This window comes from Ahaetulla prasina, chromosome 2 (assembly GCF_028640845.1).
Source record: "Ahaetulla prasina isolate Xishuangbanna chromosome 2, ASM2864084v1, whole genome shotgun sequence".
NCBI lineage: Eukaryota > Metazoa > Chordata > Lepidosauria > Squamata > Colubridae > Ahaetulla > Ahaetulla prasina.
In genome coordinates, this window is record NC_080540.1 from 223,328,259 (window position 1) to 223,400,347 (window position 72,089).

Genomic DNA, 72,089 nt, shown 5'->3' on the forward strand with positions numbered 1-72,089 from the left:
TACCTTGGGCCCTCGGCTGGTGGAATGCCTGGAAACCCGGAGGGCACAGTTCAACCAGGGGTACACCCCCTTCTGTGCCCAACCAGGTCTCTGTAATGCCCATAAAGTCCACGGACTCCCTCTGAATAAGATCACAAATCAGGGGAGCTTTATTGACCACGGACCGGGCATTGCAAAGCATCAGCCGAAGACCCAAACTCTGAGGGTCTTGACCATCCGGGGAACGAGTAAGGACTTGGGGGCCGGAGCACGTGATCACTTTTAAACATCGACCACGTGCTCCCAACGCACGATACGGCCCCCTACCTCTGCCATATCTGCCTCTCCCACTTACCGTACAGATGGAAAAACATTCTCTGCTCTGCACAATCCCCTCCCCCCTGTCTTCAGACCAACTAAAATACTGTCGTGAGCGCGCGCTGGGACTGGACATACCCTCCCCGATGGGTTTCCCCCAACACCCGCCCTTACCCTCCCCCCCTTTAAAAATTCCCTATTTAAAAATCCCCAAAGGCTCTTCTTTGATGCATGCCACCTCTGTGGGTCCCAAGACCCATCATTGAGGCCGGCCCTTGGTAACGAAGCGGGCCATTCCTGCGAGGCGGGGGCACCTCGCAGGCGCAAGAGTTCACAAGACGAATAGCGCATAACGAGTGAAGATAAACAGATAAAAGATAAAAATCGGCGATAAAAAGGCTCCATCTCCGAATGGCAGAAATGTTAAAATATGATGGTAATCCAAAATGAGGACGGGCATCAGATGGAAAACAAAAAGGACAGTCTAGATGGTAATCTATCCAAGCCTCGTCCAAACATCATGGAACAGGGGGTGGGGGTGCTTCGGTCGTGACATATGTCCTCCTCTGTCCCCAAACAAGTCTCCTACCACTCCCAAATAGTCCAAACAGGACTAATAACAGCCATCCTCAGAGAGCCGCTCGATCGCCGAAGGTAAATCTTCAGCGCAGCGCCATCTTGCGCATGCGCAGAGCCATGTTATAACAGAATGTTATATGTTATAACAGAAAGCCTACCATGATACGTAGCTTGCAATGTCCTCTCTGTCCTCATAATGAAATAAAGCAGGAGAATGGAGGGAACTATTCTTCCTTTAGAAAGCAGGTGAAAGAGACAGGTTAAAAAGTTTTTGTAAGACTACCATACCTGATAGTGAAAAAAAATTCACATGATCACTAGATGCCAGCAAATAGATCTTCAAAAGCCCAAGTCTGACAATACTGAGTTTACAGGGCAAATATGGTAGCTCAGGGGTCGGCAACCTTAAATACTCAAAGACCCTAACCGGAAGCCCCCAGTTCAATTCTGCAGCCAACAGGAAGTCCGGTTCCCCCACCGTAGAGTTTTTCCTAGCTCAGCATCCTTTTCCCTTTACCTTTCCTAACCAAAAGCCCTATCAGTTGTGGAGTTGACTTGTGACAGGGAGCTGCAGCAGAGGGATGAAAGAGCCACATGCGGCTCTAGAGCCGCAGATTGCCAACCCCTGTGGTAGATCAAGTCTTTCAATCAGCACAATGGAAAGAGAGACTAAGATGTCTGTTCTCTGCTATTGATGTCCCAAGTGATCAAAGGATAAAATATGAGAAAAGTAGATGTTCTGGAGAGCTATAGCTCCAATGGACACTAGTCTGGATTTAAAGGCAGGTTAGTCCTTTATTATCATGCTGCTTTATTTCCCATTAAGAGCTGTTCTCTTAATACTATGACCTTCCTAAAGGGGCATTTCAAAAACAACATTGGGATAAGCTACACACTCCTTCCCAAAGTGCTAAGACATGGTATTCTCCAGAATGCTTTATGTGGCTATTTTTTTTTATTAAACTTTATTAAACTTTTTTACATTAAAAGCATTAAAAAAAGGAAAAAAAAGGCTTATATCATTTAACAGCTTATTTGTGGTGTTTTTCATCTAATAATAATCCATGCAATAATGACAAACATTAAATTATACATATTTGTGTTCTTATTTTATCTATTGATTATGTTTAGTAACTAAATATTCCTATCTCCTTTCCATCCATCCATACCACCGTTCCCATATACCATAAAATACTGATGTCTCCTTATCCTTCAGACTCAAAGTTAGTTTGTCCATTTCTGCGCAATTCATAATCTTTTGTACAATAAGTCTCTCTGTGGGCACACATGGCTGTTTCCAACATTGAGCGAAGGCCATCCTAGCAGCAGTTAATATATGTAGTATTAAATATTTTATACTCTTCACGTATTTTTTTTTAAAGATCCCCAATAAAAAAAGTTCGGGTTCTAGATCCAATTGTTCATTCGTGATTTCTTGTAGCCTATGTGGCTATTTTTAAAGACTTTCCTTCATTGTTTAAAGGTGAGCATGCATACACAGCTGCTCAACTTGTTGGAGGAAGGCTGCATTTCATTCATGGCAATATATTTTGTAAAAACCCCTTTTCAAACATTGTGCGGAACATTTATTGTTCAATCATTTTGTCACTTCCAATTCTTCGCAATCATTTTTCCTAGGAATGTCTGTCAGTTAGTTCTTGTAAGTTTTTGGAAGATCATATTTGTGTCCTCAATAATGACCTTATTTTCAGTCAACCTTATTTTTTTCAATAGCCTTCAATTTTTCTGAGCATCATGGCCTTCTCCAATGATTCTTGCCATAGTATTATTTATTATTTATTCAATTTTTATACCGCCCTTCTCCCGAAGGACTCAGGGCGGTGTACAGCCAAGATAAAACAAAACAATACAAAAATATGCAATTTAAAATACAAATTAAAAAACTTATTATAAAGGTGGCCTAAAAACTTTAAAAATATATAAAACTAAAACCCCATTTAAAATTAGTTATAAATTTAAAACCAATAAAATTTAGGCCAGCCCCGCGCGAATGAATAGATGTGTTTTCAATTCGCGGCGGAAGGTCCGAAGGTCAGGTATTTGGCGTAAACCCGGGGGAAGTTCATTCCAGAGGGTGGGAGCCCCCACAGAGAAAGATCTTCCCCTGGGGGCCGCCAGCCGACATTGCTTGGCGGACGGCACCCTGAGAAGACCCCCTCTGTGAGAGCGCACGGGTCAGTGGGAGGCATGAGGTAACAGCAAGCGGTCCCGTAAGTACCCAGGCCCTAAGCCAGGTTAAGAAATTTAGGCATGAGCTTCATTATTCATCAGCAATGCACCATAGATATAGAATAGAATTTTATTTATTGGCCAAGTGTGATTGGACACACAAGGAATTTGTCTTGGTGCATATACTCTCAGTGTACATAAAAGAAAAGATACGTTCATCAAGATACAACATTTACAACACAATTGATGATCAATATATCAATATAAATTATAAGGATTGCCAGCAACAAGTTATAGTCATACAGTCATAAGTGGAAAGAGATTGGTGATGGGAGCTATGAAACGATTAATAGTAGTGCAGATTCAGTAAATAGTCTGACAGTGTTGAGGGAATTATTTGTTTAGCAGAGTGATGGCCTTCGGGAAAAAACTGTTCTTGTGTCTAGTTGTTCTGGTGTGCAGTGCTCTATAGCGTCGTTTTGAGGGTAGGAGTTGAAACAGTTTATGTCCAGGATGCGAGGGATCTGCAAATATTTTCACGGCCCTCTTCTTGATTCGTGCAGTATACAGGTCCTCAATGGAAGGCAAGTTGGTAGCAATTATTTTTTCTGCAGTTCTAATTATCCTCTGAAGTCTGTGTTTTTCTTGTTGGGTTGCAGAACCGAACCAGACTGTTATAGAGGTGCAAATGACAGACTCAATAATTCCTCTGTAGAATTGGATCAGCAGCTCCTTGGGCAGTCTGAGCTTACTGAGTTGGCGCAGAAAGAACATTCTTTGTTGTCCTTTTTAATGATGTTTTGATGTTAGCTGTCCATTTGAGATCTTGCGATATGATAGAACCCAGAAATTTGAAGGTTTCTACTGTTGATACTGTGTTGTCAAGTATTGTGAGAGGTGGAAGTATGGAAGGGTTTTCCTAAAGTCTACCACCATTTCTACGGTTTTGAGTGTGTTCAGTTCCAGATTGTTTTGGTTGCACCACAAGGCTAGTCGTTCGACCTCTCGCCTATATGCGGATTCGTCATTGTCTCGAATGAGACCAATCACTGTTGTGTCATCTGCGAACTTCAGTAGCTTAACAAATGGATCATTGGAGATGCAGTCATTGGTATACAGAGAGAAGAGAAGTGCCGAGAGCACACAGCCTTGCCCGGCCCCTGTGCTAATTGTACAGGTATTTGATGTGATCTTGCTTAGCTTCACCTGCTGCTTCCTGTTTGTTAGGAAGCTTGTGATCCACTTACAAGTCTGTTCCGGTACCTGTAGCTGGTTTAGCTTAGTTAGAAGAATGTCTGGAATGATGGTATTGAATGCTGAACTAAAGTCTACAAAAGGACCCTTGCATAGGTCTTTGGAGACTCAAGATGTTGTAGGATGTAGTGCAGAGCCATATTAACAGCATCATCTGTTGATCTATTTGCTCGGTATGCAAATTGCAAGGGGTCTAAAAGCGGATTCGTGATGGTTTTCAGGTAGGAAAGCACTAGCCTTTCAAAGGTTTTCATGACTACAGATGTTAGAGCAACTGGTCTGTAGTCATTCAGTTCCTTGATGGTGGGCTTCTTGGCACTGGGATGATGGTAGAGCTTTGAAGCAAGAAGGAACATAGCACATCTCTAGTGATTTATTGAAAATATGGGTGAAGATGGGGGCCAATTGGTCAGCACAGACTTTTAAGCAAGAAGGAGTTATCTTGTCTGGGCCTGGAGCTTTTCCTGGCTTTTGTCTGTGAAATAGGTCCTGCACTTCCTTTTCTGTGATCACTAGGGGTTGTGAACCCAATGAAATGGGGTCAGTTGTAGGAGGCTTGGCTGTTGTTGGTGTGTCTGAGATGGGGGTTGTGGAGATAGGTGGCTGTAGTTTCCTTTCAAACCTGCAGTAAAACTCATTCAGGTCATCTGCCAGTTGTTGATTACCTTCAGCCTGGGAAGGAGGTTTGCCATAGCCGGTGATATTTTTAAGAGTTTTCCACATGTTTGCTGGTTCATTTGCTGAAAATTGATTCTTTAGCTTTTCAGAGTAGCTTCTTTTTGCTGCTCTTATCTCCCTTGTTAGTGCATTTCTGGCCTGATTGTACAGCATTTTATCACCTTTTCTGTAGGCTTCCTCTTTGGAATGTCGTAGCTGCTTAAGTTTAGGTGTAAACCAAGGTTTGTTATTACTGTGTATTCGCAAGTTCCTTGTAGGTACACATAGGTCTTCACAGAAGCTGACATATGATGTTACAGTATCTGTGAGTTCATCCAGGTCTGCAGAGGTATCTTTAAAATATTCCAATCAGTGCAGTCAAAACATGCCTGTAGCTTTAATTCTGATTCCTCCGTCCAGGTTTTCACTGATTTAATTATTGGTTTTATGGCTTTAAGTCTTTGCCTGTAAGCAGGTACAAGGTGAATCATGCAATGATCAGAGTGTCCTACAGCTGCACGTGGTAAAGACCGATAGGCATCTTTTAGTGTTGTGTAGCAGTGGTCTAGAGTATTCTTGCCTCTGGTGGGACAATTGACATGCTGAAAGTATTTTGGTAGTTCTTTCCTTAAGTTTGCCTTGTTTAGATCTCCCAAAACAATGGCCAGTGAATCAGGGTGTTTGGCTTCAGCCTCCATGATTTGGTCAGCTAGGGTTCGTAATAAATAGTACCATAATTCAAAAGCATCATTTCCCCCCCTTTATTCAGCCTTTCTGGTGGTGCAGTTTGTTGTCTGATACAACTGGGAAAACCATGATCATGACCATACCTTTATTATCTCATGAGTAATATGATTTCTCCCGAGTAGCAGATATTTCTTTTATGGCTACATTCACCATCTGTAAGTATTTTTAAATTTAGGAAGAGAGTCTCTTACTACCACCACTTTGTCTATGGCAGTGGTGTCAAACTCAATTTCATTGAGGGCGGCATCAGAGTTATGTTTGACCTTGGAGGGGGGTGTTGTGTTTGCGGAGCTGCCGAAGGAGTGTAGAGCGTGCTGCCGCGACGCAATCTGATTGGGTTATTTCCCCGCATCCCTTCAGGCGGGAAAATTAAGGCTTTGCTATTGGTTGTTGTTTTGACAGCTCGGTATATAAGAGATGTCAACTCTTTCTAATGTTGATTCTGTTCAGGAGTTGCCTTTGTTGTCAATAAACAGATCGAGTTACAAGCCATCTCCTCATTCATGCCGACCCTCGCAGAGTTTATAATAGGGGGCATGTGGGCATGGCCAGGATGGGCATGGCCAGCTCAGTGTCACTCTTATTGGGAGCTCCATTTTCACTGGCAGAGGGCTTCAGGAGGCCGGCATAGCATGACTCCCCCTGAGCTCCATTTTCACTTGCAGAGGCACCGCAGGCTGATCTTTGCTATTTCCAGGGCGATCTTCCCGTGGGTCAGATCTAAGCACCAGTGGGCCAGATGTGGCCCACGGGCCTTGAGTTTGACATTCTGGGTCTATGGCTATTTCCATTGGATGGTGTTGCTTGATGACATTCTCTTACTTATGTTAAGCAGCAGATTTGCACTCTCATCTTCATAAGAGATTCTTTAATTCTTTCTTGCTTTCAGCTATCAGAACAACATCTTCTCCATTTAGGGGGCTGTTGTTGATGTTTCTCCCAGGACTTTTAATTCCATCAGTGTTTAACAACATTATCCTTGGTGCGTCTAACTCTGCTGGATTCAACTTATACACCTGGAAATTCTCTATAGACTGTTGAAATCTGTATTACAAAATCTTAAGCACTATCTTTCTAGCATGTGAGATAATTGTAATTGTTTGGTAATTTGAATATTTAATGCCATGGTTTAAAAATCAAAATATACTGATCTTTCTTTTAGTCCCTCGGCTACTACATCTACTTACAAACCACACGTAAGACTTTAACTGTATCAGATTATAATGGTTTTGGTGGCATTTCATTAACTCCTGCAGAGCTCTGATAATACCAATATTATCTAGGACATAATTAATTTCACTTTTCAGAAGCATGTCTTTAATTCAACAATCAAATCTTTCAATATATCATTGATTTGGCTTTTTAAAATGTTTTTCATATTCACACCGTCTCTTCTTTATATTTTCTTTCTCTAATAGATCTTTGTCTTCTTCGTTGTTTATTATTTCCATCTTTTCATACGTTTCCTTGATTTCTTTAATTTTCTTAAACAATGTCTTCATTGTCCTCAATTTATTTGCACACTTATTTAGATTTAGGCCCTCGTCTCCTTTTCCCTACTTTTTTTGTGTAGATGATCAAGTGCTCCTGTAAAGTAAGATGACCATTGAATCCATGTCAATTACCTTAATTCACAGAATGGAAGTGTGCACTCTTAATAAATCTACACCAACAACTTGAATTGAGTCCTGGTTCAAGGTTCTGGAATTCCCATCATCTACATATCTTTGCATTGTCAAAATTTCCTTTTGTGTCTATTCACACAAAGATGAAGGTCCTTTCAGCTACATCATATGCATCATTATCTGTGGTGGGTTCTAACTGATGTTACCACCGGTTTGCTTCATGCATGCGCTTTGTGCGCGATTGGTGCGGTCGCTTCGCACGCACGTACGCCACACTTATGCTTTGTGCAAATGCAATGACTGTCTTAACAGCTGAGGCATTGCAATCTGCTCTGCCGCGCCTTTCAGCTGGGCTAAAAACAGAGGAATAAAGGTAGGTATAGTGCAGTGGTAGGTGGGAGGGCCCAGATGACGGTAGGAGCAAACTGGTTCACTGTCACTTCAACATCTCCACTATCGGCTCTCCTGAACTGGTGAGAATGAGTAGTAGCAACTCACCACTGATCATTACTACTTGTTCTTGTCCTCTATTCCTCTGCAGTAACTCATTATATTACCTTTTGATCAGGGTAGGCTTGTTGTGTTATCTACTAACATATTTATCTTGCCTTGATCCGGCAAAATATTGACTGGGTTGCCAGTTAAATTTCCAGTTCATTGTATTTAATCTGACTTCTTGTGTTTCTGAAAGTGTGTATACTGATAGTACAGCTCATAGATGTAAGGGATATGCAAGTCCATTTTACCAATAGAAAGCAACAATTGCTGAGAGTCCTAGTTGCTATTAAATATTATATATTTAAACTAAAGTGAAGGTGATCATTGCATATTTTTCCTGATGTAGAGTCTAATTTTGTTTCATTCTCGCATGCTGTTATTATTCTCCAGAAATCAGTTCTTCAATATTTTAAAGACCAGTTTATGGCCCCAATTACTTAGTGGATTGAAGATCTGACATCATTTGTGATTCATGAATGAGTTGTCTAATAGTCTCAGATTATGTATGGTTGATTACAATCAATTATAAAAGTATTTTATTAAAAGTGCTATCTAAAAATTTATATTATAGCTCTGTATGCGTTTGAAAAGCCTATATAAACATACCTACATATACATGCAGATTCTTTTTTCTTTTAATTTCTATTCTCTTTTATTTAATAAAGAAAGATGAACAAATAAATTGTTTTGGATGCAAATTGGCAACTAAAGCAATGCTAAAGGAGAATTACTTATGTTACTATACCGCCCATTCATTAACAATGTTTTGACAACACATGGAGCTTTATAATACTTTGGCTCCTAAGATTAGCTAATTTAAGGAGATTCAGGAAGGGAAAATGTTCTGCTCTCCATCTTTGCCATTACTACTTGCAGCTATCAACAACCCTCAGACTTAGCCGAAGAGTAATATTTAGAACAAGACAAAATAGGAAAATATCCAGACGGTTCCATAATAAATCAAAAGCATGTTATTGACAAGGATCATCTTTGACAGCTGAGTGGGAAAGGGAATGAAATGAATTGGCTGAAAAGAAGGAATCAATATGGCAGGCTTCCCTTCTCATGTTTTCTCAGTATTTTGATCATCCCCAACATAACTAATGGGGATTCTAATGAATATATCAATGCTGGGCTACACTAGCTTTGCCTTTGATAATTTTTGCCTACCAAAATGGGAAGTCAAAATATTGCTTTGTCCAATTATTATTTATTCAGAAAATTGACCTATATGTGTAATACACAATAGAACACCCCAGGTTTTAGAAGAATATTATTAGTATTCTCACAAATTGCAAAATTATCTTTGTTTTGGGAACAGGTCAAATCTTGAAATGACTGCTCAGTAAATTCAGTTTTCTTCATTATCTATGCAAGTCAAGGTTATTGTTAATTTCTGCTTTTCGAATGGAAACCTATAGTACCACTTCTGCTTACCTGGCATTGACAGATAAATGTTTTTAGGTGATAAACCTCTCTTCTGTAGCGTCTCCAAAGCTTCTGTCCAAACATTAGGGCAAATATTAGGGGAAATGGCTCCTTCATTTACTCATGTGAAAGGAATTGGAATATTGGGATACAGCGATAATTGCTTCAGTATGACATTATTCGTATACTGTCACACAGAGTTGTAAATATTTATTGCACATCAACTGAGATATTTGGCATATGGCTTTGAAGCATTAAGCGCTAAAAAACAAGCAATAAGTGTGATTACCATATTTTTTGGACTGTAAGACGCTCCAAAGTATAAGACACACCTAGCTTGTGGGAAAGTAAACAAAGGAAAAAAATCTGCCTCTGCCTCTGCCTTCCAGCAATTTACCTCCTTGTAGCAAACACCCTGGTCAGCTTCAGCACAGCCTGATTTAGCACAAGCAGCTGATTGGCAGTTGGATCAGCCTCCCAGAATATCAACGAGCAGCTATTCCAGGCTGCAGTGATCGCCGCCGCCCATTGCCACTGTCGCCGCACATCGCTGCTGCTGCCTATCACCGCCTCTGCGCGTCCCGATTTCAGCCTCCGCGCATCCCATTTTTGGCCCATTCCAGCCGGCAGGGATTGATGTCACCACCGCCTAGCTCCACTGCCTGGAATGGACCAAAATTGGGATGCATGTATACTCGGAACTTATTTTGGGTCTCTTTAAGTTGAGAAACATTGTGATTCTCTCTTTTTTTTTTTTTTATTCAAAAAGTTTTACAAAATTTTTCCCCCCTTTCCCCCCCTCCTCTCCCCTCCCTTCACAACCCCCCTCCCCCCCCCGACTTCCCGGAACGGGCACAAGGTATAGTTAAAAATAAAACAAACATATGCTAAAAATTTTCATCCCAACTTAATTATACCCTACAATCATCAATTCCTAACTTCCCCAAAACAATCAAAATAATACATCATAATCATTCAAAACAGTCTGATAACTCTTAGTCTGATATCTACGTTGAATATAGTCAATCCATTTTTTCCATTCCTTTAAGTATCTTTCTTGCGTATTGTCTTTCAAAAAGGCTGATATCTTCGCCATCTCAGCCAAATTGGCAACCTTCAATATCCATTCTTCTATTGTAGGTACTTCTTTTTTCTTCCAGTATTGTCCTATTAGTAGTCTTGCTGCTGTTATTAGGTTTAAAATCAATTTAGTCTCAATTACTGTACAATCCGTAATAATTCCCAACAAGAAAAATTGCGGCAGGAACTTTATCTTCTTTTTCAAAACATTTTGTAAAATCCACCAAATTTTTATCCAAAAGGCCTTTATGTCCTTACAAGTCCACCAAATGTGAAAATATGTAGCGTCATCAAGAAAAACATTGTGATTCTCATTTCCATCTTTTCCATCATCTTCATCTCCACATCTCCACCATCTCCATCGCTCATTTCCTTTCCCCATCTCTCTCTCTCTCTCACTCTCACTCTCACTCTCTCTCTCACACACACACACAAACACACACACACACACACATTTTAAGAGAAAATGTATCATAGAACATTAAATAAGTAACCCTTTCCCCCCACCCCTAAAATATAGTCTTTTTTTTCCTGCCCCTCAATACCACATACCCAGGGAATGGAGGAAAGGGAAGAGGCTATGTTTCTCTATGTTTTATTTTTCTGACAAGGTTGGAGCATTCTTTGAAAACAAGGTCTTAAAAATGTGACTCAAATAGGTGTTTTGACACAGTAAATTGTGGCCAACAGGTTCTGGGTTTCAGAGGCAATGAAGTGAAAGCACAAGTGATTCACTGAAGAAACCCAGGGAAATAATAGAAACATTTAAGGAAAATGATAAAGAGCAAAAGATGAAATCTTACTTTACTGTGATTCAAAACCTATTCACGATGAAATCATAGGAAGAACTATGGGGAAAAATCAATAAAATGCACTCCAAGCTGTAATACAAGTGGAAAGCAGTGTAAAATGTTATATAGATGGAGTATATCCCTATACATGAACATCAAAATGAGAAGTCAGATTATTATTATGCTTAGAAACTGCTACAACAAAGAAGGAATATTTTACTATGTATAGTGATGTCATGGCATGTAGGTTTGCCCTTGAAAGACAGGAGGAAGAGCCGTAGCCTAGACAAGACAATGGGGCATTGGAAGATCTGCAAGAAGTACCACGTGCCTGCAAATGATTATTGGTGAGACTGCAAAATGGACAAAGTGGTAGAAAATGAAGACGCTAAAGTGCTCTGGGGTTTTAGAATTCAAACAGACAAGCACCCACCACCTAACACCCCGGATTTAACAATTCTGAATAAGAAAGCCCTCCCCCCCAAAAAAAAAGTCTTGATAGTGGACATTGTAATACCTGAAGAGAGCAGAAGAGAAGAGAAAGAACTGGAGAGAAATACAAAGACCAGCAAATAGAAGTAGAACGACTATGACAAAAGAAAGCAAAGCTAGTACCAATAATAATAGGTGTCTTGAGTGCAATTGCAAAACATCTGGAGCATTACTTGAACACCATCATCACTGACTAAATCACCGCCAGTCAATTGCAAAAGGCAACTTCACTTTACAGCTTACATCCTACATAATAATGCCACCTATGCCAGTTCCTAATTCAGTTCTTACCTTTAACACCATCCAATAAGATCCTCTGCTTGTGGGGTTCTAGTGAAGGACTCGATAGGTGGATAAAAATGGTAAATCCAGTCCAAACCTCTGACTGGCCTTCCAACCATCCATAATAATGTGAACTATGTAAAGTAGACTAATCAGGTTTACACCTGCTACAGTTTTTCAATAAACGCTCATATGACCTATTTTTTTCCCTGCCTCTTCATTCATAGATAATATGTTAAAATACACATGGGGCAAGAAACGTTAGGCAAGGCATTAGCAAAAAATCCCCATTAGCTGTCTGCACTGAAGTACAAGACACTGATTGTGTTTTGTGTTGAATACAGTATGATGGAGTTGATGAAATAAATAGGCTATATAACATGATGTCTCTTTATCTATAAAAGTATCAGCTCTGAGGGTATGCTTCATTAGCCTCAAATGCAGCATGCATAATAAAGAAGGAAGGCCTTCACTCCTTTGAATCATTTCCCAAAGCTTACCATTCTGTCTTTCAGGAACTCTTTATTTAAAAAAGACAAATAATATGCTGGTAAGGACTGAAGTAAGAACTGGCATGGGTGGAAGTAGAGGAATCATCTAAGTGTGTGATGGCGAACCTATGTCATGCATGCCACAGGTAGCACACAGAACCATCTCTGCGGGCACGTGAGCCGTTGACCTAAGTCACTTCCACTGTACATGCGCGCATGCTGGCCAGATGATTTTTGGCTGGCCCTGCCCACACTGCCCCTCCCCTCCCAGGAATCTCCATGTGGCCCGTTTTGGATGCCAGGTAAGGGCTCGCGCAGAGCCTCTGGAAAGGCAAAAAATGAGCTTCCTGGAAGTCCAAAAATGGGCCATTTTTTGCCTCTGGAGGGCCTCCAGAAGGCCAGGGGAGGCCGTTTTTGCCCTCTCAAGCTCCAGGAAAGCCTCCAGAGCATGGGGAGGGGAAAAATGGGCCTACCAGGCCTACTGAAAGTCCAGAAGCAGGCCATTTCTGGCCTCGAGAGGAGACCATTTTTGCCTTCCCAGGCTCCAGGAAAGCCTCCCGAGCCTGGGGACTGCAAAAAACAGGCCTACCTGAAGTCCAGAAATGGGCCATTTCCAGCCTCCGGAGGCTTCAGGGAGGCTTGGAAGGTCCAAAACCGGGTGCAGTGGAGGCATGCACGCATACGCAGGGTGGCAGGTGCATGCACCAGGGGCAGGAGAGGTGGGGGGCATTGCATTATGGGTGTGGGCATGCACACACACAACCCCTCCGTACTTCTCCCGCTTTTGGCACGCAACAGCAAAACCGTTTGCCATCACTGATCTGAGCTGTCCCATATTGAAAAAAACAATGGGAGAAATAGTTGGGTGGAACACCAGAGAACCAGCTCAGCTCACATTTGAATGTCCTAATGGAGTGAGTCAGCTAGCGTAAATACAGAAATAATTTAACATAATTATTTTATTATTTATTATATAAAACAAATTTCTATGGCTGTCCAACTCATACATAGGTGACTCCAACTGGTTTACAAAATTAAAAATCCATAATATAGAAAAAAAATTCCCACATTCTTATGGCACCACAACACAAATCAGACCAACCTCTTGGTCGGCTCTATTTCCAGGCTCATTGACAAAATCATGTCTTTTGAACCTTTTGAAAAAGCAACAAGATGGGGGACCAATCATATCTCCAGGAGAATAAGGTTCCATAACAAAGGGGCCATCACTGAGAAGCACATCCTTAACTAGTAGGACCCACAACGTGCCCTGCCTTCTTATCTGGAGGCAGGGTAGCTGGGCCCACCTCAAAATATCTATGGGCTGTAGGACCAGCCAGTGCAATGGACCAATTATGGATTCTAAAAACTCAATGGAATTGTTTCCAGACAAGCAAAAATGTGATACTTGATCCAAGTGTTTGTGTCTTGGTGGTCATCCCTAAGAGAATAACTCAGGGGTGGGTTTCCCTTACCTTTGCTACTGGTTCACTTGCGTGTGCTTATTTCGCTTGCATACGCGCCACTTCTGCGCATGCGCAGAGCATATTTGATGATGATCCTTCCTGTTGAAGACTACTTCCGTTTCAATCGCAACTGTTCTGGGTCACAACAGAAACAATACATGAGCACACAATAGTTTTAAACTTAATATGAACCGCTCCAATTTTGATTGTAGAAAATATGACTTCAGTAACAGAATTGTTAATGCCTGGAATGCACTACCAGACTCTGTGGTCTCTTCCCAAAATCCCCAAAGCTTTAACCAAAGACTATCTATTATTGACCTCACCCCATTCCTAAGAGGTCTGTAAGGGGCGTGCATAAGAGCACCAGCGTGCCTACCGTTCCTGTCCTAATGTTCCCTTTGATTGTATCCAATTCGTATTGTTATTTCATGCTTATACTTATATATACTGTTGTGTTTGACAAATAAATAAATAAATAAATAAATAAATAAATAAATAAATAAATAAATAAATAAATAAAATGTCTGGGCGGGGGACCAGGGCAAACTGGTAGCAACCCACCACTGGAATGAATCAATGTTACAGTGAAAAACAGCAACAACTCATGAGATTAAAAACAGATTTCTTAAAGAAAAATGTAATCTGATCTGTGAAATAAACCTAAATTGTCTATTTAGATCACAGGCAGAGACAATCAGAGCCTGGAAACTGTGGATGAAGTTAAAAGAGGGATCAGCCTAGGATCTCTATATAGCCACAAGCAAACTAAGTCCAACCCCCTTCGAATTGCATTGACCGGTATCTAATTCCAAGCAAGTGCTAATTGTTAATTGAGACGATTCCTGTGCATAAGCTTTGTAGCAATAAATCAGTTTAACTGAATCTTTACATGTGGACCTGATCTTTCATGCTTTACATTTGAACAACCAGTAGGAAGCAGGTAAATTCACCTCTTAAACAAACCTTGCCAAAGTATATTAATTATTGTACCTTTATTGTACTTTCTCTCATACTAAAGAAATAGGGCAGATCCAATTGATTTTAAACCAGATAACCAAAGCCCCCCTTATTTAGAAATAGGACAAAGCAAAAAAAATATAGGAACAATGAAGGAAGATGCAGATTAAGATTTTGGATTTATTTTCTGGAATGAGCTGAGCTCTTGAGAATGTCTTTGTTTACCTTTGTTTTATTTTCTTATCCTTTGTCTTATGCCCTTTTGCCCTTGTTCTGTTTGTTTATCGTGACCAGGGTAGGATAGAGGAGCTAATCAATTCAGAGAATCTGCTTTGTATTACTAATTCCAATTCTTTTTTTCCCCCTGTGTTCTCTCCTCTTTGCCTATCCTGTCTGTTAATTCCATAATCTTGATAGGCACAATAAAAAGTTTGCATTTTGTTATTAAATTACCCCACTCATTCTAAAAGGACTTCAACATATTCTTCATTTGATTAAGCTCCTGAGAAAAATCAGAAAGGTATCACTCTACTCCTGGTGAATTAAACTGGCGCAGTCAGGATTTTCTTTGTGATGAAATAAATGCTGGCAGCATTCTGAACAGGCTCACCTCTTCCCAAGAATATGGAGGGGCTGCAGATGGTGGAACTAGAGACACCCTCCCCCTTGTCAAGGTGAGGAGATGAGTTCATCCTATTCATCTACTGCAGTCTTTGTCACTCCTGGCAATGTTAAGATGTGTGGACTTTAGTTCCCAGAATTTCTCAGCCAGAATTGCAAATCCACATTTAATAGGCTTGAGAAGAAGTAGCATACTGTCTACATTTAATATGAAGTGGGCAAAACTGTGTCGCTTGCCATTTTGGTGTTCCTTTAGATTAGACTGGACTGGACTGGACTGGACTGGACTGGACTGGACTGGACTGGACTGGACTGGACTGGACTGGAACGGAACGGAACGGAACAGAACAGAACAGAACAGAATAAAATGCTTTATTGGCCAAGTATGATTGGACACACAAGGAATTTGTGTTTGGTGTATGTGCTCTCAGTGTACATAAGGAGAATAAAATACATTCATCAAGAATAAAAAGATGCAACACTTAGTGATAGTCAGGGTTACTACAATAAGCTATCAAATCATACTAGGAAACAAGTAAAACAATATAAATTGAAAGAGACAAGCACATGGTTCTAGTAATCAGTGGGGAGAGATAGCTACTAGAAAGGAAGAGAAGAAGAATAGCAATGCAGTCTTAGTAAATTATTTGACATTGTTGTGGGAATTAGCTGTTAAGCAGAGTGATGGCGTTCGGATAAAAACTGTCCTTCTGTCTAGTTGTTCTGGTATGCAGTGCCCTATAGCATCTTTTTGAGGGTAGAAGTTGAAACAATTTTTGTCCAGGATGTGAGGGGTCTGTAGATATTTTCACAGCCCTCTTTTTGACTCGTGCAGTATACAGATTTATTATTTCTCGAAGGCAGTGAGGTCACAATGGAGGCTTACCAACTGCCTGATAAATTTAGTCTCAAGAAGATGGGGGTTACAGACAACCCAATACAGCATCAGCAGAGACAAACCCTCCTTCTGCCAGATACCGAATCACTAGCAACTCTGCCAGGATATACAGGCCTGACTTATTGCAAGCTTAACCTTGGAATGGCCAAGGTAGGACTTAATGCTGGTCTAAGGATGAAGCATGGCGACAGACCTGAAAAAAATGGAGCCAAGAACTGAGAAACAGTGTGCTATGTATAACTCAGAAAGCTGTTCACTAGATCTTTATTGCGGCCTGTTGGCACTATGATTAATCCCAGGGTTTTCTGCAGAGGGATGTAAAATCAAGACTAGGGCTACTACAATACTTTGCTTGGGATCTGTAGTCACATTTTATATTGATTTGATCTACAGGTCAGGGTTACCAGTCTGGAACCCATACCACATCTCTGACATTAATACTATCGAACGTGTTATGTATCTTTAAATATTTAGGCGGGAAACAAGCACGTTGCTGATTGGTTGAAGCCGCCGGTTAAACAGTATATAAAGGGTTGATTTTCCCCAGCCAGGTCGCTGGGTTCACCATATATTAAAGAGCTGTTGTCACTACCCTGGTCTCCAGCCTCGTTACTTCCCGAACTTAACACTGGCGATGAGGATGGGATCTCGAGGCTAAGGAGCACCAGAACCGAGCTGAGGCACGGAAGAACCGAACCCAGCAAACACAGGGCAGAGAAAACGGAGATGGCCAGTTACACTCCGCCCGCACCGTTTGACCCGGCTAAAGAGAAATGGGGAACGTATATGACCCGTTTCGAAAGCTTTCTAGAAGCCAACGAACTGCAAGGAGTTCCAGACAACCGCAAAAGGGCATACTTTGAGCCACTGCGGTCCCGAGGTCATCGATATCGCGGAAGCCCTGGCAGAGCCAACGCATACAATCGGTATCGTGGCAAACTCTGCAAACCCTACTTAAAAACCATTTCGCCAACGCGTCCAAATCGTGGCGGTTTGAATTTGGAGAGCGGGCAGATGGAGGGCGAATCCATCGGTGACTACATGGCCGCCCAAGGAAAGCCTCCAAAGACTGTGGGTACCGAGACCTGACGAGGTGCTGCTGAGCAACTCATCAGGGGTCCGAGACATGCGTTGCGGGCGACTGCTAGCAAAAGCAATCTGACGCTGGCAAACGCCTGGACGAAGCCCGAGCGCATGAAATGTCCACCCAAGCAGCGGAGACACTGCAAAAGCCTCTCACACCAAAGGCGAGCACAAAGTCAACCCTGGTGCATCAAGAAGAGATCCAGACCGAATCCGACGGTGAGGATGAGGAAGGGGTCTGCCGGACCGGGGAACGCGCAAAGAGGACCGGGACGACGCGGAAGTTGCGGAGGTCAACACCAGCGCCAACGCTGCAAGTTCAAGGACGCAACATGTCGGTGCGAGAAGAAGGGGCACCTAGCTCAAGTCTGTCGAGCTCCCCAACCTTCCCGCCGAAAATTCAAATCGGCCAATCAGAGCGCGGGATCGGCAAGGCGACCCGCGATTGGCTCAAACAAAAAAGGCGCGGATTCAAACCAAACGACGGTGGTCATAGGCCGCGCCTCAACCCGGGTGGAGAAGAAGATCTTCACCAAACCCAAAATAGAAGGAGTACGGTGCCGACTCGAAGTAGACACCGGGTCAGCGATCACCATCATGTCCTGGGACACTTTGGCGAAGTCACTGCCATCAGTCAGCGCCACCTGCAAACACACGGCCATGAGTCCACGACTACCAAGGGAATCGCATCCCTGTTCGAGGGACCAACCTCCGTCCGAGTCGAGTACGGACCACACAAGAAGACCCTGCCCATCACGATCGTCGAAGGGACCCTGCCTAGTTTGTTGGGACTAGACTGGTTTTGGGCACTGGGCATGGGAGTGACTGGCATCTACAAAAGTGACTGTAACCTGAAAGACATACTCATGCACGAGTTCGAAGATGTCTTCAAGGACTGCCTGGGCAAGTACAAGGGGACCCCTATTTCCTTCAACTTAGACCCCAGGTAGCTCCCATTAGGTTAAAGGCAAGGAGAGTCCTTTGCCCTAAACCAAAAATTGACAAGGAGCTAGATAAGCTCATAAATCAGGGATTTTGGTGCCAGTCGATCACGCAGTGGGAGACGCCAATCATCACCCCAGTAAAACCAGATGGGTCAATTAGAATCTGCGCTGACTACAAGGCGACGTTAAACAAAGCCTTACAGAAAAGCGCTTACCCGGTTCCCGTGGTGCAACACTTGCTGCACTCTTTGGGGCAAGGGCAAGTCTTTGCAAAGTTAGACTTGGCTCAAGCCTACCAACAACTGCCCGTAGACGCCAACACAGCTGAAGCCCAAACGATTGTAACACATAGGGGGGCCTTCAAGTGTACCCGATTACAATTTGGGGTGAGTGTGGCACCAGGGCTGTTCCAAAATTTGATGGAACGACTTCTGCAAGGGCTCCCAGGGTAGTTCCTACTGATGATGTATTGATATCAGGGAAAACGTAGAGGAATTGGGGAGCGTTGAGAAAGGTTCTGGGCATTTTCCGGTCAGCCGGATTAAAGGTTAAAGTGAACAAATGCCAGATAGGGGTAGAATCCGTCGAATTCTTGGGCTACCGAATAGACAAGAAAGGAATTCACCCCACTGAGAGCAAGGTCAAGGCAATCAGAAAGGCTCCAGCGCCCAAAAACAAAACAGAGCTACAGGCATTCCTGGGCTAGTGAATTTTTACGCGGTTTTTTTAAAAAACAAAGCGACTGTTGCTGAACCGCTGCATAAGCTTCTAGGGAAAAATACTGCTTGGTCTTGGGGAAAGTCGGAAAGTAGGGCTTTCGAAGCAGTAAAAAACCTGCTCTCGGCGATAGCCTGCTCATCCAGTACCATAGCTCATTGCCTAGTGCTGGTTTGCGATGCCTCCCTTACGGGTGGGGGCTGTACTCAGCCACAGACTTCCAAACGGCACAGAAGCCCCTATAGCCTTCTACTCCAGAACGATGTCCTCCCAGAGAGGAACTATAGCCAGTTAGATAAGAAGCGCTAGCAATTGTGTCAGGGTAAAAAATTTCACGAATATGTTTTTGGGCGAGACTTTGAAATTGTGACTGACCACAGACCGCTGTTAGGAATACTGGCTGGCGATCGCCAACGCCTGTGGCACTTTCGCCACGATTGACTCGATGGACTATTTTCTTAGCCGCTTATTCTACAAGCTGCAGCATCGACCAGGAAAAGAAGTGGGGCATGCGGACGCGCTACAGATGCCCACTACCAGGGCGATCAAGACCCCACCCGGGACGCCCATCCTGCTGATTGACTCTTTGGACTCTGGCCCAGTCACATCTAAGGAAGTGGCTCGGCATCATACCGACATTGTGTTAAGGACTGTACTCGGTTGGGTACAAGAGGTGGCCGCGCCGGGCGAACGTTTCAGGACTTGTGCACTGATGTCTCATATAATCCCAGAATGCATTTTAATCCCTAGATTTGGTTAAAGCAGTTTTTTTGTTTGACAGGAGCAATGGTTTTCAGAGTTGCTGAATTATCCCTGTTCCTTATACTAATAAGGATGTTCATAAGATTACTTTCTTCTTTGTTAAAGACAAATATCAGAGAAAATTAATTGAGTTGAATGTGTGACTTGAATTGAGTACTTCTAATCTGATTTTACACAATAAGAAATTCAGCAAATATGTATTGAGCCACTATATGTTTAGTTTGCTACAATTTTATCCTGCCTTTCCCTCTCTGCTAGGAGGTTAAGATGAGAGAGCGTGATTTTCCCCAAGGGTACCCAATGGATATGTTGGCTGAGCAAGAATTTACACCTGAATTTTCCAATTCTTAGGCCACGGACTAACCACAAATCACACTGGGTCTCTTATTAGCTCATAGATAAAAGAATTGCTATTTCTGTTAGTAACGAAGTCTTATGGAACAAATGATTCAGTTTCTTGTGAGCTCAATTTCTGAAATGTAGGTTTAATTAAGCGTTCGTATGTTTGCTTCCCAGTACATGAGTATTTCTGGAAGGTTAATGCCCTTAACACATTCACACTCCCAATAACACAATACAACTGACAATTTTGCAACTATCTTAACAATGGCTTTGGGAATATCAAATATGAACATGGAAAGGATCGTGGGTAATATATTCAGATTACTTATTTAGTGCTATTTATATCCAGCAGATAACACTGAACGGTACTGGGTCTGGCACAATTTATATTTGAAGAAGTGTCAAGATTTTAATGTGTATGTCCATTCATTTCAGCCACACTCTCATTGGTTTGAACCTAAAGCCATAAAGCCGTGATCTGAATGTCTCAACAAGGAATCCTATCTAGAACTGTTCTCGTACAATTATCACAGCAGACTTCTAACACATATTGGGATTGGTCTGACAGATTCGGTGAGATTGTTCAAAGCCTTTTTTCCCACCTAATTTGGGCCATCAGAATGAAGACGATTATGCAGCTGAAAGTTCACAATTTACCTTGAGTTCCACTTCTTGAATATTGGGACAAAAGATTCATCTTAATAAAGCTTTTCTGTTGTTAGCCCACCCCATTTGAGAAGAACGTTGCGGTAGATGATATTAAAATAATTTATTTTAAACAAGAGCATGTTTTGAGGGTATACATGTATGCATCTTTTCTGAATCAGATTTATATGTGGTATATTATGAAAGGCTTTCTCCATCATCTAATCTATCTATCTGTCTGTCTGTCTGTCTGTCTGTCTGTCTGTCTGTCTGTCTGTCTGTCTGTCTATCTATCTATCTATCTATCTATCTATCTATCTATCTATCTATCTATCTATCTATCTATCTCTATCCTCTCTCTTTCTCACCCACACATCTATATATTTTTTATCTTTATTACTTTATAAAGGTATAGCTACCTTTTCTCCTTAACCAGGGGTCTCCAAACTTGGCAACTTTAAGAATTGTGAACTTCAACTCCCAAAATTCCCCAGCTCACAAATCTTAAAGTTGCTAAGTTTGGAGAGCCTTATTTTTAACCTTATTGTCATAGTTAGGAATCTCCTCTCCCTTCAGGAAGATTACCAACATCTCTTGAAACCTGGGCAGAGGGATAATGCAGGTGAAAGAAAGTGGTTTCATTCCCTCATCTCCCATTTTTGGAAAGTTACAATGCCCTAGCTCAGGGATCTCCAACGTTGGTCCCTTTAAGACTTGTGGACTTCAACTCCCAGAGTCCCTCAGCCAGCAAAGCTGGAAGTTGAAATCCACAAGTCTTAAAGTTGCCAAGTTTGAAATCCACAAGTCTTAAAGTTGCCAAGTTTGGACGCCCCTGCTTTAGCAACATGGGATGACTGAGCTGGTCAATGCTTGTTATGCGCAGTCCACCTAGATCTCCAAATTTTCCCAACTGATGCCAAAGTGTGAAAGTAGTGAAAAAGTGAGGAAATCTCTTGTAGAGGTGTCTGCAGTGTCTGCAGTGATGATGGTGGGGAAGTGAAAAACGAATCAAGATTGTGGATGTGATTTTGCAATTGAAGCCATGAGCCTTTCTTAACACAGGTTACATGTGCAATGTAAAAAAAGAGGGCAGGGCTTTGATTGCTTGGTCAGGCTCATTGATGGCTTCTTTTTTTAAATCATGCTCAAGATTGACTCACATTCAGGAGAGACACAAAAGTACCTTGGACCCTGAACCAGGTGGCTTATTTATATCTCTCTTGCAGCTCATGTGAGTGCTTCCATTATTTCCATCTTCTTCCATACTCTGTTTCCATTACTATTGTTACTTTGCTCTTAATAGGACAAATATTATTTCTTCCATATCATATTCAACTACTACAGCACTAAATGCTATTATATAAGAATGTTTCCTTGTTACAGAGACCCTTCTATCTTGTCTCCTCCCTCGGGGATTTCTCCCTCTTTTTTTTTTTCTGTTAATGACCAGGAGATAGAGCAATTGCATTTTCAAAAGTTGTGATTTCTGTAGTTGGTTCTCCCTCCTCCTCCTCCTCCCCACAGATGGTCTGTGAGGAAAAAGAGGTTTTTCCTTTTGGCTGCCACACTTCCCTCTTGCTAGTAGCTGCAGAGCTCCCCAAATAGGCCCTGCCCTTTCTCCCTTCCTAGTTGCTCCTACCCATCTTAAAATGGCAGCTCTATTGGCAGTTCTACCCTGGTGATGCTGGAGGAAAGGCTCAAAGGGAGGGAAGGAAGGCCAGCCATTTGTCCAAGTAGCCTGTTCTTGCACCTCCACCATCTTGATATTGTTTGCTTCCCCTCCATGATGTTCTTCATGTTGTGTCCAACAAACAAAAGGGAAAGAGAGAAGAAACAAAGGGAGAATAGAAGAGGGTTTTAACACCAATGCTTACAAAATCACCTTCCTGAATTTGAATCCATAATCTGAAGATTTTTTTATTTTTATTTTATTTATTTATAATTACATTTCTATACCGCACCATCTCCCGGAGGACTCCGGGCCGTTTACAGCCAATTATTAAAATACCCACACCAATACAATATAAATATAATAAATAACAATATTTTAAAAAACAATTAAGAACAAATATTTACTGGCCGAATCACTAAAACGGTCAAAGACCGATTAAAACCCCTTAAAAATTTCGCTAAAATATGTCTTAGACTCAGTGAAATAGTAAAGTCTTCAGTTCATGTTTGAAGGCCCGGAGGACGGGGAGTTGGCGTAATCCCGGAGGTAGCTCGTTCCATAGGGCTGGTGCCACCACAGAGAAGGCCCTCCCCCTGGGGGCTGCCAACCTACATTGTTTGGTCGACGGCACCCTGAGGAGGCCCGCTCTGTGGGAGCGCACAGGTCGTTGGGAGGCAATCGGTGGCAGAAGGCGGTCTCGCAAATAAACAAAATTTATTGTAGTAGCATTTCGGAATGGAATGCAGTGGGCTCCTTCAAGAGAGGAGGAGGAAAAAAAGGAAGAGGAAGAGGAAGAGATAGAGGAAGAAGAATGAGGAGGAGGAGGAGGAGAAGGAGGAGGAGAAGGAGAAGGAGAAGAGACAAAAATTGTTCTAAAAGTATATTTATGTCATTTTGCAGGTCAGAGTAAATAAGGGGACAACTCAGCCTTTTTTTTTCAATCTGTATTGTCTTTTTCAGACATACAGTCTCACACACCTACAAACACACCTACATACACAACCTTACAGTATGTACACTGACTAAAAGCACCCATTTTTGCATTACATATAAAATTCTTCAAATGAAGGAATTCAGTGGTGCCACAATTTTTTATTTTTTTTGGTAAAAGAAAACTATATATCTAAATGATCTGGTTCCCCTTCCCTCCACACCCAATAAATATTTTTCACACATAATTTATTTATATTTATTTATTGGGCAACTTTCTATATTTAGTATCCAAGATCTGCCTTCACACGTAGGAAACTTCATCACCACAGGCTGAATCTGTTACCCATGCAAGGAATGAAACTGATGAGGTGGAGGCTGGCAATTTCTGGGCTGAAAAACACACTGTTAGGGAAAGAAGAATGAGATTCATTTCAAGGTTGCTCAAAGAAGAACAAAGTATCTGTTGATCCAGAAAAGCAGGAGGAATGAGCTTTGAATTTCAACTGAGCAGCAAATAAGATCTTTACTTGTGCTATGTTATTGTCACAGGGCCAAACGTTCTCATTTTTATCTGAAATAAGAAAGATCATCTTGAGCCTTCTGTCATGTAAATGTAATCTTATTGTTAAAAGGGTGTAGGAAGTAAGCACCCACCCCTCTCCTAGAAGAATGAGATATTTTGGGAAATATTAAAAAGGCAGAATATATTTCTTTGGATGAGAAATGGAAAAACATGTTTTAAAGACAAAGCAGCTCCCACCTTCCTGCCTTCCCCCCCCACCTTTGTCAATGGGCCAGAGGCAGAAACTCAATCCCCCCCCCACCTTTGCCAATGGACCATCATCTACAACACAATAGGACTCATCTAGCAACAGAAACTCACCACATGGCACCTGGGAAGATTACATCAGCCAGCAAGACTAGCTAAGACCCCCACCCCCTGGGAGTCTGACAATCAATCAGGGCACTCTTCCTGTTCACCAGGAAGTTCAAAGCTCAGAGAGGGCTTAAAACCAAGGCATGCTCAGCATCTCGGCCCCTTTTCTGTTCAGGAATTCAAGCCATGTGATCCTGTCTGCCATTAAACCATCTTTCCAAACAGTCTCCATGTTTTCAGTGTCTTTTTCCCCACTTGGAACGGAACCCAGATGGACATTTCTTTCAACAAGGGAAAGGAGAAGCTGAGATTTACAGACATGCTCGACACTGCCACATTAGTCAGAGGCATCTCTAATCCATCATATGCAGAGAAATCTTGTACATTTTAGGCCACTTTGATATTTTAGAAATGGGTGGGCTACATCTCTAAACTATTGGATATCTCCTACAATTACAACATTAAATAGAGTAGTAGTTTTGCTCTGCAACAACATTTGGCAGTATGTTAAAAAAAAACAACTTAAGGTCACCAATTGGCAGTGAGTGACTAAGAAACAGGACAATGTATTGTTTGCTGTTACTACATTGTAATAAACAGCAAGTAATACTAAAGAAATATCAACAACCTCAGATATGCAGATGATACCACTCTAAGGGCAGAAAGCGAAGAGGAACTAAAGAGTCTCTTGATGCGGGTGAAGGAGGAGAGTGCAAAAGTTGGCTTGAAGCTCAACATTAAGAAAACTAAAATCATGGCATCCTTCCCTTTCAATTCCTGGCAGATAGATGGTGAAGAAATGGAGGTAGTGACAGATTTTATTTTCCTGGGCTCCAAGATCACCGCAGATGGGGACTGCAGCCAAGAAATTAAAATACGCTTGCTCCTGGGGAGGAAAGCTATGGCAAATCTAGACAGCATATTAAAAAGCAGAGACATCACCCTGCCAACAAAAGTGCATATAGTCAAAGCTATGGTTTTCCCAGTTGCAATGTATGGCTGTGAAGGTTGGACCATAAGAAAGGCTGAGCGCCAAATAATTGAGGCCTTTGAACTCTGGTGCTGAAGAAGACTCCTGCGAGTCCCTTGGACTGCAAGGCGAACAAACAAGTCAGTTCTAGAGGAGATCAACCCTGACTGCTCTTTAGAAGGCCAGTTTCTGAAGATGAAACTGAAATACTTTGGCCACTTAATGAGAAAGAAGGACTCACTGGAGAAGAGCCTAATGCTGGGAAAGATTGAGGGCAAAAGAAGAATGGGACGACAGAGAATGAGGTGGCTGGATGGAGTCACTGAAGCAGTAGGCATGAGTTTAAATGGACTCCAGAGGATGGTAGAGGACAGGAAGGCCTGGAGGAAAGTTGTCCATGAGGTCGCGATGGGTCGGACATGACTTCGCAACTAACAACAACAATACTAAAGATGAACAGGGAATGTTCTAAATGGATTCTTTCTAATTCTTTTAAGCAGATCATATATTTTGCTGTCCATTTGTTGGAAGAAATTTCCCTGGTTCGTTTCCAGCTGGGACACGCCACCGATGCTGAGAAGAAATGGATGCAGAAGCCAGCTGCCAGAAAGTGGAATTCTTTTAATGTAGGAAGGCAAGAAGCGAAAAATGACACAGTTGGAGCATTCCTGGTTTGAAAGCAGCTCGGGTGTGTGTGTGTGTGTGTGTGTGTGAATCTGAGTCTTTTATGCTTAATTCCTCTTTGAAGCTCCTGCTGCTTGATGGGTTTTAATGCGTTTCTGATTGCCCTGGGTTTTGTTTTTAAACCAGGGAAATTTGTTTTTACTGGGTTACTCTTGGTCCTAGTTTTTTTGTCCCCCCCCCCCCGCCCTTGGGGTTTAATCCTGTCAGGGGCAGGAAAAAGGGAAATTCGGTTTACCTTGGAGAGTTTATTTTTAGCCTGATTCCCTTTATCTTAATGGCTCTACTTAAGTATTTCTGTGGTCAGCTTTTGTTACTTTTGTAATAGCTGTTAGCAGGCTGCTCCAAGTTTTCCTTTCAGCTGGTGCTTCTTAGTTTTCTTAAAGGGGGAAGGACTGGCTCAAGTCTCTTGGCACTGTTTTCTGAGTTTTCTGGTACGGTGAGGTTTCTGGAACTGTCCTTTTGGGTTGTATTTCCGCACAGGCTCTGATCATATGGTAAGGCTTAGGACAAGAAATCTCCTACATTAGTTAGTTAACTTAATAACCAGCCACTACAATCTCTGCTTCAGTCTTCTCCATTTTGGAATTCATTGTATAGTTTCCTTAATTTCAGGTTATATTTCCTCTTCTAAATGACAGGCTTTTAAAAAAGGCCCTAAAATTAGATCCCAGTCCTTTCAACATAAAACTTGGAGAAAGAAAGAGGCTAAGTGCCTTTTTTGGTTATTGTTGCTGCTATTGATATTATTATTGATAGGAACTAGATGGTAGAGAGTATAGAGAGTAATCACAATTAATGTTCTTGAAATAAACGGCATTGAAATGTCTGTACACAGATACAGTACACAAACACACATTTGTCTGCTAACAGATCTAATTGCAAATCAAAGACCATTTTTTTGTGATCATTCGTGTATGATTGTTCAACTTTTGAGTAGCCACCACAAAGGAGTAAGTGCAGATAAATAATCTTTCTGAAATGTGCATTTTCTAAATAGCAAGAATTTATTTGAGTTCCTTTGTAGCACATAATAACTTTAATTAAGCCTGGTTACTATGCAGCTGAATTTCAAACAGGAATAATGTTCATACCTACTTCAGATTCCCCCCCCCCAAAAAAAAAATCAGTCAAGAAAAATTAATTCAGTTTAGCTGACAGCCTGGTTGAGTCACAACTGAGATGTAATAGATTAAAAGTGAGGGTAAATATCTAAATGGTGATATTAAATAGGCTTATAAAAAGATGTCAATTAAACAGAAAGATTTTTTTTAAATGGCTCCTTCTGTCTCCCCCGTTTTTATGTCTTTCATCTTTAGCATTGTCAACATGTATTGAAAAGAACTCATTAACTGCAGCCAAGAAATTAAAATACGCTTGCTCCTGGGGAGGAAAGCTATGGCAAATCTAGACAGCATATTAAAAAGCAGAGACATCACCCTGCCAACAAAAGTGCATATAGTCAAAGCTATGGTTTTCCCAGTTGCAATGTATGGCTGTGAAGGTTGGACCATAAGAAAGGCTGAGCACCGAAGAATTGAGGCCTTTGAACTCTGGTGCTGGAAAAGACTCCTACGAGTCCCTTGGACTGCAAGGCGAACAAACAAGTCAGTTCTAGAGGAGATCAACCCTGACTGCTCTTTAGAAGGCCAGATCCTGAAGATGAAACTGAAATACTTTGGCCACCTAATGAGAAAGAAGGACTCACTGGAGAAGAGCCTAATGCTGGGAAAGATTGAGGGCAAAAGAAGAATGGGACGACAGAGAATGAGGTGGCTGGATGGAGTCACTGAAGCAGTAGGCATGAGTTTAAATGGACTCCAGAGGATGGTAGAGGACAGGAAGGCCTGGAGGAATGTTGTCCATGAGGTCGCGATGGGTCGGACATGACTTCGCAACTAACAACAACAATACTAAAGATGAACAGGGAATGTTCTAAATGGATTCTTTCTAATTCTTTTAAGCAGATCATATATTTTGCTGTCCATTTGTTGGAAGAAATTTCCCTGGTTCGTTTCCAGCTGGGACACGCCACCGATGCTGAGAAGAAATGGATGCAGAAGCCAGCTGCCAGAAAGTGGAATTCTTTTAATGTCGGAAGGCAAGAAGCGAAAAATGACATAGTTGGAGCATTCCTGGTTTGAAAGCAGCTCGGGGTGTGTGTGTGTGTGTGAATCTGAGTCTTTTATGCTTAATTCCTCTTTGAAGCTCCTGCTGCTTGATGGGTTTTAATGCGTTTCTGATTGCCCTGGGTTTTGTTTTTAACCCAGGGAAATTTGTTTTTACTGGGTTACTCTTGGTCCTAGTTTTTTTGTCTCCCCCCCCCCCGCCTTGGGGTTTAATCCTGTCAGGGGCAGGAAAAAGGGAAATTCGGTTTACCTTGGAGAATTTATTTTTAGCCTGATTCCCTTTATCTTAATGGCTCTACTTAAGTATTTCTGTGGTCAGCTTTTGTTACTTTTGTAATAACTGTTAGCAGGCTGCTCCAAGTTTTCCTTTCAGCTGGTGCTTCTTAGTTTTCTTAAAGGGGGAAGGACTGGCTCAAGTCTCTTGGCACTGTTTTCTGAGTTTTCTGGTACAGTGAGGTTTCTGGAACTGTCCTTTTGGGTTGTATTTCCGCACAGGCTCTGATCATATGGTAAGGCTTAGGACAAGAAATCTCCTACATTAGTTAGTTAACTTAATAACCAGCCACTACAATCTCTGCTTCAGTCTTCTCCATTTTGGAATTCATTGTATAGTTTCCTTAATTTCAGGTTATATTTCCTCTTCTAAATGACAGGCTTTTAAAAAAGGCCCTAAAATTAGATCCCAGTCCTTTCAACATAAAACTTGGAGAAAGAAAGAGGCTAAGTGCCTTTTTTGGTTATTGTTGCTGCTATTGATATTATTATTGATAGGAACTAGATGGTAGAGAGTATAGAGAGTAATCACAATTAATGTTCTTGAAATAAACGGCATTGAAATGTCTGTACACAGATACAGTACACAAACACACATTTGTCTGCTAACAGATGTAATTGCAAATCAAAGACCATTTTTTTGTGATCATTCGTGTATGATTGTTCAACTTTTGAGTAGCCACCACAAAGGAGTAAGTGCAGATAAATAGTCTTTCTGAAATGTGCATTTTCTAAATAGCAAGAATTTATTTGGGTTCCTTTGTAGCACATAATAACTTTAATTAAGCCTGGTTACTATGCAGCTGAATTTCAAACAGGAATAATGTTCATACCTACTTCAGATTCCCCCCCCCCCAAAAAAAAATCAGTCAAGAAAAAGTAATTCAGTTTAGCTGACAGCCTGGTTGAGTCACAACTGAGATGTAATAGATTAAAAGTGAGGGTAAATATCTAAATGGTGATATTAAATAGGCTTATAAAAAGATGTCAATTAAACAGAAAGATTTTTTTTAAATGGCTCCTTCTGTCTCCCCCGTTTTTATGTCTTTCATCTTTAGCATTGTCAACATGTATTGAAAAGAACTCATTAACTGCAGAAGAAATTAAAAATTCTTATTGGCTTCTGAATGCATATTTAGTGGCTTGGCTCTTCTTTACATGCTACAGGAACTAAAATGTTAGGGGAAGTAGATGGAGCATAATAACTGAAATACGTTCCCAAAGAAAAATGAATATGCATACAATAAATGGAAGAAATAAGGAAGACAATTTGGGAACTGCAAGTAGAGATAAGATTAACTGCTGTGCAGCAAGTCACATTTGAACTTGTAATCCAACAGGTTGGTGAAGGGATGGCTGACATGACATGGAATGTTACTAGCAAAGGACAAAAAACAGTGGAGAAAAGTCTGATCAGAAGAACCACTATTCTTGCTCTTATAGACTCCCCCCCCTCTCCTCTCCCCCCCTCCACTCCCCTTCCTTTCCTGGATCATTGTGCATCACCTCACAAGTATTTCAGCAGTGGGTTTCAATTTCAGCCACTACCGGTTCGCTCGTGGGCGTATGCATGATGCTTCTGTGCATGCACAGATGTCTGGGCAGGTGGATGGATTCTCCCGCCGGTGCCACTACCTGCTTGCCCGATACGGGGTGAACCGGTAGAAATCCACCACTGAAGTATTTGTGTGGGTGCATTTGCACAATGCTTAAGACATTACAATTTATAATAATGTGGATTAAAAGAGACTGTGTGTGTGCTGCTTTTACTTTAAGCACTTGATTACTGCATCAGATCCCAAAATTCAAATTGGCAATACTGTCAGGAGATAATAAATAATAGCTAATTAAACCAAAGAAGATAAAAGCTGAATGCATGTATGTTGCTATGGTTGGAGATTTATTATACAGTTATATACTGTTTTGGTTTGGGGCCAAACTGTTTGCTTTCCTACCCATTCTTATTTTAAATTTATTAATAGATTTATATTCTGATCATCTCTAAGAAAGTATGCGAGATCCTGGAACAACAGGTTGATTTAAGCTTCAGTAAATTGACTTCTCTAGCAATAGTCCTATTTCTATATCTTAAGTTCATACAAAGCTGACAGAAATAACATATCCCTACTTGGAGTTGCCAATTATATACAGAAGAACTGTACTTATTACACAGACTTTGGGGACAATGGAAGCCAAAGTCTCCCTTGAGTCCTAACATGGCAGAATGACTTTGGAAACCCTTGTTCAAATTATATCACAAATATCAATTCACAGGGGTCTGCAAACTTGGCTCTTTTAAGACTTGTGGACTTCAACTCCCAGAGTTCCTCAGCCAGCAAAGCCAGCAAAGTTGAAGTCCACAAGTCTTAAAAGAGCCAAGTTTGCAGACCCCTACACTATGCAATCTCAGCACAACAGCACTGGGCCTTAGGCTTTCTATATGTATGATGTGGTTAATTAACCTGATATATGTTATAAGCATGAATGTGATATATGAAATGCTTTGCACACATAAAAAATAAATAAAAATAAACTATTACCAAAGTGCCAAATGGGAATAGCATAAATCACAGGAGCCCTGTCATAAGGCAAAGGGTTGAGATAGATTTTGGTCTCATTCTACCTCTGACCTTTAATTTATTTTGAGGCATTCGTGGAAATCTTTTCTTTTTATGGGAAAAATAAATGTATGCAAACATTGTCAAAATGGGAATTACATCTTTTTCATGTCTCTGGTGATCCTCACTGTTACCCAGACATCAAACCGCAAGAAAGCAACATATTACAATGCCTTATTTTTGGTGCTGTTTGCTATTCGGCCCAGCATAAGACTGAACCTTCAAGAAGTGTGAAGTGATTTTAATTTATGGAGGAAATAGTTAAATCTTTATATGCCACACAAAGAGAAGTATTGGTCACTGTTGCACATATGATAAAGGTACACAAATTGATTGATCGATTGTGTGGCATCAAGCAATCAGTGATCCTTAATGACTACATAGATTCCCCCCCCACCAATGCTGATCTATAGGTATTTCAGATCTTCCTAGGGTGCATCGTTACCACTCTGCTCATCAATCTCACTGCTGGTTACCCTCTTTTTGGCTTTCCTTCTATTTTCGTCAGCAATACAGCCTTCTCCAGAGATGTAGGCCTTTGTATAATGTGTGCAAAATAGAACAATTTGAGCCTGGTCATCTGTGCCTCAAGTGAGACCTCTGAATTGATGTTCCATTGGTTTGTTTTCTTGACGGTCCATGATATTTTCAGGACTCTTGTCCAACACCAAAATTTAAAAGCATCAATGGTCTTTCTATCCTGCTTTTTCGAAGTCTGAAATTTCACTTCCATAGAGAATACCATGGCTTGCCCAATTCTGATCTTTGTAGGTATAAACACATTTCGGCATTTAAATTGAATTGAGTTTAATAATATAATAGCAGGTAGAACAGTACATATTACATATTTCTTGTGAGTTGCAAATGGAACTTTTCAGGTTTATAATCAGGGATGGGTTTCACTTACCTTTACCATCGGTTCGCCGTGCACATGCATGCTTGCTTCACACATGCGTTGTCCGTTCATGTGCCCAGCCTTCCTCACATGTGTTTTGTTCACTCATGCACCTTCCACACATACACCCGGCCTCGAAAATGTGCCTAAATAGCATGACTCGGAGCTGAGGCAGGTGGGCAGGGTGGGTCCACCCGTGATCGCTGCTACCAGTTCACCCGAACTGATGCAAACCAGCTGAATACCACCTCTGTTTATAATCCTTTCTTTCTTTCTCAAAGTCCTTTACATTTGTTTACATTGTTGTGCAACTTCTTTCCCATGTCCAGCAGAAGCTAGGAGCACACTTACATAGAAATGTTTGGTTCTTGTCCCCCGCCCAATTCCCTTTTAAACTCTAATTTTGTGTCATATACAATTGTTTTCTTTAAGCCATTGTGCTCAAAGCATGAATTTCTTACAATAACCAATCTTTTTACAGTTTTTCCACCTGCCTTCAAGAAAATTGAACCATCTATTTTCATCCTTTTTAGTCCAGGGTGCTGAATAGTCTTTTATTTACTTCCTTTCTACAATGTGCAAAAAACTTGAAGACCATCAAACTCTGTAAAAGGTTTTCTTCTCCAGTTGTTTACTATAGTGCATTAAAAAGAATATTAAAGTCAATCTATATTACTGGTTCCTGACTGTGCTCCTCTTTCACTAAAAAAAAAAATAAACTCCTTCACACAGCATTCAAACTATAATAATAACTATCAAATCTCTTCCATAGTGTGACAACAAGGTAGTTACTATAACTCCTTTGATATCCCTGGAAATGCTGTTTATGAAGCAATTCTTTCTTATAGAAACTTACCTTCTGAACGTCTATATAATAGTTGCAGTAGTTGGTTGCTATGGTAAATATGGATGTGTTTTTTAGAAGTCATAAATGTACTTCACCAAAATATTTTTAAACTAAGTTTGTTCGCATGCACTGCTGCATTCATATTCTTTAACTCTCACTTAATAACTTGGCCTAGATATACCATTGCCTGATATTCTGAATCAAGTACGGTACCTATTTATGACTCTGTAGGCCCAGTTCCTCCCAGTTTAACAACCGGTTTGATGATGGCGTGATTTGCTGTGTGCGACTGCATGCGTGTGCATAGTTTCAAGAATCTTCACTTCCTGGTTTCTTCGGAAGAGTAACACAGCTGATTCGCGTGGCAATCTGCTCTACCGCGTGAATCGGCTGAGGAGATAAAGGTCGGAAAATAGCACAGGCCGGTGGGTGGGTCCATCTGAACATTGGGATGAACTGGTTTGCTCCTAGCTGATTGTCGGAGATACTGGTTCGCCTGAACCAGTCTGAACCTGTAGAATCCCACCCAGTGGTAGGATTCAAATAATTTAACAACCGGTTCTCTGCCCTAATGATTTCTTCCCACAACCAGTTCACCAAACTGTTCAGAAAGTTAACAACCGGTTCTCCCGAAGTGGTGCGAACTGACTGAATCCCACCACTGATCCCACCCCTGCGTAGGCCCCAAAACAGTGTGCAGGCCATACAACACCCCCAAGCTTGTGTTCTGTAATCTTATGCCCATTTTCATTATAAAACCTCAGTGATGAGAATAGCAGGACATGAAGTAATCAAACCAATGTAGAGGTTTTCAATTAAGGTATTGCAGCTATCTATTTTTAAAGGTGCAAGAACTATTAATTTGATCACATTTTTATTGTACTTACTTAAATTAAAAAAAATCAGTGCTGATATTAAGCTGAACAATAAAAATGTATTTCAACTGTTATTTCCAGACCAAATATCTAACCATTAAGCATACTGATTATTTGCTGCCCAGAGTTGCTTGTTGGAGATAGAAATTGAATGAATAAACGCAATAAAATTCTGGTCCTAAATATTTGTTACAAACATATATTAGCTATTAACTTGCTTTAAGTCAAATGGTTTACCAATTTTGGCCTACATTTTCAAATAATAAAGCAGATTCAGAAAACAGCTACCATAAGACACATCCGCAAACCAAGTTAGTATTTACTTTTAGCACCACCTTGTTCTTAACTCTATTTCTGTGAAATAGAGAATTGTTCAGTCACAGCAATTCAGCTTCATCATCTTCCCCTGCCCAAATCCTGATTTCCATACGTCTGTTTTAATTATGCCTAGTCTTTCAAAACTTTGTCAACTTAAGTGTGTTCACAGCTGTTCTGTCACTTCCTTTAGACTTGAGATCACGATCACATTGATTCCATCCATGAGATATGTGTGAAGAAGTTCTCTTAGCTCTGAAGGTGATGAAAATAAGTACCTCACTATAATTTTAGCTACTCCTGCAGACTAAAAAGAAAAAAAAAGTTTTGTATTAAAGTTTGTACCACCACTGGATGGAAATATTGGTTAAGACTGACCCTCTGTAGTTTTTCTGCCATGAATAAACAGAGAAGTGGTGGGTTTTAAAAATTTTTACTACCGGTTCTGTGCAGAGGTGGGTTTTAGCAGATTCTGACCAGTTCTGGAGAATCAGTAGAATCGGAAATTTTGAGTAGTTCGGAGAACTGGTAGTAAAAATTCTGACTGCCCCCCCCTTCTATTCTCTGTCTCCTGAGTCCCGGGAGGAAATGGGGATTTTGCAATATCCTTCCCCTGGATTGGGGAGGGAATGGAGATTTTACAGTATCCTTCCCCTGCCACGCCCATCAAGCCACACCCACCAAGCCATGCCACACGCACCAAGCCACACCCACAGAACCAGTAGTAAAAATTTTTGAAACCCACCACTAGTTCTGTGGGTGTGGCTTGGTGGGCGTGGCATGACTTGGTGGGCATGGTTTGGCTTGGTGGACATGGCAGGGGAAGGCTACTGTAAAATCTCCATTCCCTCCCCACTCCAGAGGAAGTTTACTGCAAAATCCCCATTTTCTCCTGATCAGGTGGGCCTCGGGACACAGAGAATAGATGGGGGCAGGAGCAGTCAGCGGTGAAATTTACTGGTTCTCCAAACTACTCAAAGTTTCCACTACCGGTTCTCCGAACTACTCAAAATTTCTGCTACCGGTTCTCCAGAACTGTCAGAACTTGCTGAAACCCACCTCTGAAACAGAGCCAAGAATGCAATAGAAGAACTTTCGCATAGATTTAGTAACTAATAATTTATGATTGCATATCATTGTTTTGTTAACTGTTTCGGCTTTTGCCCTGTGATCCTTCTGGTTGCTGCCTGTTATTCCTGGAAGATTTGTCCAGAATAACAGAGTGGAAGGAACCTTGTAGGTCATCTAGTCCAACCGCTGCCAGGCAGGAGACCCTACACCATTTCTGACATATGGCAATCTAGTGTTTTCTTGAAAACTTCCAGTGATGAAGCTCTGGCAACTTCTGAAGGTTTGTTTGAGTGATCCTAGCCAATGACACATTGCCAGTCTGATTTTTACTATGTGATGGTGTCAGTGGAGATAAGCAAAGACATTGAAAATGCTTTCTAAATTGGCTACATACAGTTTCAGATATTGCCCTGAAACTGAAAACATCATAGGCAATCTTCTTCAGAAGTAGGCTACATCATTATGAAAGTCTGCTCAGAATATACTGTCAACTCTCCCCTCCCAAATCTGTAGGATAGTAAGCATTTTGTCTCTTGAATACTGCCTCCATCTTCTTCTAAGAGATCTTGATAGCAAAATAATTCTATGTGTATTTGATTTTTAAATTTCATTTTTCATCTTATGTTCAATTAACCTGTCATCTACAGTTACAGCGTTTGCATATTTTAATTTAAAATGACTGTCTACTTTTCAGTGGAACAGCCAACAATTAGCGGAATCTGCCATACAAAGATATCCAAATGTTATCCAGACTTGGCTATAACAAGAAAAGTAAGTGGGCTTTATTACTATATAAGAGAACACAGTATTTTGACATTAGAAATGAAGACTAAATGATGGAGGTTGAAGAGTCAGAGAAACTGGTTCTCACCTCAGGAAAATTGCTTATTCTACAAAAGAAAAGGCACTCTGAAAGTTTATGAAGGGTGATGGAAATTGAACTTCTCCTCACTCTTCCCCCAAATTTTGGAAAAAGAAGCATCAAAGAAACATCTTCTTCATTGTGGGTCAGAAATGATAATGTTTAAGTTGTGGTAAAGCAGGCTTGGTCCTGTGATTGGCATGTTACCAGGGGCGAAATGTAAAATTTGTTACTACCGGTTCTGTGGGCGTGGCTTGTTGGGGGTAATGTGACTGGGTGGGTGTGGCTTGGTGGGGGGTAATGTGACTAGGTGGGCATGGCCAACCTTTTTTTTTTAACTTTTAAAAGCATTTTTTCTACAACCTCTTTGGCTGAAGAGGTTGTAAAAAATGCCTTTAAAAGCCTCTGATGATCAGGCAACTCAGCTGGGATAAAAGCTTTTAAAGGGTTCTGATGATCCCAGCTGAGTTGCCTAAGCGCCAGAACCTTTTAAAAGCATTGTTTACAACCTCTTCAGCTGAAGAGGTTGTAGAAAAAATGCTTTTAAAAGGTTCTGACGATCCCACCTGAGCCGTGTGATCATCAGAGGCTTTTTTTTAACTTTTAAAAACATTTTTTTGGCTGAAGAAATAATGCTTTTAAAAGTAAAAAAACCCAAAAACCTCTGGTGATCGCACGGCTCAGCTAGGGGAGGGGAGGGATTTTTGCTACCGGTTCTCTGAACCACTTGCCGCTATTGCTACCGGATTGGGCAATCTGGTCCGAACCGGGAGCATTTCACCCCTGCATAATACTATTTCCAACCCAATCTTTTGGGGCAACAAATTCCAGCACTCTGAACTAGCATGCCAAAAGCCTTGAAGTCTAGCTGTTGCATATTTGGAAGGATCTATTTAGAAGGATTTCTTGCTTTAATGCATACAGCTCCATTTATGTGAGTGGTGAGCGAAGGTCTCCACCACTCACATAAATGGAACTTTGTGCACAAGCGCACACTCCCACTGCTTGTGTGGCATGGTTCTGGATGGGCTGCAGCCCGGGGGTTGGGGACCACCGTTCGAAGGTATAAGATATTTAAGGATGGTTCTGCAGTTCTTGAAAGCAAACAGTGGCAGTGTATACAATTTATTCAACTGAAATCTTTTAGGGATAAAACAATAATCCAGGTCCTATTAGCCCACATGCAATTCAACAACCATTTTACCTAACCAATCATTTGATTCAATCTCCTGTCTGCCAAACTCCTGTCTACTATCAGAATCAAGGACCCACCTAATTAGTTAATTAATTAAGTAATTAATTAATGGGTGGCACATTTGATATATGATTCTATGAGATAATAATCAATTACAAATAAGAATAAATATGCACAATTTAAAAAAAACACAAAACAACTTAGGAGAGACTCAAAAACATTCAACACAACATTAAGATAGATTCATCCAACACTTCTGGCCAATATCTTGGGGAAGAACCTTGATCCAAAAAATTAAGAAGGGCCTGTTGAGCATGTCTTATTTTTTTTTTACGTGGTTCCTTTCAAAACATTTATATTGAACATGCTGGTGTTTTTTTTTAACTGTTTTTTCTCTTTTAAGCAGGAGGCATAAGGAGCATTATGAATTGCTCAGTTACTTCTCTAAATGAAATAACAATAAAAAGAAATGTGAAGTTGAACAACATATAAAGATTTTTCTAAAAAACTAGTTTCTTAATTTTTCTGCATAAGAATACTTTCTTGAAATCCATTAAACTAGTTTCCTTTTTTATTAGCACAGAATGAAGAAATTGTAGGCTGCTGGTAAATTAGTTACAGAATTGACTATTTAGCTATCTTATAAACTTCATTTCACAGAAATTTATTTGTTTTAAAATCTTATATTTTATTTTTCTTGAAGTCAAAAGAAATGGAAGAACAGGTGAAATCCTGACATGGGGACACCTATCTCATTCATGACTGGCCAGATCCCACCCCATTCCTTTACCTTGATAATATGTTATTTCAATATATTTCTGTACCTCCATGCCTGCTTTTGTGATGATATTGTGAGGTATTTACACTTTGAGGAGGTTCATAGTCTGTTGCATTAAAGGGGTCATTCATAGGGGAGGAGGAGGTTTTAAAAAATCAAGATGGAGACCATACATGAGTGATCAAAACCTACATTCATTTTTCAACTGTCACACATAGAAAAAGAGCAGGTCTTTGATCATGCAGTTGAGGCCACCATCTTGTCTTTTAACCCTCTCAAGACCCAAACCGGGTGTGCAAACATGCCTGCCTTCCGCACATGCACCCGGCCTTCTATGCATGCTCTTTGCTCATGCGCATGCCTTTCCACACATGGAAAATGTGCCTCAAAAATGTGCCTAAAAAGGACGGTATAGAGCTGGAGCTGGTGGACAGACCCACCTGCGATTTCCACTACCGGTTCAGGTGAACTGGTCCGAACCGGCTGAATACCACTTCTGATGTATAGACACATACACTTACACAAGCTTTGTATGGGGATTGTACTGTATGAAGTCTTCTGATGTCATTAGAAAAGAAGTGGGTTTTGCATTATGATGTCGTAATGCTGCTGACAACTTCAGTTCGCACCCCACCCTGCCTCCTCTGCAGACAACACTGAAGGTCTCACAAAAATGTCCCCATTTCATCATGATTAATCAGGTCATCCACTACAAGACTAATCAGGTCATCCATTACACTGCATCTCAGATACAAATGTATATGAGATGCAGTGGAAGTGACCCTCCCTCACCGTCAGTCCAGCTCTACTAACCTACGTTGGCCAGGATCATATAGTGATGCCAATGGCATCTGATTGATCTGGAGTAAGAAATGACAAGATTCAGAACATCTATTTTAGCAATCATCTCTGTGAGTGCTTGAAAGTGCAAGGCTACCTCTGTGTTAAGGAAATTTTTCACGTTGTCATCATCACTAAATGTTCTGCCAACAAGATGCAGGTGTAAAATGCCTAAGCAAAAAAGAAAAAGTGAGATTGTGAAGGATGTTCAAAAAGTTCTATCTATAGAACTGATTCTTCTCTGGAATTTCTTTGTATAACTTTCTGAAAGTTTTCTTTAATACTATTTTTAATGGTTGGAGTTTAACTTAAAGATGGAATAAAAGAGTATTCCATCACTGAAATGCTAGAAAAGAAGAGAAACAGTTTTGTAAGATGAGAACTGAATAATCACTGGTTTATTTATTTTTAGTGTCACTCTTAGATAGGAAAGAACTAGGAATTGTGGCAAAATTGAAAGCAGATGATTTTTTTTCTCCGTAATAAAAAATAAACAATAGCTTGACATTGTGTTAGAAATATTGATTTAAAAAAGCCACATCCAGAAAGGGAGCATGAAGGACATTTTACATATAATATGCACTTATCCCATTCATTTTTATTTTAATATCTGTATGTTTATTAATGCAGTATTATTATGAGAATATGAATAGGATTTAAAGATGTCAAGGAGATGATGCACTGAGTACTGAAATTTTGTAAATTGTCCATATGTGAAGGATATTGGATTTATCAAGCAAGGTTGTAACAAAAACATATGTTTTCTTAGGATAGAAAGTAATGCAGCTTTAGTCCTATAATGTTTGATTAATTTATACACACACACACACACACACACACACACACTCTGCTTACTATACAGAAAAGTTTGAGCAACATTGCTTGGTGTGTGTGTGTATGTGAAAGCTTAAAATTTTTATTACAAGTGAGCAGTTTCCTGCACATCTGATACTATATTTTTCTCTTTTTCCTTTTCTTTCTTTATTTTTGCTTTTCTGATATGTATTTTTGCTCTCCCTCCCAACCTCTCTCTAATATTTAAAGTATAAAAATGAAAAATGAAGCATGAAGAACAGCATTAGACTTTTTTCAAGGTTCTAGATACAAAACCAGGGATTACTGTTCTACTTAAAACAGTTTTTTCTCCTCAGTTTTCACTTACCTTTGCAGCTATCAGGTCTAAATTTGGAGGGAATTATTAGATATCAGTGAATATTGTTGGGTTCTGAGGAGAGAGGTAAAGCTCCAGATATAGGTCTGGGCCAAAACTTTGCTCTTCTGAGCTCAAATCTATTCCCAACAACTAGCAAACAACATTTCCTATTTGGTAGATTCTATAATTGGTGGTGGCGGCAAGTGTAAATTTACCCTTTTTAAAAAAAGACAACTGTTATAATAAGGTTTACTTCTTTTAATTAATTAAAAGTACTGTGATGTCAGGACATTTAATTCCATCATAGCAAAGTAAGGCATTTTAATATGTTCACATGCTGGATGGCAAAAGAATTATATATTTTTTTAAAAAAAATCAATTTTATTGAAAGTTAAAATAGAAAACTGGTTTCAGTGATAATCGTATTGTGAATAATTGACTGTTTGTGGAGAGGTCTTCATAATCTTTGGATTCCATCCAGCCATATTGTTTGAATAAGTAGTTTCCATTTATGAAATATGTTACAAAGGCACAATGTACCAATACAATGAGATTCATATGGACATATTGGGTGGGTTCCAGGCTTAGACGTTCTTAGAGAAAACCCATTGATTGAAATAAATTTACTCCACAAAGAATGAATCTGGATTTAAATAAGGAATTATATTCAGGGTTCATTAAATTGTATAATTATAAAGTTGAAGGTTTTGGAAACAAGGTTAGAATTAAATAGAGAGTAGTGTTCCATGGATGCTAGCTTTTTTTTTATGACTAGTCTTGGAAGTGTGTGGAATAAGGGGGTGAGTCTCTATGTATTCCCTCCCTGAGCCCTGTATTGAATATTTCCCTAGAATTTCTATTTGCAGTTCAGGGGAAATGCCTGTTGGTATCTGTGGAGGCTTTCCTTGAAGTTCAAATAGCAGCTTTAAAGAAGTGAGGCTTGTTAAAATCCTTAGGGAGAAAAAACAGTTGGCCTTTGACATACAAATATCACCTATGCTCCACATTTCAGAGGCTGCCCAGATTTCTCTAACACCGTATTAAAAAAAAAAGAAATCCACAATACCTGGATTTTTGCAGTTAATTAATAACCATTTTTAGCTCCACTAATTGTTTTTAGCTCCACTAATTTTTTTTAGCTCTGCCGTACACCACTCAGAGTTCCTTGCTTGTGAAAGGGGTGGCTCTATAAACTGATTTAATAAATACATGAAATTAATATCACAAATAGTTTGGTCTTTTCCATATGCAGTAATAGCTAGCTCTAATAGTTGAACTTGAAAAATGGAAATCATAGTCTCCTGTAGTGATGCAAGAGAGTCAAATGAAAAAGTTACTTTCTGGCCACAATAAACTACTTGGAGAAATGATGCCAGCCCTGTCCACAAAAGCAGTTCTCTAAGGGGAAAAATCATGAGTTGCTGTCAAGTATAAGCATCTATATTAGAGTTTTATGCTTCAGGTAGCTCATCAAAATTTCACTGGGTACATCACAGTCTGGATTAGAATAAGTAATTCTGCAGAAACATGATGACGTCTGGCAACCATTGGCACAGGAATCTAAATCAGTGACTAATACAGACACAAGACATACACAAATCAAGAGGATTGTCCAGCATCTTGTTTGCTTATGAACACTTTCATCAATATAACTGACTGCTGAGGATGCAAGGACCACAACGAGCTCCCTCAAGCATTTTAAAGAAACCACTAAATGGCTTTTTTGGAAAAACAAAACACGTGGACAGAGAAAAACAAAGGTTTAGGGTTAGAGTTAGGGTTAAGATTTTATTAGGAAGAACGTCTGAGACTGGAGGTTCCATAAGGGAATAAAATAAAGTTAATTAGCAAATGACATAGTGATTCTGGGAAAAAAAAGAAGAAAGAAGAGGCTGAGTTACTTCTACTTTAGCTGTAGAGATTCCAGTGCAGCCTCTACAGCTAAGAGGCTGCACTCGGCTATCCAGCATTAAGGAGACAAGTGAGAACATGAACTACTTCAGCCAGGCGTAGAAAACAAGTGAACTCAGAGAGGAAAGAAGTGATGACAGCTTTGAGAATATCAATTTAACTTACAGGAGGGATGTTACAGAGAGGTATGTAGAGTAAGACTTTCCAACAAGATGCTGCCCATCTCATCCTAAGCATAGTACACAAAATTATCTGCTACAAAGTCCTGTCAATGACTATTTCAGCTTCAGCCGCAATAATACACGAGCACACAATAGATACAAACTTATACTCCAAACTCGATCGCAGAAAATGCGACTTCAGCAACAGAGTTGTCAATGCCTGGAATGCCCTACCTGACTCTGTGGTTTCTTCCCCAAACCCCCACAACTTTAACCTTAGATTATCTACTGTTGACCTCATCCCATTCCTACGAGGTCTGTAAGGGGCGTGCATAAGCACACCTATTGTGCCTACCATCCCCGTCCTACTGTCCCCCATTTATTTGTACCCATTTCCTGTATTCATAATAATGTTTATACTTATTTCTGTTATCTTATACATGCTTAAATAAATAAATAAATAAATAAATAAATAAATAAATAAATAAAATCTATGCTCTTTGTGCTCAAGTTATAGGTGCAAAAAGCCAGAGCAGGCAAACTGGAATGCCAGCTGTTCTGTTTGTCATCGATACACTAGGTAAGTTTAACTGCAGTGTGAACTCAGCTCTCAGAGTTCTAAAACATTCTTTGAAAAGTAAACCAAAGCAGAATATCCAAAACAAAGACATCTTTATGTGGCATGCAGGCTTCTGCAATCCTAAACTGAGGGATGTGCAAAATCAATCAATCACACATAAAACATTTAGGTTCAAAATGGCCCTTCTGAGTGTTCGGTGCATAAGAAAATGTGAGCTAATAGACGGGAATATTTGTAGCTCAGCGTTGAACTGTGGGTCCTTGGTTTGGTTGTTTACTTGCAGATATCTCAGTACCCAAACTAGGTAACATCATCAGTGGTCAAAGAGAGTAGAAGCAAACCTCACTCCCTGCTGGCACTGATGAAGTTATCTAGTTAGGTAGTAAAATGTCTGCAAGAGAACAACCAAGCTCAGAGAACACCAGGACCAGGGGTGGGTTTTACTTACCTTTACCACTGGTTCACTGTGCGCTCGCATGCTCGCTTTGCATGTGTGCTGTCCACACATGCGCCCGGCCTTCCGCGCATGTGCTTTGCTTGCTTCTGCGCCTTCTGCGCACGCGCTCGGCCTCAAAAACATGCCTAAATGTCGACCCCGAGGCGCCTCACTTGTGGGGTGCCGCAGGGGTCGATCCTCTCGCCCCTTCTGTTTAACATCTACATGAAGCCGCTGGGTGAGATCATCAGTGGTTTCGGCGTGAGGTATCAGCTGTATGCGGATGATACCCAGCTGTACCTTTCCACGCCGGACCACCCCAACGGTTATCAAGTGCTGTCCCGTGTCTGGAGGCTGTACGGGTCTGGATGGGGAGAAACAGGCTCAAGCTCAATCCTCCAAGACAGAGTGGCTGTGGATGCCGCATCCCGCACAGTCAGCTAACCGCTGCTGACCATCGGTGGCGAGTCATTGGCCCCGGCGGAGGGGTGCGCAACTTAGGCGCCCTCCTGATGAACGGCTGTCTTTGGAAGATCATTTGACGGCCGCCTCCAGGAGAGCGCTTACCAGGTTCGCCTGGTGCGCCAGTTGCGCCTTTCTGGACCGAGATGCCCTGTGCACAGTCACCCACGCACTCGTGACGCCTCGCCTGGATTACTGCAATGCTCTCTACATGGGGCTCCCCTTGAAGGGCATCCGGAGGCTGCAGTTAGTCCAGAATGCGGCTGCGCGGGTGATAGAGAGAGCCCCTCGTGGCTCCCGTATAACACCCATCCTGCGCAGACTGCACTGGCTACCTGTGGCCTTCCGGGTGCGCTTCAAGGTTTTGGTGACCACCTTTAAAGCGCTCCATGGCATAGGGCCGGGTTATCTACGGGACCGCCTACTGCTACCGAATACCTCTCACCGACCCGTGCGCTCTCACAGAGAGGGACTCCTCAGGGTGCCGTCAGCGAGGCAATGTCGTCTGGCGACGCCCAGGGGAAGGGCCTTCTCTGTGGGGGCTCCCACCCTCTGGAATGAACTGCCCCCAGGACTTCGTCAGCTTCCGGACCTTCGGACCTTCCGCCGCGAGCTTAAAACATACCTATTTAACTGCGCAGGACTGAGTTAGATTTTAGTTTGTGGGTTTTAACTTGGGTTTTAATTTTTTATATTTTTAATTATTAGGCTTTTGAATAAGTTTTTTAATTGTTTTTAGAATTGTATTTATTGCTTTTAAATGCCTGTAAACCGCCCTGAGTCCTTTGGGAGATAGGGCGGTATATAAATATAAACAATAAATAAATAAATAAATAAATAAATAGTATGACTTGGGGCGGATTTGCACGGATTCATCTGAATCCATGCAAACCAGCTGAATACCACCTCTTACTAGGCCCCCATAAAATGTGAACTCTTTTGAGTAGAGGTGTAAGAAAAGTTCCCCTTTAAGTGTTCCAGCTTCAGAATTGATGTTTGGGTTTTCCAGGAGCAAATATGAGGCATTTGTTTTTGCATACCCCATTTTAATTGTCGCCCAAACTCAAGCTATCATTCTGATAAAAGCAGCATAGTTTTTTTGTACATGTCTAGTAATGTCACATGCAGGTTTAAAAGGGGTGCAGCACACACCGTATGGACAGGATGATGTTGTAATGTGTAAGTATTTTTCTCACCCTTACTAATTTGGGTCCTCCCAACAAAAGGTAAGTCACCTACTACTTCTCAATATTTGTCATATTTTTCTCACCTACGTAAATAAAAATCAATTCAAAATAATCTGAAAGAAACCTATAAAGTCATCTTACAATAAAATGTCTGGGGAAAATGAGCTAAGACATTTTGAAAGTCTCTTTCTGAGTTCATAATACGGTACTCCGCTTAGGAGCTTAGCAGAATATCTTTGGAGGCAATTTTTAGCCCAAGTTTTAAAAAAAATAGCCAGATGTGGTTATTTTCTTGAAGTATTTGCATTATCCACGTTTTGTTTGGGTTTTTTTCCACAATAAATATATGACATGTTATTGCTGCTACATGTAATTATGAGCTTGTAGTTAGTTGGATTACAGATTTGCTCTTGGTTTTCATTACAATCCACAGTCATTCTTTACAGCTTTTCATAATTGTATGATTTACTTTCATCTTTATTTTATTGATATCCTACAGAGCCAACAAGCTGTTGAAAAATGGCAGTTTAAGTGTCTATTCTGAGAAAAAACCCTGCCTGATTAAAACATCCTTCTGAACATATTTTTCTTTTTGACATTTTTCCATTTGGTCATCACTGGATCCATTTATTTCTTTACACTATTAGTTCCCTAATTATTAAGCCGATAAGAATGCCAATCTTTGGGAAATAACACCCGTAAGATTAGATGCAGTTTCTATATCAAGCTATAGTGGCACTTGAGAATGCGATCCATCTGATTGATGCTACAGTTCTTAGACATGGTTAGAACAGATTCAGTCTCTGTTAATTAACAGATTAATTAACAGAGGAAAGTTTAAATGGGTTTGTTTTAAATGAGTAGGGCAGATTAAGACTAAGGTTAATATGTTGCATGCTTCATGGCCCATACTATATCTGCAATAAAATTCAGCACCAAACCACATGATTTAGTACTAGCATGCCAGGCTAAATTAGACTTAGTCATTCTTAAAATAGATCCCCTGAAAAATGTAGGGTCACTCATGACCAATTTGATTTCACTGGATCTATTCTGATTAAATCTGGAACCAACCCACTGCTTGTTATCTAAAGTCCTAAGTTAATAAAATTTACTCTCATTCCCATGTGAATCAATACCACTGCTTGGTTCCTACAATGGCATAAGGCTTCCATCGGGCTTGAAAAACCGAGCTTATGAATTACTGTGTTCTGTCCTAACTACATGTTAATCTGTGTGCCGCTCAACATGCAGCTAAGCCCACCTATCCTCCAATAAAACAGACCCTGTGCATAAATCTGGATGCTTTATTGAAAGAACAGGATATGGTGAAACTGGGGAAAACAGGAACACATACAATGAGAACCAAATACAAGATAGGCAGTATTGAGTTACTGCTGAGCATAACAATTAATAAATACAAGCAATTTAAATCTCACCAGCGATACTCTGTGTATGGGATGTTGGTTTGTCCTTGGATGACCATGTGCCACAGATTAAGAGGGATTCTTCTTTGTGATTCTGTCTTCTCCAAATGCTAAAGGAAATGGAGTGTGGCTTCCCTGCATGTACTTGTTTTGACAGTGCGGGCTGATGGGTAAAGAGGTTGCATCAGCTTCAAACAATATACTTGGTATTTGTCTCTCTGGCCACTAGATGGGGCTAGAAAGCAACAACAGTATATAAGGATCATATGTTGGGGCATATTTGTTCCTCCAGCCACTAGATGGGACTAGAGAGCAACAACAGTATATAAAAGTTATATGCTGGGGCATGACACAGTGGAACTAACATGGAATAAATGGGAGCAAAGAGGGAGGACCAATTCCCATTGATGGTATTTGCACCTTCATGCACTTCTGAGATTTCTATCGCAATTTGTTTCACTGAGCCAAGTAAGCCTTTGCACAGAAAGACAGCTGCTTTCTTCCCATGAACCAGGAAGAATGCATTCACTAACACAGGTATATTTTTGTCTCCAGGCTGCAGTTTGTGAGCTGGTTTGTGGGGAGCAACACAATGATTGCAAAAGACACATTTCATTTCATCGCCACCAGGGGAAACTTACATCCTCAACAGATCGCAGTACGGTAAAACTCAGTATCAGACGAATCCACGTAGTCCGTGGATTAAGTCAACTACTTTCCACCAACAACCAAGCATAGACCTTCACAAATGAAGGAAGGCATTTGGACTGATTTTGTCTTCAAAAACCCATTTTGAAGACAACAAATACATCTCCATGAATACAAGGAGAGCTGTGAGTGATTTTTGCCAGAAATAGACTAGCCTCATTTTGAAATATATTTTATTTTATTTCAGGGGATGTGGGGGCGGGGATTGACAGAATGATGAATATTTCCATAGATTTTTTTTCCTGGCACCTATTAAATGCCTTTCAATATTTCAATTGCCATACAGAAAAATAAAGTAAGTTTAAAAAAAGACTCTGGAGCCTGATGATCTATAACAAAGTAATTGCATTTCACTTATACTTAAGATAAACCTATTGTCTTGCCATTTTTCTTTTATATTCTACTGTCTATCTCTAATAATACTCTTGACTGATACAGCACAAGTTTGCCACCTCCTACACTGTTGTGAATCCAGTGAAACTCGGTCCCAGGTAGACACCTATAGAATTACAATGCAAATGATTGATTGATTTGACCTTGATTTTTGATAGAACTTGATTCAGGGATATTGAAGACAGACACAGACAGACACAGAGAAAGACAAGACAGACACAGACTTCAGAGGATAATTAAAACTGTAGAAAAAACAATTACTACCAACCTGCCTTCCATTGAGGACCTGTATACTGCATGAATCAAAAAGAGGGCTGTGAAAATATTTACAGACCTCTCACATCCTGGACATAAACTGTTTCAACTCCTACCCTCAAAACGACACTACAGAGCACTGCACTCAGACAAATACACAAGAACAGTTTTTTTCTGGAAGCCATCACTCTGCTAAACAAATAATTCCCTCAACACTGTCAAACTATTCACTAAGTCTGCATTACTATTACTATGAGTCTTCTCATCATTCCTATCACCCACCTCCTCCCACTTATGACTGCATGACTGTAACTTTGTTGCTTGTATCCTTCTGATTTATAATGATATTGATTGTTTCCTAGTATGATTTGATTCCTTATTTGTACCCTATGACTATCATTAAGTGTTTACCTTATGATTACATTTGAAGAAAATGGCTTTTAATTTGAACCTCTCTAGATTTAATGGGCATTTACAAGACACTCAAGACACAATTATTTTTTGCAGAAACGTACATAAAGAAAAGTAGAAAAAGTCATGCCTGTTGATTTTCAGTGGTAGCTTATGGAAGCTATGGAGCTTGTATTTCCAAATTTTCAGCTCAGCATCAGACAAAAGACTAGCTGTAGAACCTTGGTTGTGCAGTGGTTAGACTACAGTATTGCAGGTTAACTCTTCACCTGCCATCAGTTCGATCTTGACTGGCTCAAGGTTGAATTAGCCTTCAATCCTTCCGAGGTCAGTAAAATGAGGACCCAAATTGTTGGAGGCAGCATGTTGACTCTGTAAACTGCTTAGAGAGTATTTAGCAAAGCATTATGAAGTGCCATGTAAGTCTAACTGCTATTGCTATAGGTGCAGCCCCTTTAGTATTTCTGCTGGCAGAATTTTGAATTTTTCTTTTCTTGCATATTTTATAATCAGCTCTTCCAACATCTGAACAACCAATAGATGGCAGTCAAGAGTCTTTGCTATAATCCGATCATATGAATTTTGGCAGGCCAGTTATGGTTGCCTTAGTTGTACTACTAAAACAAAATAAGATGATTCTCAAGTGCACTGTGTCAGTGCAAGCTGATTTGTGAATTGCTTACTACAAACCTGTAACTGCACAATCTGAATTATTGTAGTTTATGGAGTTTGTTACTTAATTGGTAGTTACAAGTCGAAAACTGTCATGATCGCAGGCAGGGTTTGCAAACCCCAATGCCCTTTGTGTGATCCAAGAATATTTCAGTATTTGCCCAAATCAGCAAATTAATGGAATTCATAACCTCTAGAATCCAGATGCAGGGTCAAACTTCAAATAAGTTAATTATAAAGTAGGCAAAGGAACCTTAAAACTAAAAGAGGAAAAGTAGTCTAAATTAAGACCGCTCTTCCTTTTTTAATCTCTCTCTCTCTCCCTCTCTCCCTCTCTCCCTTTCTCTCTTTTTCCAGAAGCCCCCCCCACCCCCGCATAATGGTCCATTTCTGGATTAGAACTTCACACATTTACTACTCAATAACAGAAGAAAAGAGTCGACTGCAGGCTACAAAAATAAATCTTAGACAAGTTGCTAGATTTCTGTTTTAATCCTTGTCTACAGTAGGAATATTCGTGTCTAACCCCACAGGGTAGTTGTGAATTGGATTATGTGATGGACGGCGAATTAACTACATTTATTTACGGAGCCACTATAAATAATTACAGTTAATTTAAATGTAAACAGGAATATTTTTATCCAACTGCTGGACAGAAATACCTGCCTAGATGAAATAGGATTTAGCTTGCACCATAGACTGTGTCACCTTTTGCATGCCTGGGATGGAGAAAGATAGATCAAAAAGCTTCAGTCAATCAGAATAGAGCTGCAACAGACCTTTGAAGTCTTCTAGTCCAACCCCCTGTTTAAAAAGGAGACCCTATGCCATTTCAGACAAGTGGCTGTCCAGTCTCTTCTTATAATATAATCTTCTTATAATCTTCTTATAATATAATATAAGATAATTATAAGTAGTACCTGTGAGAGGGATCTTGGAGTCCTAGTGGATAACCATTTAGATATGAGCCAGCAGTGTGCAGCAGCTGCTAAAAAAGCCAACGCAGTTCTGGGCTGCATAAACAGAGGGATAGAATCAAGATCACGTGAAGTGTTAGTGCCACTTTATAATGCCTTGGTAAGGCCACACTTGGAATATTGCATCCAGTTTTGGTCGCCACGATGTAAAAAAGATGTTAAGACACTAGAAAGAGTGCAGAGAAGAGCAACAAAGATGATTAGGGGACTGGAGGCTAAAACATATGAAGAACGGTTGCAGGAACTGGGTATGTCCAGTTTAATAAAAAGAAGGACTAGGGGAGACATGATAGCAGTGTTCCAATATCTCAGGGGTTGCCACAAAGAAGAGGGAGTCGAGCTGTTCTCCAAAGCACTTGAGGGTAGAACAAGAAGCAATGGGTGGAAACTGACCAAAGAAAGAAGCAACTTAGAACTAAGGAGAAATTTCCTGATAGTTAGAACAATTAATAAGTGGAATGACTTGCCTGCAGAAGTTGTGAATGCTCCAACACTGGAAATTTTTAAGAAAATGTTGGATAACCATCTGACTGAGATGGTGTAGGGTTTCCTGCCTGGGCAGGGGGTTGGACTAGAAGGCCTCCAAGGTCCCTTCCAATTCTGTTGTTATATATATTGATAAGATAAGATAATAATATCTTCTTGTAATAATACAAGAGCAAACAATAGATTCAAACTTAATGTTAACCGCTTCAATCTTGATTGCAGAAAATATGATTTTTGTAACAGAGTTGTTAACACTTGGAACACACTACCTGACTCTGTGGTCTCTTCTCAAACTCCCAAAAGATTTAACCAAAAACTGTCTACCATTGACCTCACCCCATTCCTAAGGGGACTATAAGGGGCGTGCATAAGAGCACGAAGGTGCCTACCGTTCCTGTCCTATTGCTTCCTTTCATTATATATACGCTTATATGTTTATGGTTGTTTCATGCTTATGCTTATATATACTGTTGTGACAAACAAACAAACAAAAAACAAACCTCCAGTGATGAAGCACCCATAACTTCTGTTCCAGTGGTTAATTGTTTTCACTGTTGGGAAGTTTCTCCTTAATTTCAGGTTGCTTCTCTCCTTGATTAGTTTTCCATCCACTGTTTCTTATCTTGCCTTCTGGTGCTTTGGAAAATAAGTTGTCCCCCTCTTCTTTGTGGCAGACCCTCAAATACTGGAAAATTACTATCATGTCACTCCCTAGTCCTTTTTTTTCTCTAGACTAGTCATACCGAATACCTACAACCGTTCTTCATATGTGTTAGGATCCAGGCCTTTAATCACCTTAGTTGCCCTTCTCTGCTGCCTTATAATTTTCAGGGAGCAGCATATAATTGTGATGCATACACTAAAGCGGGTAAAATGACAGTGTTTTTCTAGGTGTGTGTTATTATTATTGTCTGCATTATTTCTTCTTCCTGGCATTTTGTGATCCTCGTACGGTTATGATACTGTGTCCTCCATTATAAGGAGGCTGACTTTATTTTCAAAAGATCTGAATTAGGTACATTTAAGTAGGTCATCTGGCAAACCCTGTTTCCCTTCTCCACCACTACTATCAACTGATGGAGCTTCACCCTGAGTTAAGCGAGGAAGAAAAAGCTTTTATTTGGTCACCATAAATAATATAAATGTTGTGGTCTTTCACGCTGCACAAATGGGGACTTTTAATAGCTTTTCTAAAACATTGTCCTATGCCTACAGTGCACATTTATCACAGGGAATATTATCTGACTTATTACAGTGAGTCTGAAAACGTCTGGATGTTCTGGTATTGGCAGTAGATGCTGCAGTTGAATTTGCAAGCTGTCCCCAAAATATATATTGCATTCCTCGAGAATTTAAACTCCAAGGTGACTTGTGACTTTTTGTGTGAAAAATCGTTATCATCCCAGTTTAGCTCTATTATTTTCCTTTTCATGAGTTTGAAAATGAAGATATAGAAGATTGAAAATATGAAGAAGGCAAAAAATAAATAAAAATCAGGCCTGCAGGGAGTAGATTTCCGAGCCCTCTCCAAGGCTATTAGTATGAATACTAGTGTTAGACTCCTCTACTCCAAGGAGCAGGTGGCTTAATTCCAATTATATCCAGAGCTTTGCTTCTTCCTCAAGTGACAAAGGTTATAGCAAGCAAATCAAGAGAAGGTATAGCGTACAATATACGTGACAGATTTTTCTTCTTCTTCCCTCTCTGCTTGTAAACTAGTCTGATATGTGATTGCTTGGTAGTATTTCTACTGCAAAATATATCTGCCGTTAACAATGCAAAATATCTGCAATTACAATGTAATGATAGAGCATATGGTAGTATAATGAGAGGTGTGGTAAAAATGTAACTTTGATGCTTAGAGCCATATGCTTCCTGCCATTAGACAACACGGAGGAACCAGATGGGTGGATGTTAAATATGAAGAACAATTGGCCTGAGAAAGTCCATCTAGAAGAGAAAATGAATTTTACCAAGCAGATTCTGCTCCATTTCAGGTCTCATTTCCATACTTCTTCTGCTTGACAAAGGCTGGAATAGGTAGCTCAGGCATTAAGATCCTGCTTAGTTCTTGTTGGATCCTGCCTTTCCCAAAAAAAATTTTTTTGTTAAAGTAATAGGAAGAAGAAAACGCTTTTAGGGTAATCAACTGCTACTTTCTTGCCCCAGTTCTGATCTTTGCCAAACTCCATATGGGAATTTCCTCCCCAGTCAGATAGGACTGAACTTGGCAATTCCACATTTTGAAGGAAAATAGATACTTTCTCCTATCATCATGTGGCCCACTTAGAATAATGATCAATGAAAATCATTCCTCTCCTTGATCTATTTGTCTGCATCTAGTCTTCCCACCCTGTGCTTGGTAGGAAAAGGAAGTTGCTGAATGGAAAGTAAAAGAAGTTGCACTTAGAAGGATTGCTCTGTCATACAATATACACTCTCCTAAAATTAGGAGTGACATTCTGATAACAAGCAGCTTGCTGCTGAAAATTACCTTCGAAGTCTATGATGGGTGATCTTCCTTGGGACTTGGATGGGAGACGGTACACTCTTTGGTTCTTTTAGAACTTTCAGTGGCATTCAGCACTGGTCATAGTATCCTATGGATTACCTGCAAAGATTAGGCATGGCAAGCACCACTTTCCAATGGTTTCACTCCTATCTGAGTGCATAATCCAGTTAATAGTCACAGGGGAGGAAAAACTCAACCGATGGCTCTTCCATAGTGGAATATCACTTCTTTACTATTTATGATTTATGAAATCGATAGGACTTCCCATCTGTCTAACTGGAGATGAAGTACCCTCGATGCATTGATGAAACTTAATTGTTCATCTCGTGTTATCTCTGACTGGAGATAGCATAGATGTCTTGACCAAGAATCTGGGTGCAATGCGAGACTAGATGGGGAGAAGACTTATATTAAAGCTAAGTAGGACAAAGTTGCTGTTTTTCTGTAAACATCTAGGTGTCAACTTGCAAAGCTTTCCAGACCAGTTTCAGGTACAATTTCTTTTGAAACTTGGCTCATGAATTAATTAGGGCATCTTTCAGAAACTTCATACTAGGTCTTTTAGAAACATTGCTTCTACATTTGCTCTGGATAGATTTGGTGTTTTCTCTAAACGAGCAATTCCATGACTTGAAGGTTGTCTTGGACTCATAGCTCCTGCTTCAACAGCAGGTAGAAATTCTGACCAAGGTAGTCTTTGTCCAAATGTAGTTGTGGCAGAGGTTATGGCCTTACTTGGACTAGGAAATCAAAGCAGCCACGATTCCTGCCATTCTCCTCACATGCCTACACTCTGTACTGTAAAGTACAGCTTCCTTTATGGACAAGCCATACAGAAATCAGCATACAGAAATCAGCATAAAAAAACCCACTATTGTAGTATAATTTTGATTTCCAAGGAAGAAATGGTGGACACCATAACCTTGAGAGAGTAGATAAACCGGTGGCCAGTTCTGATATTACAGAGAGCTTCTACTTGGAATGAAAACCATCTGTCAATATCAAATATCCAGACAACACGATGACTATTAAGCACTAAGAAATGTAATTAATAGAAAATTAATAAAATTAATAAAATTGATTTTAAAAAATATTTTAAAATGTATCCAGAGGGCAAGATTCAACAGAAAAAAAAGTGGGGTCTAAAGTCATTAGCTAAATATACTTTACCAAGCTCAGCCCTCTATATTCATTAGGCCCATTTCTAGACATGCTGCAGAATTAGAAGCACAGCAGGTACTGCGACAAGACATTTATACTGAAAAAGTTCAAGAGGGGCAAAGTTGGAAGAAAAAATCCAGCTGTGCTCCATACAGGACCTATTGACTCAGCTTTAAATAATGTGACAGCTGCAAACATATACTCATCTCCTCTTGTGCCATTTTTTTTTAATTTTTTTTTTTTTTGCAAAGTGGTAGTACTTTTTTGGCCACATCAGCTACATAAAATGTCATAGGCCTTTCTGCCACCAAAAGTATTGAAAACAAGATAAAACAAGCTTTATTTTATACCTCCTTTTTATACTATTTTTTTGTATTTTTAATGCTATATTATTTATATTTTTTTTAGTATTTTTTAAAATATATTTTGTACTATTTTATACCTATTGTATTTGTGATCATATATGCCACCTTAGTTTCCTTGCAATGACTAAGGTCTTGGTTTTACTACAATTGATCTTTAATGGATTTTCTTGTAAGGCGGTATCGGATACTGTACATAAGGTCTATAACAGATGGCGAACCTATGCCATGCGTACCAGAAGTGGCACGCAGCGCCCTCTCTGTCGGCACACGAGCCATTGACCCACCTCAGCTCAGCTCTGCTGCACATGCGCGCACACCTCCCACCAGCCAGCTGATCTTTGGGTCTCTGCTGCACATGCGCGAGGGGTGTTGTGCATATAGGGTGTGCATGAATGTGCGGGGCGGGGTGCATGGAGAGGGGCCATGTGCACATGCCCAGAGGCAAGGTGCAGGCATGGGGGCCATGTGTGCATTGCATTTGGGGGGTTCGCGCACTTTGGGCACTCAGTCTGGAAAAGTTTAGCCATCATTGGTCTATAAGGAATCTTGACAGAAACACTACAACATTCACTTAAAGGAAGATGATGTAATTATTAACCACCTTAGCAAAATTCCATCAAGGCATTTATATAAGCATGAAATAGAAGTAGAGCTTTTTTTTTTTTGCCTTGTTTGACTCCCCTTTGAATGGAAATAGCATCTGATAAATATCTTTGGGGCTTATGTCTCATCTTTACAGAAGTATTGCTGCGAAAAGCGGACTAGGAAATAATAAGCATGTTTTTTAGTTTTAATACATATTTTGGGAGATATTGCTTCTGCAGGACCGCTTTATGTGTTAAATCCACCCCAGAAGGATTTCATAGATAAAAAATAATAGCGGGTTCAGCAAATATCTGATGGAGTTCTTGGTACTATGGTGTATATTGACGACATCCTAGCAGGAGGACAGAATGATTCATTTGTGGTCAAATTATGTTTGCAAAGACAAATCACAAATCACACATCCTTAGTTATTATCACTGGCAAGGGACCCTGTGAGCTATCGTTGGCTTTCAACAATTTCTTTTCCAGTTGATAAATTAATTAATTTGACTAGAAGCCCGGTAAGAAACTCATAGCTGCTAACACCTGATGCTGAGCAATTGATTAAAATGTGAAGGGTCAGCCTTGATGAGGATGTTGTATATATGGGTGAAGTTTGCCAACATTACTTGGCCCCAAGGGACTGTGGGATAGATATTGCGTGGCTTCCGGTTATGTTGTGTTCAAGATGTTGTGTTGCTTCTAGTTATGACAGGTCTTACTGATATTTTCACTTTCTGTGAACCTTTCTGTAACTGACTGCATGAAATTTTAAGAGGTACAGGTTAATTGTCCTTTTTGTCTTACGCATGGATCATAGAATCATAGGGCTGGAAGGGACCTCAGAGGTCTACTAGTCCAACCCTCTGCTTGAGGCAGGAGATACTATACCATCCCAGTCACATGGGGGGGGGGTCCAGCCTATTCCTGAAAACCTCCAGTGATGTTGCATCCACAATTCCAGCAGGCAAGCTATTCCATGGACTAATTGCTCTTGCTGACCGGAAATGGATCATTTTTTTTGTAAGAAAAAAAGTACATGGCAGGATAGGGAATTTTTGGAATGGCCAGGCGTTTATAGCAATATTTAAAACTGTGCAATATTTTTCAGATATGGCAGCCTGGAATTAGAAATATCCTATATTATAGAGCTTGACAGAAATATGCAGGCTCCATTGCTTAAGTAAGAGAAGACAAACATTTTTTAAAGTCACCAATGAGATAAACTTTGAAAGTGGTTCAGGCAGATGTTTTCCAGATTCACTGAAATATAAGAAGGGAGAGAAGGTATAGCACAATCAGACTAGAAAGATTCTGTTATTATAGCCAATCTTAATAAAGTCCACAACTGTGGACTTCTGGTCAATTTTCTGATTTTCTGGCCTGGTCTACTAATTGGTGCTGATGAGGACATACCAGAAGCATGGTACAAAATAGGTATTGACTTGGCAAACAAGGGATACTTAATTATGATAGATTATGCTTCTTACTAAACCAGTTTGCTTTGTTAGATGATACAACCACAGCAGAATTTAACTGCCTCCTGAAGTTCGTTTTATCTTGCCACAGGATTCTCTATATCCATGATGGCACACGTGCCACAGGTGGCACGCAGCTCCCTCTCTGTGGGCACGCAAGTCGTTGCCCCAGTTCAGGTCTGCCATGCATGCACATGTGCCTCCCACTGGCCAGCTGGTCATCGGATCTCTGCCACGCATACGAGGGGGGTTGGAGCATGCGTAGGGGTGGCACGCACATGCACAGGGGTGGAGTGTGTGCAGGGGGCATGTGTGTGTGTGTGTGGCACATGGGCATGTGGGGGGGCATGCCCGCATTGCATTTTGGGGGTTCAGGCGTGCATGCGCACATTCATGCATGCTTTGGGTATTTGGTCCGGAAAAGGTTAGCCATCACTGCTCTGTATTGTTCTGTCTGATGAAGGTCTCCAACTTTTTTCTGGCTAAACTAGTTGCTAAAACCATGTGGATACTTCCATATAAGATCTAATCTGATTATTTTATTGAAAAGGGTATTAAGAAAAATTGTGATTATGTTTCATGGGGTCAACAAGACCAAAAAACCCGGAACTCATGATAGAGAGAATATCTATAACGAACTAATAATTAATATAGATAACTTAGAGAAAGAGCTCATGTTTGGCTCCATCTTGAGATATATTCCCTTTAACATGAGTTCTGGGTTCTTCAGTCTTGTTGAATCCATGAAATACAATTCTAATTTTTCTTATATCATTCTAAAGTGGCCAACGGAAGCTTCACCATTTATGTTTAATGCACTAGCAGCTTATTCCATGTGCTTCTCTTCCACATGAGAGAACAAAGCCAGAACATTTCAAATGAACAGCTTCTATCCTATCAGCAGCCACCCAGAAGTGTTTTAATATCCAGCCTGTCTTCACAATGTATGCATCCCATGTGACAGACAATACTGTTCATTGATTCATTCGTTTATGAATAGCTGCAAAATATACTTCTATAGTGGCTGCCCAATATAATTTAAAAATCACAATAGCATAAAAAAAACATAAAAGAACGGAGTATGTAATTAATAGAAATGCCAATGTAGCATAATATAGCATTTGAATGCAAAACCGAAAGCCTTTGTCGAATAGAAAAGTTAAAGTATTTGGCAGAACCTTCCATATTGGGAAATTTAAAAAATAACAATGTAACAAATTTATTTTCAACATGCAAATGTTCCAGGTCCGTGTCCCCTGCGTGTCCCCCAAAGATAATTTTAATGCAGTTTACATGTTGATTAAGGAACTAGTCTCGTCTTTTTGATGCTAAGAATTTTGCTGCAACTTGCATTTTGAGTAGTTACCTTTTCAATTAAAACCCTGAAAATAAAACCCTTTCAGGTAAGGCTTTCCAAAGTCAGGTACATAGATTGAGGTGCTTGAGGAACTTGCCCATTTCCTTAGACCGTGATAAGATCTGCATTCAAGAGAGATAATAATCCATCTTGGAAATGTTTTGTGGACTCTAAATTCATTGTTTTCCAGGGGATGTCTGGAACAGAATAACAGAATAACAGAGTTGGAAGGGACCTTGGAGATCTTCTAGTCCAACCCTGCTCAAGCAGGAAACTTTACATCATTTCAGACAAATGGATGTCCAATCTCTTCTTTAAAATTTCCAGTGATGGAGCACCCACAACTTCAGGAGTCAAGTTGTTGCACTGATTAATTGTTCTAAAAGGAAACTTCTCCTTAGTTCTAGGTTGGTTCTCTCCTTGATTAGTTTCCATCCATTGCTTCTTCTCCTGCCTTCAGGTGCTTTAGAGAATAGGCTGACCTCCTCTTCTTTGTGGCAGTCCATCGAACATTGGAAAATCACTATCATTTCATCCCTAGTCCTTCTTTTCATTAAACTAGACATGCCCAATTCCTGCAACTGTGCTTCATGGTTTAGCCTTCAGTCCTCTAATCATTCCAGCCATTCATTGCTGGGAAATTAATGTGGGAACTGTAGTAGCAGGAGCCTCTTGTGATTAAGAAGAGCCATACCCAAATTTGGGAACCTGAGGCACTTAAGGTAGCTATGATTGGAGTAGCCTCAGTGGTGGGATTCAAGTAATTTAACCAACGGTTCTCTGCCCTAATGATTTCTTCCAACAACCAGTTTACCAAACTACTCAGAAAGTTAACAACCGGTTCTCCCGAAATGGTGCGAACTGGCTGAATCCCACCGCTGAGTAGCCTGTAGCCAGAAGTCATTAATACATATATAAATAAGATCTTTCACCAAATAGTATCTTTCACCAAAGGCAAATTAATTCTGTATAGATTTGGAAATAACAGAATAATAGGGTAACAGAATTGGAAAGAATCTCAGAGAAGTGAGGAAAGATAGGGAGGGAGGGAGGAAAAAAAAGCATTTACTTCGGACTCTCTGTTACAGTAAAATAAAGCATTAACATCAAATCACAACTTTTTGCTTTTCCATAGGAACAAGCCATTTCTATAAAGTTCTATCTTTCCTCAGGTCTCTTCCCACTTTCCCCTCCCCCTCACTGCTTTTCTAGTTACTTTTCTATTTTGTATTTTACAATACTCTATATCTCAATAAAAATGTTGATTGAAAGGACCTCAGAAGTCTTCTAATCCTGCTCATCCAGAAACCCCTATAAAGTGGTGGGTTTCAAAATTTTTTACTGCCGGTTGTGTGGGTGTGACTTGGTGGGCATGGCATGGCTTGGTGGGCGTGGCTTGGTGGGCGTGGCAGGGAAGGATACTGTAAAATCTCCATTCCCACTCCACTCCCGGGGAAGGTTCCTGCAAAATCTCAGTCAGAGGTGGTATTTACCGATTCTCCAAACTACGCAAAATTTCCACTATCAGTTCTCCAGAACTGGTCAGAACCTGCTGAAACCCACCTCTGCCCCTATACTATTTCAGACAAATGTCTGTCCAGTCTCTTTTTAAAAAAAACTTCAAAATATAGATAGCAAAGGCTCAGTTGTAAGATTATTAACAGAGCTACATGGCGCCCATGTACAAATTAAGACTATGAAGATAAATACAATTACACCTGAAATCTTGATATGCTACTGTTTGCATTAAAAAAAAGGCATGCAGACATTTTCAGAAGACAGATATGGAGGTTATTAATGTTTAATAAATGTTTTTGGAAAAGCTTTCAGCAGAGACCATGGGAAAATTCAAATGACATTTCAACAGGGGGCAGCAAATTCCATTCATATCTGCTGCAACATTACTTAACCGTGAATTAAGCATAATGATTTCATTCATTCCTTAAAACTCGGGAGTGATGAGTAGAAGTCTTTTTTTAAATCACAAGTCACTTTTATTTATTTATTTTTACAAAAATAGGTGAATTTTCTCTGTTGAATTACTGGGATTTAGGACAGTTCAGCGATGCCTCTGAAGAATCAAAGCAAAGAACTGAAATTCTAATGGTGAAAGCCAACCATAATAAGGTGACAAATCCTATATTTTCCAACAGACAACAGAATAATAGAATTGGAAGGGACTTGGAGGTCTTCTAGTCCAGCTCCCTGCTCAAGCTGGAGACCCTATTACCATTCCAGACAAATGGCTGTCCAGTCTCTTTTTAAAAGCCTCCATAGCTTTATATCAGAGTTTACAGTATCAACCCTGAAGCTGGTTAGATGGTGGCCATTTTTCTATTCTGCTGGGGATTTTGTTTTTTCTCCAGAACTTCAGTGCTGACACAGATTGGAGATGAGGGAGAAGGATATAGAGATAGCTGGGGTTCTATAGCCAAAGCAACATTCTTTTCCCTGGGAACCAAGGACATCTGTGCAGGTAGTTGGGGGTGGAGACTGAGGTCATCCAGCGGTGAAATTTACTTCCTTTCCCTTCCGGTTTACCAATGTGTGCATTCAGCGCATGCGCTTTCTCCACTCACGTGCGCTATCATCTGAGCATGTGCAGAAGGCTTAAAATGTCACAAAAATGACATCATGATGTCCATGCAGGTGGGCAGAGCCTCCCGCAGCTGTTGCTACCAGTTCACCCAAGCCAGATAAAACCGGCTGGATTTCACCCCTAAGGTCACCCAACAACTGGACTGTATGCTGATTAATCTATGTGACTGATGACTATGGGAGAAGGGACAAACTTTTACTTTTAATTAAGAGGAAAACCAGTGGGAACTTTAGAGCCGGTTTTCACCAGCTTTGTGCCAATATGACATATCTTAATAAAATGTTCTTTGAGCAATTTCAAGGCCTCGGTGTTCTTTTGTTCATGGGTGTTTGTTGGAACCCTGACACTCATCAATTATTGAATAACTAATATAGGTAACACCTAAATTAATCATCTACTACCCCTGACTTTTAAAATTATTAAACCAAAACTCTGACAGTAGTGGGAAAATATTATGATTACAACTTCTGTCAAGACCTTTACAGATCAGATTGAGGGGGGAAAAATAGTTGGCTAAAACTAATTTAAAAAGCTTAGTTAAGAAGCTTCTAAATAATAATAAAGTTTCAAGAAAGCCCAAAGGTGCTTTTTCAAGAGGCAACTGGACTTCCGTGTTTTTCTTTGAAGACATTTTGCTTCTCACCCAAGAAGCTTCTTCGGTTCTCAGAATGTCAATCGTTGAAACTATCTTGACTGGACTTTAGGAATATTCCTATCTGGTGGGAAAGTAAGATATTTCTTTGCTTTCTAACTGGGCTAAATCATCTTAAAGCTCACTGTACACTTTTTTGTATGTGCCTGAACTGAAAAAGACAGAAAAATCAGGCTACCAATTTTTGTCAGTTGCACTACAAAAACAATCATGAGGTTGGAGTCTGCATTAAGGTTCTTGCTATGTTGGGGTGAGTGAGGAGACAGGTCTATGTGAACAACAGCTCTTTATTTCACAGTGAGAATCCAGCAATTGTACTGTAGGACAGCTCTCCTTATATAGTATCTTGGCCAGGGTGCTGGCCAATAATCATCGAGCTTTTTCCTGCTTAATTTTCCCTCCAAAATTAGATACATAACAGTTCTACATATTTCTCAGCCCTAAATCAGAAGCCGTAATACCACATAGAAAGCATATTAATATAAACTTACTTATTAACATACACTGTAATTTATTTATTAAAAATGCCTTCTAATTCATCCTGCATTGATAGATCTCGGACTGTTTATGCAAATAGCATGTAGATGTCCTGTACTAGTGGAGAAGACAGGAGAATGCCTTTGGTGCCAGATTAAGAGAAATAATATTTCTTGCTTAGCATAATATAAGAACATGTATTGACTGTACAGATAGTCCTCAAATTGCAACAGTTCATTTAGTGACCTTTCAAAGTTACAACTGCACTGAAAAAAAGTGACTTATGACCAGTGGTGGGATTCAGCCAGTTCGCACCACTTCGGGAGAACCGGTTGTTAACTTTCTGAGCAGTTGGTAAACTGGTTGTTGGAAGAAATCATTAGGGCAGAGAACCGGTTGTTAAATTACTTGAATCCCACCACTGCTTATGACCATTTTTCACACTTACAACCATTGCAGCATCCTGATGGTCACACGATCAAAATTTGGACGCTTGGCAATTGACTCATATTTATGACCAGATTCACATAACAACCCCTGTTGCCAACTTAACAACTGCAGTGATTCACTTAACGGTAGAAAGAAATGTGGTAAAATGGAGCAAAACTTACTTAACCGATGTTTCACTTAGCAACATAAATTTTGGGCTCAATTGGGGCCGTAAGTCGAGGAGTACCTGTATTGCAACTGGGTTTTCCTTTCTTGGAGTCCAAGAATTGAGGCCATGTGTGGAATAAAACTTGCAGAGAAGAACTGTCGGGGCCCACAAGATAGGATTGTTTTAAAACAATACGTAACTGTCATGTCCTTCTCTTTGTTTTTATAACCTGCAAATAAATGGGCTTTGTCTTAGCTCCCAGTCTGAAAATGAACACCTTGTGCTATTTGACAAGTCATGTAAATGTATTGCTTTCCTGGAAAAGAGCCTGTTAGCCATGCCCTTGCATTTTGAGAAACCCATAACCCTAAATGTACAGTCGTCCATTATAAGACTATAGCACAGAGAAGGGAATGTAGTTGTAAGTCATTATTCCCTTAGCCAGCTATAGCCACCCTGCACAAGGCTGAAGAACTGAGGGGTGGGGAAAATCAAGAAAGGGATTGTTTGCTCAGTTAAATCAAATATTTAAAATTAGCTCTTAGTCCTGTGTCCCTAAATTGAAAGAAATGTCCTTCTGGGTTCAGTCCCAAGTGGGGAGAAAGACACTGGAAACATGGCGGCTGTTTGGAAAGATGGTTTTAATGATGGACAGGATCACATGCCTTGAAGATCTTGGGTGAAGGAAAAAGGAGCAGAGATGCTGAGAGTGCCTGAGTTTTATACCCTCTCTGGGCTTTTGAATTTGAGCTTATATTCTGATTGGTTGCCATGCAAGGGTAACTTTGTAGGTTGTATTTTTGAGTCCCAAGCTTGGTTGAGCCTTGCTGGGTGATGATGTAATGAAAGAGCTTTGGGCAATTCCTATTATGGCTCTGCCTGAAGGAGGTAGATCTTTGTTATGTAGAATAGACTGGCCCAGGCCTTAATGGCCCATTGGCGAAGTGGGGGGGGCTGAGTTTCTGCCTCCCTTTTGGAGGAAATATTCTGCCCTTTTAATATTTCCTAAAATATCTCATTTTTCTAGGAGATGGGTGGGTGCTAACTTCCTACACCTATTCCCAGCAACTGTATTTCCTTCTTAATCATAACCCAGAGTGAGCTCAAAAGGCTAATGCAGTCTGTTATTAACACAGCTGCCTGCAATTACAATTACTGCAGGTTCGAGTCCCACCAGGCCCAAGGTTGACTCAGCCTTCCATCCTTTATAAGGTAGGTAAAATGAGGACCCAGATTGTTGGGGGGGGCAATACAAGTTGACTTTGTATATAATATACAAATGGATGAGACTATTGCCTTACACAATGTAAGCCGCCCTGAGTCTTCAGAGAAGGGCGGGATATAAATTCAAATAAAAAGAAAAAAAAAAGGAAAAAAAAGATTAAAGCAAGTGAGTAGCATTTTGGAAAACTCTGATGTTGTGTTGACAGTTCCCAGCAGAGCCCTGTTTCTTAGCAGTGGCTCCCTTCTCTTGAGCATTCTTTTGAAATTAAAGAGCCACTCCAGTGAGCCGGCTGGAGGAAAAACCTTATTTCTCCTCTGATAATGTGATCAGTGCACAGGAAGTGCCTTGCATTGCCCTTCTGTTTTAAAGGGCTAAAACGGCTATTAAAGATGACAAGGATGGGAAGAGCACAGAACAAAGCCATTAATGAAGCGCAGGACTCGTAATGAAACATATCAGGGAAGATAAATTGGTGGGCCTTGGATGAAAAGTACTGAAATTAATGTGAACAGGATTCTGTTAATGGTTGGTCTTGAAGTAAGCCAGATCCTACAATCTAATCCTGGCATTCAATAGGCTTTTAACAAGTATCACTGGCGAAACTTCCATTTGGGTTTCTTTCTTTTTCCTTCTCAGGTTTTTACTTTTTGGAATTTTCTATAAAGCCCTGCCGTTAAGCTTATTGGGTCTCCTGAGATTTTTCAATATTAATGTCTCCCCTTTTAGACTTTGCAGAATCCAATATATATATATTGTGGGGGAAATCTAGAAGAGAAACAATACTTTAGAGGGTTTCTTTCTTGACATTTCCTAGAACTGTCATACAACGGATCTGGGTCATAAGAAAGCCCCAAGGCACTCTGGAAGGAGAAAAAGCTATTTAAGCATCCACGGATTTTTTAATTAAACTATAAGAAAGAGTCTTTCCGCCACCTCATTTGTCTTTTAGTGTACATCAAAACGACTTCTGCCTATGAATCCTATGCAGTGATTTTCTGACCCTCTGTAAAAAAATGAAATGAAATGAAGAAAAGAAAAAAGAAAAAAGAAAAGAGAAAAGAAAAGAAAAAAGAAAAGAAGGCCATCCCATAGCACAAAATAAAATTTGGGCCAGAAACTGGCCAGATTGGGGGGTGGGAAACACCACAATACAAATAATTATAGAGGAGCAGCTATATGGTTATTAATGAAGCTAGTTGTACTTAAGTAATGAAATCAGAAAGAGCCCAGTGTAGTTCACTATATCTTGTAGTTCAGAGGCGGTATTCAGCAGGTTCTGACCAGTTCTGGAGAACCTGTAGCAGAAATGTTGAATAGTTCAGAGAACCGGTAAATACCACCTCTGACTGGCTCTGCCCTCATCTATTCTCTGCCTCCTGAGTCCCAGCTGATCGGGAGGAAATGGAGATTATCCATTAACCTTCTCCTGGAGTGGGGAGGGAATGGAGATTTTACAGTATCCTTCCCTGCCACGCCAACCAAGCCACCCCCACCAAGCAATGTCAGGCCCACCAAGCCACGCCCACAGAACCGGTAGTAAACAAATTGGATTATGTGTCATCAATTTGATGTCAACTCTTAGTGACCACACATATTTTGATCAGGAATAGTTAATCTCTTTATATTTTCTATTCATGTTGTTTTCTTTGTCATTGGCAATCATCTGCCTTCAGAACCTTCCAATTTCACTGAGACCCCAAAAAGGTGCCTGCTTGCTATCACATCCATGCCTTAGGTGACCATGTTAGAAATATATACCCTTGGAATACACTCCCCTCGTTCTTTGCTAATCCTTCATTGGAGCACTTCCTGCTACAATGAGCTAACACATCACAGAGGATGGGTAGAGTGAAATGTAATAAATATTAATTCAAGCCATAACAAAACATACTGTTTAGTTCCCTCTTCTCCTCCAAAAGAGAAAACATTGTAAATATTGGCTGTGTTCATGGTCTAACAGCAGCAGCAGCAGCAGCAGCAGGAGGAGGAGGAGGAGGAGGAGGAGGAGGAGGAGGAGGAGGAGGAGGAGATTGGATGGGACATTGAACTTCTTCTAATCCAATACCTTACTCTAGGTAGGAGCCTTATACCACTCCAGTCAAATTGTTGTCCATTTTTTAAAATCTCCAGTGATGGAACACCCAGAATTCAGTAGGCAAGCTATTCAGTAGCGGGTTTCACTTACCTTCGATACCGGTTCAGAACTGTGAGCACAGGTGTGTGCGGTCTCACTTTGCTCGTGTGCGGCTCTTCGGTGCATGTGCAGGCATTTCTGCACATGCGCAGAGCATCCATGATGATGTCTGGGGGGTGGGCGGAGCCTCCCACCACCGCTACCGGTTTTCCTGAACCGGAGCGAACCGGTAGAAACACACCAGTGAAGCTATTCCAATGAATAGAAAAATCATCAGAAAATTACTCCAAAGCTGGATCTCTCTTTAACAGGCTTCCACTCATTACTTCTGTCATGTCCCACTCCTCCGCTGACGGCCGGGTCAGGGAAATCCCAATCAGGTGTGCCTCTGAAGCTCTGCCAAAGTCCTAGCAAAGTCCTCAAGGCAGGCAGGAGACCAGAAAGTGACTTCAGCAAGATATGTTTAGACTTTGCCTGACTCAGAGAATGCCAGAAAGCAGATCCTTTATATAGGCCATGGGGTGTGGCTCCATGACTCAGCACTTATCCAGGCCTGCCCCTCCCTTCCTTCTGTTGCCTCCGCCTATCAAGTCTTCTCACACGAGGGTCACTCCAGTCGGCAGCTGTTGGTAATAAACCTTCCTCAGGCTCACATGATGCTGTGGAGGAGGGGGAGGGGTCTAGTTGCTCCGTTTGCCTGGGCATGGAGCCAGAGCTGGGGGCTGGAGGTATTTCTTCTTCTTCAGCCTGTCTGGGCATGGGGCCAGGGCTGGGGGCTGGAGGTATTTCTTCTTCCGTGTTCGGAAGCAGATAAGCAGGCCCCGGCTGTGGTGAGATTGGGCGAGACACAACAACTTCTTGTCCTGCCCTCTGGTTCCTTAGAGAATAAGTCAGTTCCCTCTTCTTTGTGACAGCCCATCCAGTACTGGAAGACAATTATCATGTCCCACCGTCCACATTCCTCTTTGTTGGGTTAGGCATACCTTGCTTCCTCAACCGTTTGGCATATGATTTAGCCTCCACCCCCTTTATCGTCATTGTTGCTCTTCTCTGCACACTGTCCAGAGTCTCAACATCTTTTTTGGTATCGTGGCGAAGTTCTGGTTCCAGCTTAGATAGAATTTCTTATAACAACCAGGTAATGAAAGTCATACTAAGAGACATTTGGGAACAGTCTAAAACAGCTGGAGTCCCAGCAAAGGTGATTAAACTGCCTGACTTCATTTCCTTTCCTCTGCTATGTAGCCAGCTGACATTTGCAGGTCAAAAATGTATGTATGCTGGTTTTTGAAATTTAAACTAGCTGTTAAGGCAAACGTGTCAATATTTTCTGAAGTGTCTCTCTCTCTACATATTTCAGACTTTATTTGTATAATTCATAAACACATTAGAGACACCGTTCTAAATTCTTCTAAGTGAAATTGTGTTTAACAAATGTAGTGCAGATGCAAACAGTTACAGAAATTGCAGTCCCTGAACAATGTATAATATTAAAGTATGAAGCCCCCAAAATGGGGAAATAACTCTCTTGAACTTGCAGTTCAGTGATGCTCATAAATACTCAGATGTATTTACTTTTCCTCCCTCTCTTCACTGTCACATGTCCCCTTCTGATTTTTCACTACTGAGGATTCATCAGAAAGAGTTTAAAGTTCCTTTGCTTTTATATCATTTGTATTTCCCCTCTTGGTGTGTATAGATTTCCCAGTTGACTGGGAGATTTTTATGCTGATTAGTGGATTCTCACCCACCCCAACTCAGATAGATTTCTCTGCTTTTTGGATCAATAGCTGGCCATGTGCAACTCATATCCTGTTCTGTTAGATGGATAGGGACTGTTCTCCATTGTGGCTTAATTGTCTCGTATGACTCTGAGGCTGCAAAATGATCAAGCCGACACACCAGCAGCCTTGTCCCAAGAGGGGTATGGCATTTAGATGATAAATGGTTCCACTGCATATTTATTGACTGGGTTACCATTCTATAAGGAATCTCTGGCATTTTCTTCCTCTTCCAGGATGGTACTCTATTTATATACATCCAAATGCATGCTCATAATTTGGACATTGCGTTGAGAATGTCAAAAGGCCTTATTGTTCAGATCAGGCCAAATTAAAAACAAGTGCCCTGATAAAGAAATCTTCCCCAGAAGGAAGAACTCCTCCTTTCTGACCATTGATCAATAATTGCTGCTGCTATATCCCATTAAGTTCACTCCTGAGCAGACAATACATGCTCAATTTTGAATCCCATTAATTAGGATTCTGAGAGCTGTGATAAACCTATCTGGCTCAGAATAGTATCCTCGATGCAGCCAGATATTGATTGATTGATTGATTGATTGATTGATTGTCTTTTACTGACTCCATAATCCCTTACATCGGGGTGGAATCGTGGCAACTGAATGGAGCTGAGTGTTTACTGGCCGAATGCCCTTCCTGTTGCCAATGCAGCAGATAATTACTCATTGTGCCCAGAGAGAGAAATATCTGCTGCTACCTAGGATTGAACTCACAGCTGATCTGTTCTGGAGAACCAGTAGCAGAAATTTTGAGTAGTTCAAAGAACAGGTAAATACCACCTCTGACTGGCCCCACCCCATCTATTCTCTGCCTCCTGAGTCCCAGCTGATTGGGAGGAAATGGGGATTTTGCAGTAACCTTCCCCTTGAGTGGGGTGAGAATGGAGATTTTACAGTATCCTTCTCTTGCTATGCCCACCAAGCCATGCCACGCCCACCAAGCCACACCCACAGAACTGGTAGTAAAAAAAAATGAAGTGATAACTAGGATGGTCGCTTGGGGATCTGCGAGTGACCGGCCTGGTGCAAGTACAGAGAGGTTGAGGAAAGACACATGGGTGACAAAGACTTTCCCTGCAAGCTTCCCCATTGGCTTTCTGGGGAAGCCAGTAGGGAAGGTCACAAATGGCAATCAGATGATCGTGGGACACTGCAACCAGTCATAAATTTGAGCCAGTTGCCAAGTGCCTAGACTGCAATCTATATATAATTATGTGTGTGTGTTATATGTGATGAAAAACAGTATTGCATTTCTAAAACCACTAAGTCCAAACATAAATCTAAGCAAAAATGGTGTATAATTATATTCAGTTTCATATATTCTGCAGATGACAGGGAATTTATGAATCTGTCTGGAAATAGAAATACATATACTTTTTGTGAACCATCCCCCTTTCATTTCTCAATATTCCACAGTGGGATTCATGAGGTCAAGGGGCATTTAGGTATTGTGGGTTTTATTTCTATATTTTTAATTATTGGGCTTTTAGAATAAGTTTTTTAATTGCTTTTATATTGTATTTATGTGTTTTTAAGTGCCTGTAAACCGCCCTGAGTCCTTCGGGAGATAGGGCGGTATATAAATATGATCAAATAAATAAATAAATAAATAATAAATTGTGAAGGATAAAATGAATGTAAGTCAGACTACTCCTGACTCTGTGTGTGTGTGTGTGTGTGTGTGTGTGTGTGTGTGTATCATACATACATAAATGTATGTATGTGTGTGTGTGTATACACACACACCCCTGGAACCTAATCCATACAATCCAGTGATAGATATCATAGATGGCAGTAAACATAGCAACATAATTAACCATACGCACTGAATGAGACTGTTAGTAAACTGGTAGGCAGTTAGCTCTCTCTCATAAATTGGGCTTATTTGGGGGTTTTGACCTAAGGGAGAATCCGGCAAACACTATCAGAACTCACTTAATGCAGGTAACCCTCGACTTATGGCCACAATTGAGCCAAAAATGTATGTTGCCAAGTGAAACATTTGTTGCCCCATTTTACAACCTTTCTTGCCACAGCTGTTAAGTGAATCACTGCAGTTGATAAGTTAGTAACATGGTTGTTAAGTGAATCTGGCTTCCCCATTGACTTTGCTTGTCAGAAGTTCGCAAAAGCTGATCACGTGACCCTGGGACACTGCAACCATCATAAATATGAACCAGGTGATGCTTAGCGACTGACTCATATTTATGACAGTTGCAGTGTCCTGGGATCATATGATCCCCTTTTACGAATTTCCGACAGGCAGAATCAGTGGGAAAACCAAATTCACTCATTAGTTGTTACTAATTTAACAACTGCAGTGATTCACTTAACAGCTGTGACAAGAAAAGTTGTAAAATGGGGCAAAATTCACCTAACAACTGTCTCACTTAGCAACAGAAATTTTGGCTTCAATCGTGTTCATAAGTCGAGGACTATCTGAACCCAAGAAGCAGGTTTCACACTAGTCAGATTTGATAATGAAACATCCAGAGATAGATTTCAACATAGTTGAGAGGTAGAGTGGAATTTTAGCTATTCTTGAAAATACATCAATGGGCAGATTTGGCTTTTTCTTCTATTTTTATTTTCCAACCAAAATGCTGAAAAGAAAGGGGGAATTTCCTCAGAGGAAATTTGTTGCACTTTCTGGATTGACCATCTGAAGTTTGAGGTTGGGTTTTGTTTTGTTTTGTTTTTTCCCTGAGAAGAATGAATGGTGGCCAGATTATATTCTTCTTGGTGTCTATCCCCAAACCCACTCCTGGCAAGAGTCAATAGCGGAATGATTTTACATCTGTTCTTGCTGCAGCAATTGTCTTTGTTTTTGGAAGAAATCACATTTAACTTAAATTCACACTCCATCCAGATCTTAGCTGAACCTTCACTGCAGCCTTAATTAAGACATTCACCTGAAAATACCTCGCACAAAGAAAAAACAACAACCTGTGGTTGTTTGCCAAGCAGATACAAATGGCTGTTCCTTATTGGGAGTATTAATTGCAATCTATTGTAATATCTTGTTTAATTATGAGTTTCTTTACTGAGGCTTACTAAGATTAGTTTTTTCTACCGCTGCTAAGCCATAGCATTTATGGTGACGTTCTAGCTGCTATCAGGATTGCTTGCTTGATTTTCCCTCCCTTTGGCTGTGGATATAGATTTAATTAACAAAGATTTCAACTCTCAGGGGCCAATCCAAGATGAAGAATTAAGAACTGATATACAAAACTCTTTGCACCATGTTCTGCTTCCTTCCCTTTCCAAAGATCTGAGCAAGAAGTATGTTGTGCAAGTAACAAAATAATAGCAAATGGTTCAGCTGGACAACAGGGGTGTGCATAAGAGCACAAACGTGCCTACCATTCCTGTCCTATTGTTTCCTTTTGTTATATCCAATTAATATAGTCATTACATACTCATACTCATATATATGCTTATTTATTGTACAATTATTTCATGCTTATGCTTATATATACCGTGTGACAAAATAAATAAATAAATAAAACAGTCTATCTAGTAATCCTTGAATTGTTGCGGAGATTTTAATTAAAACTACAAGCCACTCAACTTTTTTGTCCAATCACTCCAGATTCAGGCAGATCACTCCCCTTTGGAGATGGTTTAAAAAGAAAAGGTGTCTATGGGGACATGGACCTCTTCTTCCTCTTGCAATATACAGGTAGTCCTTGATTTACAACCATAATGGAGCCTGCTTATTACAGTTGTGAGTCATGATGGCCATATAACAGGTCACATACCTGACTGACCCAATTTTATGAACTTTTTTTTGCCATGGTTGTTAAGTAAACATGGTGGTCATAAAACAAATGGCACAGTCATAAAGTGAACCCACTGCTAGATAGGCAGAAAAAAAAACAGAATCCAGGGGAAAAAACCAGCAGTTTTCAGCAAAAGTATTGTAGGAGATGACCAGCCTGAGCCGGAGGGAGGAGTCAAACATGTTATCAGTCATGAGTCCGTGAGCACCTACAAGAGAACTAAATCCAGCCCACCTTGAATTCTTTTCTAGACTTAACTGCTGCAAATTTCCCTTGATCATTAGTAGCTCAAGAGCTTAAGCTTGCGATAAATTTCATTTGAACTGCCTGAATTGCCTGATTTCCCCAGCGCTTGACAAGTATCGTACTATGAGATGCTGCAAATGGCCCTAAATGTGGGCCATGGGGGGTGCTGGCTATCAGAACTTCAGAACTGAGTTGCAAGAAGGCCTGGGGAGGTCTATTGTAACTTTGACTGATTGCTAAGTGACTATATCTCAGCAACAGCTGAGTCAAAACTTGACAAATGGTAAACTGTGCTTTTTGGGTTTTGATATATTACGAAACATGTTAGAAATAAGAAATCAGTATGTATATCGTTAAGTTTGTAATTGTCTTCTCATTGAGGGATTGTAATAAAATATAAATCAAACGCAGCATCAGAGATGATAACACAGATAAAAAGTTGAAGTAGAGATGAAATACTGCCTAAAGGCAGAAATATGATTAAAGGCAGAAGCTGAGATAATCAACTGCAGATAAGAAATGAGATACTTTGCTAGGCTGTGTTTGGCATGATTGTCTCGAGACTTGAGATTAATTCTCGTGTTTGTAATAATCAAATTTTAAACATGTTGCTGCATATAGTAAAGATTATAATGTAGTCTAGATTCATCTCTGTCCACTGTATATACGGAATGGAATGGAATAGAATGGAATAGAATAGAATAGAATAGAATAGAATAGAATAGAATAGAATAGAATAGAATAGAATAGAATAGGCTAGGCTAGGCTAGGCTAGGCTAGAATAGAATAGAATAGAATAGAATAGAATAGAATAGAATAGAATAGAATAGAATAGAATAGAATAGAATAGAATCTAATGTGAATCCATTAGACAGACCATAGTTTAGATCTGACAGTATTTTGTACAGGAGCTTTAAGTTCATACTGTGTTTCTATAGCCTATTGTGTTTTTAGGAATTGGTTTTTACAGGTTATCTCCAGTTAACAAAAGGAATTGAAAGGAGGAAGTCTTGTCACTAAGCAACATGGTTATAAAACTTGAAGTCACTTGGCTGTGCTGACTTAAGATGGCATTTCCCACAATTGCCATCTTTAGACAAAGCTCTTGTGGCTGTTAAGCATGACATCTTGTGATCATCCTTTCCAGCTTTCTACCAGCCTCATTGACTTTGTTTATCAGAAGCCAGCAGCAAAGTTTACAAATGACAATCACATAAG